This window comes from Aplidium turbinatum, chromosome 9 (genome assembly GCF_918807975.1).
Source record: "Aplidium turbinatum chromosome 9, kaAplTurb1.1, whole genome shotgun sequence".
Classification (NCBI taxonomy): domain Eukaryota; kingdom Metazoa; phylum Chordata; class Ascidiacea; order Aplousobranchia; family Polyclinidae; genus Aplidium; species Aplidium turbinatum.
The window spans coordinates 13,118,736-13,176,999 of NC_137480.1; the positions used below are offsets into that span (position 1 = coordinate 13,118,736).

General features: G+C 38.4%; 2 protein-coding genes across 2 annotated transcripts; both read right to left on the minus strand.

Annotated features, from left to right (window-relative positions):
* Nucleotides 1-4,029: 4,029 nt before the first annotated feature.
* On the minus strand, nt 4,030-48,547 carry LOC145777018 (multidrug resistance-associated protein 1-like). Its single transcript, XM_082588285.1, has 38 exons — nt 48,408-48,547; nt 47,557-47,733; nt 47,031-47,156; nt 46,743-46,883; nt 40,494-40,610; nt 40,087-40,220; nt 39,219-39,350; nt 37,693-37,784; nt 37,428-37,551; nt 36,599-36,776; nt 35,817-35,937; nt 35,117-35,250; nt 34,479-34,580; nt 34,034-34,135; nt 29,461-29,607; nt 26,053-26,204; nt 25,778-25,904; nt 20,582-20,758; nt 20,274-20,342; nt 18,955-19,053; nt 18,539-18,622; nt 18,098-18,209; nt 17,731-17,830; nt 16,775-16,955; nt 16,439-16,559; nt 14,902-14,988; nt 14,668-14,818; nt 14,276-14,435; nt 12,684-12,774; nt 12,466-12,574; nt 12,079-12,214; nt 10,823-10,924; nt 7,043-7,189; nt 6,762-6,920; nt 6,354-6,520; nt 6,041-6,155; nt 5,866-5,945; nt 4,030-5,786 (listed from the first exon to the last, which is right to left on the minus strand). Exons 1-38 carry the CDS (start codon nt 48,444-48,446, stop codon nt 5,675-5,677), a joined length of 4,704 nt encoding a protein of 1,567 aa, XP_082444411.1. The 5' UTR covers nt 48,447-48,547; the 3' UTR covers nt 4,030-5,674.
* A 3,585-nt stretch (nt 48,548-52,132) lies between these two features.
* On the minus strand, nt 52,133-52,726 carry LOC145776708 (uncharacterized). The gene has a single exon (XM_082587937.1). The coding sequence runs from the start codon at nt 52,724-52,726 to the stop codon at nt 52,133-52,135; it is 594 nt and encodes a 197-aa protein (XP_082444063.1).
* Between the last annotated feature and the right edge of the window lie 5,538 nt (nt 52,727-58,264).

Sequence of the window (58,264 nt, forward strand, 5' to 3'; positions counted from 1 at the left end):
ATCAAGATCAATTAGCTCTTCATTTTCATTATGATATTTCCAGTTTTTCTGATCAAACATCATGCGATCAGTTTCAATCACTGCAGCTGTTGCTTGCATTTTGGAGCAATGGTTACTTACTAATCAACACATCAACTGTTTTGTAAAAAGTTGGCCTTACAATGTTCGAGCTCTCTCTAATATGTCTGTATTCTTTGGGAATGCAATCACTTGAAGATTCATCAGTAATAATGCGACTATAGGGCCTTTTCTTACTTTTAGATTGTTCCATTTCTGGAGAATAATCATCATGGTCATCAGTTTCCATTGCAACTTCAACATCTTGTGCATCAATAGCTTCAACAGCACTTGCTGTTCAAAGCCAATTCTTCTTTCCTTTCTCCTTTTGCTTCATCTTCTCAAATGTACGTCCTTGATCAATTTTCCTTTCCATGCATTTTTGCCATCTTCTATCCATTGCTTCTTCACAATATTGCTTGCGAACTGTTCTCATATCATTCAGAAACTTCCACTCCATTTCTCCCATTTTTACTCTATACATTTGTTCCAACGCCACTCTTTGTTCCTTATCTTCACAAAATATATCAAATAACTTGGTCATGGATGCATTGAAGTCAGTCAGTGAAGATGGACTTCTTTGCTGGTTGCATATAAAATTTTTGCTTTGACTCTTTCATGGTATCTTTGAACAAACTATAAAGACTAATAGCACGCTTCTTGACTGTCTTCAAACTCCCGTTGCAATACATCCAGTGATCCATTAGATTACATGCCATGATATGACATGATTCATCTACAGTTCTTAGAGCTTTGCCAGCACAGTGATCACGCAGCAAATATATCATCCATTGAACAATATCTTTTTTGGATGGCAAAATTCCTTTTCTCAACTCTTCTGCTTCAGTGTACGTTTCCTCTTCAACTACCCTTTGGCTTTTTGATTTTGTGGTGTATACCCCACTAACAGATGCCATATAATTTGGTTGATTACAACACATATATGTTTTAAAAGTTTTGCTTACAATATAGCATATTAAAAGGTAGCCTACTGTATATAGTGTATACTCATATTCATTGAAAAAGCATTATTTACATTTTTCGGTCTAATATTAGTTTTCTCTTCCTAATATAGCCAACTATATAGCCCATGGAGTATAGTTAACCTATTGTTTTTATTAAAGTACTTCAATACTTAATCAGTAACAAGTAAATGTAATATTGAAATGTATTTTCTCATGAAAATATTTAAAATCCTTGTTTTCTGGAGGAAATTAGTAAAAAATTTCATATATTTTATGATTTTAGAATAATGTTTTTTGGTTGGAGCTCCAAAAGTGGTCCTTAACCACTCACCTAATTTTTCTGCATCTTTTGCGACCAATTTGAACAGTTTCTGACAAGTGGTTGTTGAATAATGTCTGAAAACCACATTTTTGCCAGCGCTACTCCCCCGGATTTTTTAAAATCCCATTATCCGGGGGGTTTTTCAAACCAATTTCAATTTTTTTTTTCTTAGTGCCCTAAGTATGTCTCATAGCATAACATTAAGGTGTACTCATACCAAAGTAAATTTTAAGCCCCCCCCTATTTTTGTCGAGTAGGTAGGCTAATGAAGAAAAACAAACGTTTTCTCTTTTACCATTTAGAACGTATTATTTATATTTGTTTGTTGATCGTCCTCTGCAAAATATTACCTCGGCCGAGGGGACCCACGGCTGATTAGAGGCCCACTCATTCTAGTCTGTTTAATGTTTTTTGACTCTTTAAAAAATAGAAAAGTTGTTGCAGAAGCTATTAGATATTCAATAGCTAAAATCGTGCAAGGCCGTATGTACTGCACGTGCAAGGCCGTATGTCTGTATCACAAAAACTACCAAAATGATGTAATATTCCGAAATAAACACTGCGTACTCAAGTAGCCTAGTTAATTAACAATTAAATTGACAAATTTCATTGTTAATCGAAATAGGTTATGAAGTTAAATGTGCCGTGGAAATGCTATCGGTGAAACGAAAGTCAGGACATCTCAGATAGATTTTCGAAGTTCTAGATTGCTGAAAGGCTACACTACACTGGGCTATAGCCTATAAACTTTCAAAAAATAAATTATTGAAATCCTTCTGTGATCGTGAATGATTTTTTTTGAAATGGTGAGCAAACGTGTTAGTTGTCCGCCCCGTTAGCTCAGTGGTTACGCCACGGCTCAAGATCACGCGGCGCAAGTTCGACTCTCGGAGTGTGCGCTTGAGCAATGCATTTTCAGGACTGCTCTCCAATCAGCGGCAGCTAGTGAATGGAATAATTCCCCGACAACAACACTTCAACAATCGAAAAACTTCACTCTGCCAATCTCGGTAACCGGCCCTGCGTCAAAACCTCTACAAGTAGGTGCGAAACTACCAAGAATAACCAATCAAGGCTTTGTCAGTCCGAGGATAAAGATTCAAAACCAACCAACCAACTTAAATTTTAAACCAAAACTTTTACCCCAATCCAATTTTTATTTGATAAATTCGGTCACATACCAACGACGCGTCTTGATAAACAAAGCATTACTGTTCCTAAAAATGCCTAAAAAGCAATGGTTTATACGAAAAAACAAGATTATATTTGTCGAAATTATCTGGAGGGCAAGCCCCCACCACACCTTTTGATTTTTTTTTCAATTTCCTTGACTTTTTTCTACATCCATCACCAGGGATGGAGGAACCATTTTACAATTAAGTGGGCCCAGAGGCGCAGTAGCCAAAGTCAACCAACTTCTGGGGGGCGAAGCCCTCCAGACCCCCCATAACTTTGTTGCATTCCTAATAGCAATGCAAAAAAGAGGACATTTGAGCATTTTTAAGTGTCCTCGGAGGACAATTCATTTTTTATGAAAAAAGAGGACAAATCCTCCTAAAAGAGGACATATGGTAGCCCATGGCCACCTGGAGATGCGGCCTGATTTGTCACATTTTGCAGATTTTGATTTTAGCTACTGCTTGACTGACATTTTTTGAGATGTTTTTACTTTTTGCGGTTTCCTAATGACATAAAACTTTTTTGTTGCCTTGGGGATGCAGTAGAAAATGAAAAAAAGTAAGTTGAAAAACGCAAAATCAGACTGTTATTGAAAATTAACAGTCCGACTGAAATCTTCGAAATCAAATTTTCTTTGTTTTTCAACATGTGAGGATGTTAAAACCTATTGTGTCATCTGGGGAAAAGAATAAAGAAAGCGTAAAAATCTAAGTTTTAGGAAAATTTATTTAAACGTTTGCCCAAAGTTAGAAAAACCTGGAAATTTCTGCAAAATGTGACAAATCAGGCCGTATCTATGGGTCGCCCTATTATTAGAGCAGGTACCCTTCGCATTCAATTGTGGGCTTGTAAGGGCTGTTAGGAGAATGACAGTGCAGTTGATACTCCCTTACGTTTTGTCTTCCATCTAACACAACTCACGAGCTTCAACCAGCCCCTGCATGTGTCAGTATTAGAGCCTTTGAGCACTACTGGGATGAAGAAGTTCTCAATTTTTGGAGACTGCAACCAAATAGGTCACTCACTAAGGAATTATTTGGTAAAATGTTTTCACCTGCTTGGTGCAAAACCATGACAATATCTTATATTCAGAGTGCCTTTTGAAAATGTGGAATCTTTCCATTTGATGACAAGGCTATTCCTGACCATGCTTTTGCTCCAAAATGATGTCACCAACATTGACCACACAGTCGGTGATCAATCTCAACTGCTGTCACCAAGTCATGACATGTTTTCACACCCACCAACAAGTCATGAGATGTCTCCAAAACTGTCAACAAGTCATAAGATCTCTCCACAACCATCAACAAGTCATGGGATTTCAACACAGCCCTCCATATCAACACCATTTCATAGCATAATGGTTACACCGTCAGCAAATATCTTAAGCAAAAAGCGGGAGCAGTGTTTCCATTGACTTGAGTCACCAAAATATCAGATTTTTTCCGAAAAGTTCCAAACTAACATCAGACTCAAAATTTTATTGATATCAATAATAATCTGAAAGTTTTTCACACCAAACCTAACAGCACGCCTGCATGAATAAAATGCACAAACACAAGCGGTGAATTTTGCGCAAACTGTGCATGCAAAATATGTCACCATGAAGACTGTGCTGGTTTAACAAAAGATGATGATGAATTTGTATGCCCTGATTGTGATATGTAGGCCTAAACGCTTTATTGTTGAAAAAGAATTTCTTTGAAAAAATTTATCTAAACTTGTGATTGAAAAAAAAACTTGTTTGCACGAACTTATTGATTGGAAAAGAACTTACATAAACTCACCACGTGGTCTAACATTTCTTTTTGTAATAAACTATGTAAATAAATTGTTTTCGAGATTTTTTACTGTTTTGATGTTGTGTAGCCTATTGTTTTTTTTCCAGAATTTATGGCTCAAAAATTTGAGTTTAGAAGGATGGCCTTAGGCAGTGGTGCCTTTTTAAGGCCCACTCAGCAAAAATTAGCAAACCAACTATTATAATTTTAAAACTGTGATCAATATGTCATTAAAATTGTTCTAAAGAAGCGCTTTAAAGATGGTGAAACACAATAAAACACACATTGGTAGCCGCTTTTTTCATTTCATAATCAATTTGCGACAAAAGAAAAATGGCGGGCCTTATTGGGGAACGGTAGGTTACCTATCTAAATTATCTCTACCAATAATTCGACTTTTTTGGGGGGGATAAGACGTCCTGTAGTGAGTGCTCTTTTTTTACTGCTCTTGGGTGAATTAATTCGCTTTGTAATGTTTTGATTTCGTTACTTACTGTTTTTGCTATAATGCATTATTCCTACACCCTGTATTTTTCATTACTTTTTCAGGAGAAATCATCAGAGCATATTTACTAGCAGTGACGCATAAAGCCTGGTTTGGTTCTGAAAAGCTCGAAACGCAACGGAAGACTTAAATGACGTAAGAAACGAGAGGCCTAATCATATACAGTAGACGCTTCACAACGAACTCTGAAGTATATAAAGACATTATCCGATTCAAACCAGCAGAGACTTAAAGACGAACACACGTCACGCTCGCATGATTTCTCTTTAAAACAAAAACAAATAAAACACATCCGATGTAACTTATGATTATTTTTCATGCGTTTCTGTATTTTGTGTTTTTGCTTGTTTGTCAGTTAACACAATTTTTTCACATTAACTTGTGAGTGACTTGTGTTTATTAATGCGTGGCTATATTTATGTGTCTTTGCTTGTTTGTCAGTTAACACAATTTTTTCACATTAACTTGTGAGTGACTTGTGTTTATTAATGCGTGGCTATATTTATGTGTCTTTGCTTGTTTGCCAGTTAACGCCATTTCTTCATGCTGTTTGTCATTATCAAGGCGTCTTAAAAATGATCTTCGTGAACCACTGAGGAGTTGTTAAAATCAGAGTTGTTGGTTTGGACGAGATTAGCATGTCAGGCTCACGCTAAGCTACGTTTTCTATATTGTATAGGCTACTGCAATTTGTAATGTATTCCATAACATAACCTGCTTGCGAATTTGATATTTTATATTCCGGATGTCTACTCGAAATTGCAAAAAATGTGCACGGAGACACAAAATTATTACAGGGCAGTAGCTACACTAAAATACTGCTAATCAAATTGACAAGACAAACAACGACGCACAAATCAACGCATCACGAAACCAGCCCAGCGTCTTTTGCCATAGAATAAAATATCCCTTTAGCTTCCAACAAGTTGACAGGAGAATCGTATTCTGCTGCTTGACCGGAATCCATAACAAGAATTCTGAAACGAAATAAGTCAAGTAAAACTTATTTTGAATATTGGTTATCTCATACAAAAGTTTCAATTGAATGTAGTTTACCTTGTACTGTCCATTATTGTGTTGAGACGATGAGCAATAGTGAAGGTTGTGCAATTGGAAAATTGTGAGCGTATTGTTGCCTGGAAGAAAAGTAAGATGTCACGTGAATGAAATTGACTGAGGCCACAATACAGTATGAATCTACTTCATGGTTAGGCTACTAACGAAATGATACCTGAATGACATCATCAGTCTCTAAGTCAACAGCAGCTGTTGCCTCATCGAGCACAAGAATCTTTGACTTTCGAAGCAACGCTCTGGCTAGGCAGACCAATTGTCTTTGTCCAACACTGAGATAAATGTTACATTTAACTATTTGTGAAATAACGTGACTGTATATATGAAGAACAATTTTCGGCTGTTAATTTTCTACAGATTAAAAAGCTTTTCTTAAATACGAACACCATAAACAGTGTGCACATAGTGAACTATGTTTCAAAAGCCGCTAGGTAAATAATAAGCATGAAATACAAGCTAACCACAGGTACCTCAAATTATCGCCACCTTCAGTGACATCATGTTCAAGCTGTTTAGCAAGTCCAGAAACAAAGTTTTTCAAATGCGAATGTTCGAGAACATTCCACAATTCATCGTCAGTGTACGTTCCAAACGGATCGAGATTCATCCTCAGAGTCCCAGAGAAAAGCACCGGATCCTGTAGTTTGAGATTTAGACACATTTCACATTACAGTATTAATAGGCAATTTATGATCGGAGAGGTGATTGTAAGGGTGCCATTACTCCTACTTTCTGAGTAAACTAATCTCAAATAGTGACAATCATTGGCGATATCGATTCATTGCAATAATGCTTCTCTTTCGCATCTAAGTTATAAACTATTTGCAAGTAACCAATGAAAACTTTTCACCAAAACATATCTGTTCCAACAAGCCTACTTGAGGGATGATTGAAATCTTGGATCTCAAAGAGTGCAATCCCATCTTGCTGATGTCGAGTCCATCGATTCGGATCCTTCCTGATGCTGACTCTATGATGCGGAACAAGGCTAAGGTAAGAGAAGACTTCCCAGCACCTGTCCGACCGACTACTCCGATCTGAATGCGTTTGCAAGAGAAACGTTACGTATGTCTTTATAATTGAAGAAAAAAAGATAAAAAAATGAACGCAATGACATCACAAAACATAAAGATTTAGATATATCGCCACTTTCTCTCACCTTTTCTCCACCTTTGATATGCACGTTCACATTCCTGACGACCAGATCCAATCCATCTCGGTATCTTGTGCTGTAATCTTCAAACGATATTGTGCCAACATCAGGCCAAGTTCTCGGAGGCTGGTATTGTTCGTTGTACAGCGGCGCCTTGAGAAACATTTCTTTAGTTACACTAGACGACAATGGTTTCGCATGAATTTGAGAGCTGATTTACGGAGAGTTTGAGCGCAGAATCTAAATCTCAGTTCGTATTTTCTCACACCGACATGGTCTGATTGACTCCATAATAATAAATTGCTTAAAGGGGCAGACAACTCCATTTTCAAATGCAAATTGAGAGTTGAAATACATAAAGGGGATATTCAAAAACACGTTGCACTTGTTTTTATGACAAAATACTCATTTGTTCTCACGCAATCTTAAAACAAAGTTTTGGTTTTGTAATTCGAACACACACCGCACGAACTGTTGTCGAAATAAAAAAAATTCTCGGGTGACGTCATGAGAGTACTGCTGGACAAATATTTTGCTTGTTTGAGGTGTGGCATGCGTTTGCAGCAGTGGATAAGATTATTCCAAGTTACAATTGAAGTTCAGATTTAGTTTATTGTAGCCTTGGTGCTAGCTTACGTCATTTTACAGACTACACTAAACTTTTTATTGGACGTTTAACCTAAACATTTTGGGCTAGACCTTGCAGTGTTTGCATAGTTTTGATGGTATTTAACAGCAAGAGGTTCAGACAGTCAAGAGTTGCAGAGATTTGCATTTATTTTTTACTTCATGATTAGTCAGTGCTGCATCCTGTGCTGTATGCACGATGGGCCTACCTACCAGTCTCAGTATTTACTCATGTATTTCAATTTGTGATTGTGTATTGGCTAGACAAGTAGGCCTATACCGGTATCTCAATATGCATTCTTCCCCAGTGCTGTGTGAGTAAACCAAGCTAAACCTGTTACAATTTGGTACTCATCATGCCAAATCGGTGTGTTGTACCGTATATAACTGTTCATCTGGCAGTTTTTCTAGGCTACTGATAAAATTTCTTTGTTCCATTTTCCATAAAATCGTACCATAAAAAGAAATGGAACAAGTCTGTAAACACCACAAGAGTGTGGCCAGGATCGACAGAGTCCAGCACAATATGGCGACTCCATTTCAAGGAAACAGATTTTTAAAATCTTTTTCAATTTGACATGGGTCATGCCACACGTCTCAATTTAAACTTTAATGCATGCCCTTCAATTTTTCCAAACAAAAACATTTCAACAACTTTGCAACCGTTGGATTCAAAGTCCAGTAGAGAGACAACTCCACAACAAAATTCCACTTTATCCATGCGACCGGCTGCTAGGGAGCAGCAAGTTCTTGAGGTAATTTTAAGCTAACAATTATATTACTACATGTTTGTTATAAAGTACCGTACATAAGTAGCGAAGTAGCATCCTTGAGAAATTGTTTTCCCTAAGTTTACAATATGTATGCAGCCTGCTGGTATAGTGATCCCAGCTACATGCACTTTTAGAACGTCCCATGTATAATTCACCAAGTGCATTAACAAAAAATGTTCCTTCATATATACATTGTTGTTTTCTTTTTCAGTTACTGGCTAGGGATGCACCCAAATTCGTACCCTGAACAATTCCTACCCCCAATTCGTACACTGAAAAGATCAAGAGAAAAAATTAAAAAAAGCCGAAGTCATGCCAAACAGAAATGGTTACTTGTGATGCTGTAACACAATATGACGTGTTAGATTTTCGTGCTTGTTCATCAAAAGGATGCCAAGCTACCTTGAAGCCAATCAGTGCGGCGAAAGGTAAGAAACTTTGACTATAATATGACATATTATGAAATAACAGTAGTGTACATTTTAATAGCTTTGGAAAGAGAAGTGATGCCAAATAATACTGTAAAAGTTGCTTTGCTTGATTTGGAATATGTTTATTGCAGCAACTCAGGCTAATGCCCTGGTATTAACACAATCTGTAGGTGTGACCTGCAACTTGCAAGAAAGAAAATGAATTCCACCAGATTACCTTACTTCCACTCCCAAAAAAGCAAAAATGGCTTTGCAAGACATATCTTTTGAAGATAATGAAATGCACTATCCAAATTTCTCAATAAATACATTTTCGGAGGTGTCTACCAATGAACGTAGTGAAAAGCCGGGGTAAGTTTGTAAAATTCCAAAACAAAACTTCGTTCCTAAACTTTTCATCAAATTTTTCTATAATTCAACTGATGATCCACTAGGATGCACGGTGTGACAAAACATTTTAAATAAAGTAAACAATATCACACCAAATCAGAAGAATCGGTTTATTTAAATACAGAGCTTTCGCCACACAAGTGTGGCTTCATCAGTATAAACTTATTCAAATAGAAGTTTGTAAACAATGATATATCTGTTATAGATATTTTATGAATGCTTCCTGATGTATGGAAACACACACATAGGTAAACGAAAGTGCTCAATCTTTTCTTTAAAATAGTGTCATTGATAAGAATTTTTAATATGTCATTGAGCAGAATACTGTACTTCAACAATAGGAAGGTGATGGTATTGACCTCATGTTAGCGGGAGATGGAAGGGTAGATTCTCCTGGACATTGTGGGAGTGGGAAGCACGGCACATACACGATCATGGACACAAGATTGAATAAAATAGTAGATTTGCAACTTCTTCAGGTATGGACTTATTTGCTATATGTGTACTTTTCTCAAAACTGCTCGTAAACAGGCCAACTTCGCACAGAAAGCAACAAGGTAATGATGATTTATTGATGCTAAGCTATTTCACTGAAAACAGTTTCACTGAAACAAATTCACTGAAACAATACAAGTTGTATTTGGCTGTACAGTGTACATGTGTCACAATGAATGTGACTGCTACTTTATGCAATTCTGGTAGCTGACTGATGCTTTTTATTTTATTAGGATTTTGGAGATACAAGAGTAAATATAACCAAAAGTTGTTTTTGCAGATGCTATAAGCACATTTCCCACATACAGTTTGTTCGGTGGATCTGGGGTTGTCTTGGTAGATCAATCCGTGTGCCTCTAATGTCATGCGTCGTTTCGGCCATTAGATCGAAGTTTCCACGTGACAAAAATGAATAGTTGGGTTTAAGTATCCTGATTTGAAATAACGTCACAATACAAAGTCTGCTTTGAGAAAAGCTTTTCCGTGTGCACAGAGAGAGTGAATTTTGTACATGTCCAGTAAGCTATGCTAGAGGTCCTGAGAGAATCTTCCTAGTTCTTTACAAGCTAATATGGTACTTGCCGAAAGGTAGTTGCTTTCAGTGTTCATTTTATCAACTACTAAGCCGCTTACAATCGACATAAATACATGTAGTTCATTGTATTTGTTGGAAACGACACTACGAACACTTGCTTGCAATGCATCTTGCGCGAACATAAGATCGGCTAGTACTCTCATGAGTCACACGTGATTATCGCACGGTTCAGTGCGCACGCGCCTTCAACAAATATAGGCTAGAGCAAACAAAAACGGCCCTACAAAGGAAACGCAATCAAATTTTGAGAAAATTTCAATGACCACCCTTTATTATAAACACCTAGAGCACATTAAACAAAAAAATCGCAAAGTACAATTTGGACTTGCATGGCCCTTTAAAAGGTGCTGATGAACATGAGTGTGACTTGCAATAACTCTTACAACAATAAGCTTATCACATGTTTTCGTAGCATTGAAAGTCATTCGAAACTTTACACGTCAAACACGGGATGCTTGAATATTAAAACACAAACCTCCTGTGTGACGTTGGCATATTCTTCAACTCTCTCCACAGCTACGATGTTGGTTTCAGCTTCACTGGCACTTCTGACCAACCAGTTCAGTATCATCGTTATCTTTTAACAAAGTTAAAGTGAATAAACGACACTAAAAGGAAGTCACAATTTTCTCAATTGGCTTTTAGAAACTGATTAGGAATAGAACAATTAACTTTTTTAAAGTTCGGTAGCCTATTGATTTTCGTTTCAAAGCCAGTCAAGTGAGAAAAAAGTTAATGACTGTTCAAATAATGAATTGCTTGCGGGATTACCAATAGGTGGAACACATTTTTACCCTTGTCTAGAGCAGAGGTGACGAACCTGCGGCCCGTCAAAGAATTTTGTGCGGCCCGCAAAACAATTCGACAATCGTTCATGCATTAAAGACGAAAGACATCTCAAAGCTGTTTTATGCCTTGGTACACCTTTCCTTTGCTACAGGTCGAGGCTGACAGATGAAAATCTTAGTGTGCAGTTGAGAGTTGCCACATCCTTAGTCAAGCAAAAAACTTTCCAAAAATCCCACTCAGTAAAAAAAAGGAATGCTTCAATGTTATTTTTTAATATTTTATGCTTCAATACTGCATTAGATAGCTTCAGCTGTATGATTCGCATGGGCTTTTGTTTGTTGTTTGAAAAAGAAATTTCATTAACTTATTTGTTGTTTCGGAGCATAATGGTCGAAACATTTCGTCAACTTGAACAAAAAGGATAGAGCCAAAAAAGAAGAATCATACTCATATTATGATATGAAAGCAAACGCTTATACTGGAAAATTAAACTGCCTTCAGTGCAAGTAGTGTTGCTCTATCCTTTTTGCTCAAGTAGATTTGTTTTTATTTTTACTGTTGTATGTTTCGATTCTGCGTAAGATAATTTCAACTGTGTGGGTTTTATTACTTTCATTTGCCGTTTGTTACTTTTCATGAACAATATCTTGAGTCGCTTCTAAAACATTTCATAGTAGGTTACGATTAAACAGTTGTGTGGCCCGATAACTCATGTGTAATTGAGAAAGTGGCCCGCGACCGCAAAAAGGTTCGTCACCCCTGGTCTAGAGTGTCTAGAACTCTAGATGATCTTGAAAACAAAGGAACCGCTGAGAGAAAACACTTTTTCAAAGTGACATATTAATGTAAAAGGCACAACAAAACAACACAGAAACATGCCAAGAAAAAAGCTAAGGAGTGATTAACGAAAGGCGGAAAGTCAACTAAAACACTGAACGATACCTGCATGGCATAAGAAATCGAGAGGCCAACCAGGCCAGGATCGATTCCGTTTGGTTTTCCTTTCTCCACAACGACGAAGATGGCGGAAAACAGAACTATTAAATTTCCGACAATTTGCATTCGCAAACCAATCCATCTAAGAAAGTAATCAACAAATCAATTAAACTTACAAAACCTTGCATAAGACACTACAAAATAAACAAAATTTGGGAAAGCAAGTCGATTTTCTTTACTCCAGTAGGCTACCCCTTGTCTACACAAAACTTTTAAAGGACAAATGTTTCACAAGTTTGTTAAACAATGTTTAACTTGTGAATGGTTTTTCAAGCACCAACTTCTTACAACTCATAGTATAGTAATCTAAAGCTTTCAATCAGCATCACATACCTGTTTGACGTCACATTAGGAAAGTAAGCTCTCTGGTTCGTATCAACTTTATCTTCATTTTGTTTGATGAAACTTTTCTCCAACTTGTAAGCTCGAATTGTGCTCACGCCTGGTAGAGTAATGTTGTTGATTTATGCTCATGAAACAGCATTGACCGAACGTTAATCTAAACAAGATTAAGAGCCACACTACGAAAGTATGTTATGAATTCTTCTTACCTGCAAGAGTTTCACTGAAGTGCGAATATATCGGAGATCTGCTGATTGATTCTAATCTTTTAAGTTGCCGAGATGTTCGAATGTAGAATCTCTGCATGGAAAAACCGAGAAGAAACTTATGAACTAGAATTGTGTCACAGTGGTCTGTGAATTGTGTGAACAAAGCTTTAGTCGTAGAAAAAAGTACAGCATATTAACCATTTATCGGTAAACCTATAAAAATATATGGGTCTAGCCAGGCATCTAAGCTCCCGACGGTCATCGCGGCCATGGCCGCCGAGAAGTTTTTGAATGGCCTCCGAAACTACCGCACGGGTATAGGCCATGTTTTATCGCTGGCTTCCACAAGCTAATATTTCTCTACTGTTGTTTCACCCTGTTTTTGTTTCTCCATTTTGTTGTTAATGGTATTCGCAAACTTTTTTCACAAACAAGGCAAAACCTCTCACACGCCGACGAGAAATATTGCTGATGAAAATTTCGCAAAAAGGGTCTAAGGCGTCGACTTATAAAAACTCGAAGACTAGTTGTACACAACATCTACTTGGGAAGCAGTGCGTTTAACTACAACTGCAAATATGCTTGCTTCAGGGCCGTGTTTGCGTTGTTTTTACCTGAGTGAACGAAAAAACACGGTATCAATTAATGGATTTTGGGAAACACGAATTTTTAACGGAATTTTTATGTTGACTGCCGGACGCGAGAATATGGCCGACGGAAAGAAGCTCTGGTAGGCCATGCTTGGTCGCCGGAAAATAAAACAGCGTAGAGGCCTGAGCCCAGGGCAGTGGTTCTCAACCCTTGGAGGCTTGCAGCATCTCGCTGAAGTGAAAGCTATTTTGTGGTACCCTGTGACAGACCAACGACCTTTCACCTCAAACGTAGCAGTTTGTTGGAACAAACCTTAATTAATCGTTTCATACCAAAAGATTTCAAAATGGCATTCATAGTTTCTCTGCATAACTTTCAGTTGAGCTCTGATGCAGTGTGGAGGAAAGTAGGCAAGTTCGCTTGTTGTGCGTGCCCTTGGAAATGGCAATTAATAATAACACTTTCTAAAATCAAACTTATAATAGTCCTACGCCACTTTTACTTGAAAATTAAATGCCACTTTGATAGCATTTTGATAAAAAAGTTAAAAATAAAACGTAGGCTATACGTAGGCTAAGGTCAGTGTGAAACTTAGTATTGCCTACTGCTCTTTCATCAGAAGACAAAATGGGCAAAAAAGTTCCATGAACAGCATTCACCAATAAAACTACAATCAACAATTAGCACAAGTTGTACCGATATTGATCGTGACACCACAAAGTCACAACAATAAAAGGGTGCCACATTAAGAAATGTTGACCACGAAACATTTCATACGGAATCACAAAAATGCTCTCAAATAATGCAGAAAAAACAATCGAGCATGAAAAATTTATAAGCAACAATTATCCTAGCTAACCATTTTAAGACAGTAAAAAAGTGAATATGAGAAACAGCTCGTAGCATACCAGAGTATTGTAAACGGTACCCCAGGGTGCCGTGGCACTCCGGTTGGGATGACAACAGGCTATCGTTACATTTTAGGTCGGATAATCGGTTACCTGAATGAAGAAGTACATAATCGTGATGGGTACGATCACTACGGCGAATATTGGAGTGCTGTAGATGATGACGACGATTGATGAAATGCCCAAAAACAACATTTCCAGAAAATCCATCACGCTTTCCGGCACAGACTCGTCAATCAGATAAATGTCCTTGCTGTTGAATATGCAAGTTACATTAGGTAGTACCGGTACAACATTTGAAGTCTGTTTTATGCTAGGATATTACTCAAGAATGTAAGCTGCCCTGCTCTATCATTTCAATCATCAAACTTAGTTGTTGGGTGGTAGTTTGAACTTAGGAAAAACTATCAATGATAAGCATGTGGCAATGTTTTGATTGTTTCTGGTTTTTTTCGGCCGAAAAAGCTTCGCACAAAATAAATTACCTAAACCGGTTCACGATTCTTCCCAGCGGTGTTGTATCGAAGAAAGACATTGGAGCTTTCAAGATGTTATCCAACATTTTACTATGCAAGTGTCGAGAAGCAAATATAGCTCCGATGGAAAAGGCGAAGGCAGTAACAAGAACAAAAAAAGCTGAAATTCAAAAACAACTTTGAAAAATAATACTTGGCAATAGCTGGAATTATAAAGACACATCAAATGCAGTGAGATCTTACCATTTGCAAATCCTAAAAGTCCATAAACAGTGAGTCTGAACTTCGTTTTGGGTTGTGTTCCATTGACGATAGGGTCATCCGTCCATTCTGCAACCAAAAACATAATTCTTGTTGATAATAGAGCTGCTGATGTACAGTACGTTTTTAAGTAGTTTCTTCACATTCGGTAATCTGGATTAAAAAGCTGTTGTCATCATCATCATCATAATCCATCGTCGGTTTGTTCCCCACTAGTGGGGGTGGCCGATTGTTTCCGCGCAGCAATTGTTTTAATCCCTTTTCTCCATTTCACCCAGTCCCTTGCATCTTCCTCCTTCAGTCCGACTTTTTTAAATTCATCCTTCACTTGTTGTTTCCATGTTCTTCTTGGACGACCGCGTTTCCTCTTCCCATCCACCTTTAGATGTAGTGCCTTTCTAAGAAAACTTCCTTCCTCCCTCCTTATCACATGTCCATACCATCTTACTCCATTTGCCCTTGCCAGTTGGTCCATGGTCTCTCTCATCTCTAGCATATCCAACAATTCTTCAGTCCTTTTTTCCCTTCTCGTTTTCACCCCACACATTGCTCTCACCATTGACCTTTCTGTTCTTCTCAGGATTGCCAGTTCACTCTCTCTCAATACCCATGTCTCGCTACCATATAGCATTGCAGGCCGCACACAGCTCCGATATACTTTTCCTTTCATCCTTAGTGAAAATTTTCTGCCATACAACATTTCCCCACATTCCATGAACTTTGCCCAGCCCAATCTTGCCCTTGTTGTCACCGCTGCATCACATCCACCACTTCCATTTATCCGATCACCCAGATCCATTTATCCACTTCTATTTATCCGATCACCCAGATCACCAGATGTATAAGTAATTACTCAACATTTAATCAATTTTTTCTGTTTGTTTCACCCTTCCTTTTTTTTTTAATTTTGTAAGTGCTTTTGTCTGTATACCACTCGCTGAAGAATTTATTAGTACCAAAGGGATACTGATTAGCAATAAATAACGTAAAGAAACCACGTTGTTATTGGTGAATGCAATTAGCAGTTCTGCACTATCATCGGTAAGCGTAATTGCAATCTGTAGAAGGCTGCTGCAGATGGGGTGTTCTGATAGACACTTTACCAAAGGACAATTTTTCCAATGAACCAGCTGACTGCAGTCATTGACCCTTCTAGCACTCAGCTAGAGAGTTGATTCTTCCTTTGAACTTTGTTTGGTAATCACAGAAGAAAAAAGAGTAATGGCAGGGGAGAATTGAACCCACGTCACCGAAATCATTATTCCCCTAACCCTCAAACCGCTTGGCCACGCTGGCTTGGCAACGTTCACTGAATTTACTTTCTATCAGAACGCTCACAATATCACGAGCATGAGTCACGCGACTGCCATCAGCTGATTTAAATCTTGCCTTCTGATTGGTTAATAAACCTCATCTGCTGTATCTTCCAACCTGCAGATTACAAATACATCATCGGTAATCAGCGGGTTATTAATACTGTTCAAAAATCTCAAAATTAAACGTACTTTCAAATACTCACGGGAGAGCCAAATATTGGAATAAACAGTGGCTGCATTCTGTAGAATATACCCAAGGAAAGATACTGTAGACAACACAACTCCAATGGACTTTATGTAGGAAGCCACCACGGATACCTTTATCTAAAAAAACAAGAAAAAAAGCTTTACTTGACAAAAAAGGGTTCGGGAAAAAGGAGGTTGAAATGGAGGTAATAAAATATTTTAGAAAAATACTAAAGAAAACTCTGATAAACCTCAAGCTACCTCGCTCAACAAAATCAACAACAATTTCTTTGTTAGAATAAAGTTGGAGAGCTTTTATGTTACAAATCGTTTTCAGCTGTAAAAAAACTAACATTTCCTATTTCTGCCGTTTCTTCGGTCATTAACTTGTCTTCAAGCTTTTCCTTTTTCTTTTTTTCATCGGGCAGGTGACAAAATTGTTCTGTTCTTTTTCTTTCATTCCTCTTGGGCATTCTGAACCGTTTGTTTGGACTCGACGAAATAGACCCAGATTCTGAACTTTGGCTGATCGCTCTGAAATATAAATGCCTTATTGCACAATTGTTCGGCTGTAAAATATCCAACATCTGAAGAAAGAACAACTAAAATAAACTAAATTAAAGGGATGCTAAAGGAAAAACCTGACTTGGCGATTGTACACGTTCTTTGTGTTTAACATGCTACCATAAAACGATTTTCAATAACATTTTGCCCCATTGCGGTCTGATCAGCATTCCGCGCGTGCTTTTGTCAGAGCTTTCAAAACGGGAATGGGCGTGAGCAGCGAAGCGTGCGACTGTACAGTCTACGTCACAATCAACTAGCAATCAGCTGATCGGGCAATAGTTTATACTGCTGGCGATTCAACTGTAGGCTATGTATGTATGCACAATTGCACATCAAAACATCACATTTCAACATCAAAATATCAGACAGTTTGCTCAAAACATCAGATGTGGTAACGTGGCTTTTGTTATTGCTGTCGATAGTGACGTATTCTCGAGCAGTGTTTCCACTTTTGGTCATTTTGAAAAAAAATGAAACATTGGACTTTGGACCTTGCCAGCGCCATTGAAAACAAATTTTTTTCGGTAATTTTTTTTGAAATGCATTGTTGAATGTTCAGTTTACGCATTTTAATGCTTAATTTCCGTTTGAAAATTTCATTTAGTATGGCTAAAAGAATATAATCTTCTAAGACAAATTGGAAGAGCAGCTAACAAATAATTTAGTGCCTTATATACACATTACACATTCCCTGTTTTAACTCTGAAAGTTGATTTATTGGAGGAAAAAAATGTTTTAATACCTTTGATAAATTCTTACAGTCGCAGATCCTTCACTCTCAAACACAGGTGAACTTGCTAAGTCGGTTTCCACCATATGAGCAGAAGGATCGTCTGTCAAATCTAAACATCGGTTAATACAAAAGTCATATATTATAAAATATGCTATCATCAAACTCTGTTACTACTCACTAAAAACCTTAACAACCTGTTTCACCTTATAGTTCCTTATTCAAATAAAGTCTACCCCACTAGGAAGATATGCCATGTAAGTAATTTAATTATTATCTATATTTATTCATAACTTAATTACATAAATGCCGGTCTCTGTGCTTAATCTTATAGGTTTAATCTTATAAAAACAAACATTTCAACGGGTGGTAAGTTCACCTTCGATATCATCATCACCATCTTCATCACTACTTTTATCTTCATTTGCGTAATTCTTCAAAAATTCAGAAAACGCTCCATTCTTTTGCAACAGTTCATTATAATGTCCTTTCTGCGAGTAGAGAAAGTTGGTGCAGATAAACATCGCATGAATATGAAATGAACAATATAAATACTCGACACTAAAGTGATCGTGATTAGAACCTGTAAAAAAACTGAAACATGGATTCGGATCTGTTGATCAATTATTTTATCTCACATCATAAAATTTCAACGCTGATTGTAGACGTTGAAGTGCTTTCTGGTCATTTTAAATTTCAATGCACAAAACCACTCAAAACCTTTTGATAACTAAATCAAACTATAACTTCTACGTGTAGTAGCAATACACAGATGGCGTACAACGCATTGCAGCTGATATGAAAATATAAGCAACTTTACCTCTGAGATGCGTCCATTGACAAGCACGTAGATATAGTCGACTTGTGGAAGGAAACCCACACTATGGGTCACTAATACCCGTGTCTAAAACAAAAACAGACACTGCTATTATTTTAATACAAATGGAGTTAGGCTTTTCAAGGTTTTTATTATCTTTATAAACTAAAACTTGTCGTCTACCTACGCAATGCTTTACAATCAGATTACGTCAATGTGAAAATGGCATCAATGTGAAAATGGCAGTATGGCACCGTTCCACTAACTAAAAGAATAGCATTTTATCAACGCAGTATATTATTGAGTCAACTTATGAGGCCACATCACACGCCGTACAATTTAAGAATTAAATTATTATTTTAACCTCTTTGAGGATAGCTCGCATTAGGCCTACTTTCAAGAAGAGTTGCAACACACACCTTAGATTTAAGGCAACCATTCGGGCCAAGCACATTGTCGAAGATATGTTTCCCAACGTGGGCATCTACGGCGCTGAGTGGATCATCCAGAAGATAAACCTGATAAAAATAGTAAACTTATTGAAATTTGCACTAAAATGCAGAATACACGAAACGCTTCGATAAAGGTATTGCAGTGGTCAACAACATGTAGGCCTACCCATGGACAGTACCCGGTCAGTTGGTCGACAGGACAATTGGTCGACAGACATTTGGTCGACAGGACGTTTGGTCGACAGGACGTTAGGTCGACAGGACGATTCATTTTAGGGTTAGGGTTAGTTAACTAACCTTAACCCTAACCTAACCCTAAAATGAATCGTTCTGTCGACCTAAAGTCCTGTCGATCAAATGTCTTGTCGACCAAACGTCCTGTCGACCAAATGTGTGTCGACCAATCGACCGTACACACCCATGGACGTAGCTATAGATAGTATCTGGAATGGAAGCCAAACGCTAGGCCACATCCTGCGCGGCAAATAGGATTGCCATATTGGCGGTTGTAACGATAAATTTTAGAAACTTGACGTTTTCTAATGCATTTTCAGATTAAAATATGGCACGGTCGCAACACCTTAGGTCTTAGGATGTGGTAGTAATCATGCTGTTGACAAAATCAGCCCAAAAATGCAATATTATGAAAAGCATCATCAAGATTAGGGAAAAGTTGTCATTTCAAACCTGATGTTTTGTAAATAGGCCACTGCGCATTGATAAAATAAAGTTTTTTAAACTATTGACCATGCTGAAAAATAAAAAATAAAAAAACGCCAAAAATATATCAAAATGCCAAAGTCAAAGTAGCCTGCCAAACGCATAAAAAAACGCTCAAATTTCTAAAATTTGGGGTTTAAACTGCCAATCTGGCAATCCTGTTTTCCGTGCAAGATGAAGTCGAGCATTTGGCTTCCAGTCCAGATGCCAGTATAGCGACGTCCACGGTCTACCCTGTGTCGATTTTATTGTTTTGCGGCATTTTTATTGACTTGTTCTTTGAGAATACTCAAGCGCTCACTACGAAAAAGGTAAAACTAAAGAATAATCAGTTGTTTGCCTTCAGAAGCGGGTGTACTGCTGGAGAAAACAAAGCAAAGCATTTGCATGAGAATCAAGCAACTTGTATAACGTATATATATACTGTCACACTACCATTTTAGTGTAATATTGTCCGCAAACGTCAGAAGAATACAAAAAAAAGGAAAACAATTTCACCATTTTAAATTGAAAAATGATAGGCCTATAAAAGTTTGAAAAATCTATTAATACAAAAAAAGAATTACCTCGCTGTCATGATACACTGCCCTTGCAATCGATACTCGCTGCTTCTGTCCGCCGGAAAGATTAATTCCCTGCGGAATAAAAACCTTCACAAAGTTGTTCTGTTTAAACATCACAGCAAGATCATGTTTCATAATACATTTGTAAACATAACTTTAACTAGACTTTATTTTAATTTTATGAAAAACTAATTTTATAATTTTAGTAAAGTATATTTAGTAGAGATGTAGACAGAATGAAGTTAATCCATCATTCTACCATGTAACATACATCTGATATGATATTTGAAATGAAAGTTTCACAAGCTCACTCGCTCTCCAATCTCAGTGAGTCCACCAGCGGGCAACATTTCAAAATCTTCCTTCAAGTCACAAGCCTCAACAGTCTCTTGAAATTTCGAATCCTCCATTTGCTTTCCAAACAAAATGTTGTCACGAACTGTCAAGTTTTGTATCCAAGCTTGCTGGGCCACGTAGGCGACAGAGCCCTGCCGTAAGAAAAAAAAATCAATTTTATGTCGAGTAAGGCAAACCGGGGCGTGTTGTCACAAGGGGCGTGTTGTCACAGCAATTTTTTTTGTACTTGCACTGACTGCTTCGAGTCTATATTTGTAGCATGTGCTTCGTTAAGAGCAGGGGTGTGCAACCATTATTACTGGAGGGCCAGATATAAATATCTGGGTGAAACCGCGGGCCGCACGTTTATTTAACATCTGCTTTCTAGTAGTTGCAGGCAGGGGCGCCGGAAGCGGGGGGGCAGGGGGGCGGATGCCCCCCCTGCCCTCAATTTTTTTTGCAGATGGAGGGGCAGGGGGGGCAATGGTGCCCTTTTAAAATCATGTAAGCTACTGCACATTTTGCAATATAACAATTTCTGCTATTCGCTTTTAGCTTAATTATAATCTTTCATTTTTGCCTCAAAATAATATTTACAGCACAAAATTTTGCAACACAGTAGGCCTACAGGCCTTAAAATAGGCCTACCATATTTTCGTCGCCCTAAAAGAGGACACAAAAAAAAACAAGAAACAGATTGACTAAACGTTTAACTTATTTTTTTCTCATTTTTAGTGCTTCCTTGAGACAACAATATGATCTATTTTTAAGAGTCTGCAAAAAGTGAAAAAAATACATAATTTTTAGACAGTTTCAGTCAGACAGCAATGATCGCAAAGTGTGAAACATCAGGCACGACCTCCAGGTCAAGCCTCAACTTTTTTCAACAAGGAATGTTCAGCTTTAACGAAATGTTAAATTATTTGCAAGAAATATGACTAAAACAGTAGGCTGCACATTACCGTTAAGGTGCTAAAAACGGCATGAACTAAAAAGCTGTTCCTTTCCTTGCAAAGCTGTAGGCCTATCCATGCCACGATTTCGTTTGCTGTAGGTTAGGTGTTATAGGCTACACATCGCACTTTCAGACATTCGTTTCGATTTGTTAAAGTACCAAACGAACCAAACTGAGTTGGTAATCAACAACCTCTACAAGAGTTGTATCAATATAAAACGTATGTAGGTGAAAGAATAATTTTTTGTGAAAGTGTGAGCATGGCCTTTAAAATGTCGTTTAATATCTTACAGTGAACCAGGCAATGAACGTTCAACAACGGTTCCATAAAATGCCCCAATTTCTTGTAGAGTTTATCAATGAGCATGTTAGCCTACATTGGTATACAAAATGTTTAGAAAACAAATAGTCTACTGCCCTACGAGCCGTCGCTGAAACGTCATCAAGCAATATAATCCCGTTGAAAATATAAGCATGAAAACCCAAACTGTCAAAAAAGAGGACATTTGAGCATTTTTTAGTGTCCTCGGAGGACAATTTATTTTTCTTGAAAAAAGAGGACAAATCCTCTTTAAAGAGGACATATGGTAGCCCTACTCGGCGCCAAATCTGCGTGCTTAGAGGCCAAAATACAAAATAAAAATAACGATAGCACAAGTAAATAGAATTAAACTTGCAACAATGCTAAAATGATCACTTGGCGTTGTTGAATTCTGGGCCTGGACGACGTCATTCAATAGAATCGTTGCACCACGCAATAACTGCTTTATCGGGATTGTAATCCAGTACTGCGGGACCATCTACGACACTCGCACGAGTGTCTCCAATGTGGCTGATTTTAAAGAAGTTTGCCACTCCTCTAGAATTCTGTTTAGCAACGAAAAACAACGTACGACATGTGTTGACGATGACGGCAAGGTAATAAAATAAGTATTTCAATCATGTGAAGGACATTACTAAAAGAAGCATAATTTTTGCAAAATATGATCAAATAGGCTAATGTTTTCCCCTCGGGTGTCAACTAACCTAGTTCTCCTTTTTAACAACGATTCAATGTCCGACAACATCGAATCGACATAAAAACGACAATATTACCAGCCGATTTAAATTAGCACTTCGGATTAACATTCTGTTAAAATAAACGCCGGAATTACAAACAAGACTTACAGCGCTGGTGATCGCAGATGGATATATTCCATCAATAACAAATATTCCCGCAAAATGCAACAGTGGCGATTATGACGCGCTGACCTAATTTTGCGTCACTCTTTGATACTACATATTTTCGACAGTTAATCCACGATCATTCTATTGCGAAATTAAATAATTGGCTAGAAGAGACCGGCGGCCAAACTTGGCCGATTGAAGAGGTAGCACCGGCGGTCATTCAAGCACTACTTAGCAGCCATGGCCGCAGGCTGCTTTAAGGCTTGACAGTAGGTTACATCATTATAACATAACATGATGCCCTTTTTGTATACCGGACACTTGTAGACTATCATTACTCAATACATAGTGAGCTGATAGATTGGCATTGTCGCTATATCTTATCTAAAAACTTGAAAAAAAAATTGGCCTTTTAGTAAACAAAAGTGCCCTTTTTTCGTAATCTTGCCCCCCCAGTCAAAAATCGTTCCGGCGCCCCTGGTTGCAGGCACAGAAAAGCAGTTTTTTTGTTATTCACATTATTCTTGTGGCATTATTAGGAGTTATCTCCTTGCAGAAATAACAAGTTGAGGCATAAATTTCTGAAGAAAACTGCTATTCAAATTTATTGTTACACCGATTTTAAACGAGTTCAGCGAGAAATTTTCAGCTGGCTTCTTTTCCCGACGATTTTTCCAAATTTATTTTAATGGAAGTGGTCGCAATTCGAAGTTCATTTTCCAGGTGTTCGTCTGTCAGAACCGATCAATAGGGAAATTTCATGACGCCTATTTTAGAAAAAAAATGTTCGCCCATATAGGCTACATTGAGCCAAAAAGAGCAATTTTTACAGCCATGAATTTTTTCAAATGTGGAAACTCATCTTGGTTGAGATGTTTTTGGTAAAAATCGCCAAGATTCATTTCTAAATAGCCTACTTTGCTTTCAAATCCGTTTTCTTTTGAAGATCAATCAGTTCAAGCTGGATATCAGCTGGTGCTTTGTCAATGTCTGTGTTGAATGGCGAAGTGAAAATATCAAACAAATGTTCATGAGATTTGAAGTCCTTGAAACGAGCCAAAATTCATACAATATCAACCAAGAAAGATAGATCGCATATCTAATTTTTGTCTTCCATTTCAGCTATTGGGTGCCCTTTAAGTTTTAAAAAATTCATGACTTTTTTCCGCAATTCGTAAAATCGTCGCAACATGCAGCCCTTGCTGAACCAACGCACCTCGGAAAAGTACAGTAGATCTTTATGTGTCGTGTTGAGATCATCGAGAAGCTTTTGAAACTGACGATGGTTGAACCCTCGTGCTCAAATGAAATCACTGCCTTAATAGCCGGGCTCAAGACGTGTTTGAACTTCAAGGGTTTTGCTGGTGAATGATACAATGAAAAATTGCTATGTCATCATCGATTTTTCTTTCTCTCAAGGTAGACTTAATTCAAGAGATCTATGAATCCAATGCCAGTTCCGGACATGGGTCGAGCACCATCCGCATAAGCTGGACATTGGACAAGTCCAGTTCGAACTTTTCAAAAGCATCAATTACTTCAGTAAAGATGTCAGCACCAGTTGTCGTGCCCTTCATTGACTGTAGTGACAGAAGCTCTTCCGTTTCTTTCAAGTTTTTGTCCACTCCTTTAACAAATATGGCCATCTGTGTTGTGTCCTTCTGGTCCGTACTTTCATCAATCGCAAAATTCCATGAAACAAAGTTCTTCACCTTATCCCTGAGAGTGTCACTAATATCACAAGCAAGATCATCGATAGCCTACGCCTCGTTATCGTCCACCGTGACAGACTTATTTTCTCGAACTTACTCTGCATTTTAGAGCACATTTCTTCTGCGACATCGATAAGTCACTTCTTTACAAAATTACCGTCAGAATACGGTTTTATAGTTCAGCTATTCTCTGTGCAATTCTGTGCCTCTGATCTACTGATGTTCCAAATAATTAAATACAATCGGATTGGTCTGACAACAGAAGGTGCGAAATGTACAATAATCCACTCTACAATGAATTGTTCGCACGTACCAGACTAAACTAAATTATAAACACGTTTCACGGGCCGCACACAATTCAAAATTGGCACATCTTCGCGGGCCGCACAATTTTTCTTCGCGGGCCGCATTTGGCCCGCGGGCCGCACGTTGCACGCCCCTGGTTAAGAGTCATCTTCATTTTGAGGTTAGCAAAGTCAAGAAAAGACAGCACGTTTAGCTTAAATTAAATTATTATCAAAAATTTGGTCATCGATGTAAATTTCACTAACTTTTCAAAATTGTGTGACGCTTTCGTAAGAGCAGTCTGACCGCAAGTATGAAATCAGTTTTATAGCTTATTATGTTAGGAGTTTAGCTAACACTTTAGAAGTTAATAGCGTGCCTTTTCTAGCCACCATTAAAATTTTTGTCTGACTGCATACGTCGGGGCGAGTTGTCACAGCTGTGGCAACACGCCCCGACGTACAAGTTTAATACAAGAATATTAATAAATTTCATTGAAACATTCCAAACAATTTTAAAAACTGGGGACTTCACCCCCATCAACACAAGCCTTGTTTAGTTTACGGATTTTTCTATTAACTTTAGTGAAAACGTAACGCCAAAGTGCTAAAAAGTACATTTAGAATTTCAAACCATAAATATTATTAACACAATTTTAAGAGGGCCCTTTTACTAGAATTTGGGCGGGGGCCCCACATGGACTTGATGCGGCACTGGTTAGCAGGTTTTAAGTTAATGCAAACGGGCAAAAGAACAGTCACAATTTTTTATTTTTTTTTTACAAAAATTTGATTTTCTTGAAATCCTTTTGCGGTTAAAAAGTTTAACTAGTGGCAAAAGGAAGTGTAAGTGGACAGTGTACGAATGATATAACCAAATCACTTGCATTGCATATAGCAAAAGCACAAATCGAAAAGCCCCAAACCTGTGACAACACGCCCCGGTTTGCCTTACAACACAACATCCAGCATTTGCAATACAAAGTGAGCATTTTCATACAAACGTAGCAAAAAAAAACGTTTTTTCAATTACACACGATACGAGAACAGCACCTTGACATTAACACTTCCTTTCAATTTTTCCATATTTCCCAGCAAGCTTGACAAAAGTGACGACTTTCCGCTACCAACTTGGCCGACAACAGCAACTAAACTTCCTTGCGGCACCTCAATGTTTATGCTGCAACAACATCACGAAATGATGAAAATGTACTGTGAAATTAAGTCGCTTTAAGTGATTGTGGTCTTCACAATCATTACTAACAACTTAACAAATATTTATCATGTGAAGTATTTCAATTAGAATTGACGAAAAATCGTTAACTGACTCTCGCAAAGTTGGCTCTTCGTCTTTCTCCCAAGCAAAGATTCCGTTTTCAACGCAAATAACTGGTCCTGGACCCGATGAATGGTCGACACTTCTTGTATCTAATTCTTCGGCATTCACAAAATTCTGCAATCGCTTTAAGCTGACAGTTGCCTGAAATGACAATTTTCTGATTACATTCAAGAGCACCAAGGACTAGGCGCGTGATTCTTGATTTTTGTTTACAACACATACAAATACTTATAAAAGGTATATAAGTCGAAAAGGTCATCCCACAATACGACAAAAGCGTTTTAGAGAATACAATTGCATGGAAGTTTCCATACGAAATCTGGAATGGTCAGTAGGGTGGAGTGAAAAAAGAAAATTTTGATTTTTGCTCTGTAATAGCGATTAAAAGTTGTAGTGTGGCTTGACTATTAAGCTTTGAAAATTTCAGCGTTTTAAAATAAAGTTTTCGTCTGCCGCAAGCAAGTTCAAGATTACAAGGGATGTGCTGATTAAATATCACAATTTGCTTCAGATTTTTTTCCGCAACAAAACCATCGCATGTGACGTCATAGAGGATATTTCTTACGATTCAATTAGTCCATTTAAGCAACATAATCGGAAATATGCAATTCTTAAAAAGGGCCTGAAAAAGCCATTGCAGCGGTTTGTATGTCTGTTGCATTTTAATGAATTACCACTGAGACACTTGATGCATTATCTTGATGGAGTTACATCTGGTCCACTAAGTTTTTCTGGCTCCATTGGTAAAAAACTTGAAGACTGTGACAGTTTACCAGTCACAGAGTTTGAGGCTGTTGATATTCAACTGCCTTCAATTGACGTGAGCTTAAGCACAGACCAGCAGTAGCCTACTGTACTTGTATGGCATCTGTAAAGCAATTAGCTCAGGGCGTTGTGATGCCAAGCTTGCCTATTGTAATCCAAGAAAGATGAATCACTCCAGATGGCTGACAACAACCAATCGCATTTTGAAGCTTTATGTTTCACGAAACAATCCCTGTAAAATCTGAGAGCGTTGGTCTTCTTCATCGTGTATCACACGGCCGTAGCCCAGAGCATCACGCAGGCTCTTGCTCTATCGTTGAACTCGGCCAAATCCTGTGCAGAGCACCTTGCTTTTAGGTCAGGGCATTCGAGTAGATGTTGCATCGTTTGCTCCTGTCCGCATTTGCAACTTGTGCTCCCCATGGAATACCCCCAGTGTCTCATTAAGGTTTTACACCTGCCAATACCAGTTCTTAAGCGGTTGAGGCATCGCCAATACTTCCACGGTTCACGTTTTCTGGGAGGAAGGCTCTCCATGGGTGTGAGCTCCATATTGGCCAATGTCGGTCCGGCTGCCAGTCTCTCCTGCCATAGTTGAACCCGCACATTGGCGGCGACATCGTCATGACCTAATGGGACAACTGAAGCAAGGAAACTTTTGGTGGAGTAGCCTACATTGCCAAGTTATACGCTCCAACGTGGTTTGCAGTGAAAACGCAACCTTCCTGTACTACTTACTGTAAAGGAGCTAAACACTTTGTTTCACGTAGTTAAAAAGTCGCGCTGTCTCAGCGCTGAACTAAAAGCAATAGTTGTCCCTGGTATCAACCGAAATGCCTTTTTTGCTCACCAAGAGAACCTATTGCTGTGGATGTTGGTAGATGAACGTCTGTACAACAGAAAATTAGCACTGAGAAGGATACTTTCTAGAAAACAAGGTCATGGAGATTCCATTCGTCTCTTTAAAGTTCCACTCTTGATCTTTGAAGCAAACGAATACTTTGAACTGATTGATTGGCAGCATACAGAGAGATATGAACCACCACTAACTCGAGACATACCGGACAGTCAGTTAATGTCCTTCATTCAAGATGCTGCAGCTCCAGAGCTTGAATTTCCTAGCTATCCGTGTCACACGCAAGCCATGGAAGGTGGCCTTGCCCCTCGTTATTGAAGCAGCATCTGCGGAGTGTGGGCAGAAACAACGGGAGGGATTTATTCGAAGTAGACTGCAATCAAGATTAGAAATGCCTGTATTCAATACAAAACGAGAGTTTTTGGCAAATGGAGTGCTTAATGAGATTTAAACTCATGGGAGTCGGCAGAGAGGGGCACTTGTCCCCCTGGATTTGGGTTTTATAAACGTTTCTTTCCTTATGAAAACGATACTTTCAAAAATGTTTCTTACCTTTGGGCGATAATATCTTTTTCATCCAATTTTCTTCGAAGTAAACCAACATTTTTCCAGGACTATTTTTTCGCGCTTTCGGAAACTATCGCTAAGTATGCCTTGGAAATATCTTTAATTGTAACGTTTTCGCTCGTGCCGTCCAAATTTACGTTACATTTCATCAATACACTTAGCTACGTTGCACTCGTTGTAGCTCACAAGATGAAATTTGGCTTAAAAGATGTTTGCCCCCTCCCCCTGCAATATTTCTGCCAACGCCCATGTACTGTATAAGCTGATGATTTAAAAAGCGTTTACAATATTTATATGGGATCAAAAGTAAACAGGCAACCGAAATCTCAATATTGTCATATTAAGAAAAACACTTTTCTACTGTAGTTTGCTTTACCTTCATTGCACATACTTGCTTAAACTGTGGTGATGAACTTGTGAAAGGAACAGAAATTTGAAGAAAATAGCTTAAAATCCGTGTTTTTTCTTATCAGTTGATCATATACATGCAACAAGCGTTCTAAAAGACGTATTTTCCACTGCATTGCAACGATTTATGTGTAATTTACAACTCTGATATTGTTAGATAGAAGTACCGAAGGTAGAAGTTAGATAAAAGTGACGATCTGCTAATTGTGATGACGTCATAGCTCCAAAATACCAGTGAAAACTTCAATGGACTTGCGGCAGACGTAAACGTTGATCAAAATCAAAAATATTTCAGCATGTGAATACATTTACCACATCACAACTTTTAGTAACTATTACAGATTGATTCTATCAACTTTCATTTTTAACCTATGTTTCACTCCACCCTAATGGTCAGAGTGTGGAAAGTAAGATTTCAAACACAAAATGTTCTATACTTCCCCCACACATCTTCTGCACTCACTCATTTGTAACATTGTCGTCAGATTACAGTGTTGTTCACACGGTTGTGACTAGTTCTGATGCTGAGAACGTGAAATGATTAGTTCAAGATTACGCGACGAAGACATATAGAGATGCTAATTTGACTGAATGACATTTTTATTCTATCGTTTCACTTAGTAATTTGTTAGCAGCAGGCATTTTGAGGTTCACAGATGACAATACGAAGAGATGGAATATGAAATTGGAGGTTCTTGGAAATTATTACAAATGTGGAGTAATATTGTATAAACACTATTTAATTTTTTTTCCAATAACTGGAAAAAAAATTAAATAGTTTGATTTTCGACAAGAAGTTACCTGAATTAAAGAGGAAATAACATTCGGAAGAATAACCAGAGGGTATCTCAGGATGCTGAAAAGCGAAATCGAGACAAACACTTTCTGCGCGTCAAGCACATGAGAGCTGTCAGACAGAACATAAACAGCGAAGGTCACCAACGACACCTGCAAAGAAATCAGTTACAAAATGCATTGCATTAAAACAAAAAGGTCAACAATTCGATCTAAAGCCTCATTTCAATCCAGGCAAGAAATAAATTATGTAAACAAAGCTATAAATTTCACAAACAGCATTTACGAATTCCATAAGAAAAAAAAGCGTTTTTTGTTTGTTTCAGAATTGTGAAACGGTTGACCTTAGTAGTAAGCAATTAAAAGAATAAACAGACATAATTCAGCAACAACACTAGTAGACGAGTCAATATACGGAAAAAAGGCACCTAACCCCAAAAAAATTGATACAAAAGGTTTTTCAACGGATTCTGTTACCAATGGGCATACTAAATAACATACTAAAAGTCTACCAAAATCGGACGCCCAGAAAGGGGTCATTTTCAAAGAAATAAACGGCATATTTCTAAATAATTTTGCGTATTGGGTAGATGGTGGTATTCAAGTTGTTATTGTTCTTGTGTTAGTCACATCATAATCACATGAATGCGTGCATAGTTGCATCACAATGCAAACGAAGTTATCGTTGTAGAAACGATTTATGCGATCCCTTTTTTATTTTGAATGTTCTTGTTTTGCGCTCATGCTTCAGTGAAATCCAGCCGCATGAGTTTTGAATCTTCGTGTTTCATTTATCGAAAAGTTTCTTTTGCGTTTCGACTAGAGCGGTGGACGGGCATATTTTTTCAATAATTTCTTTCTGATGATGGTTGGCTTGTGTGCGTGGATTACAAGTAAGTGTCTTTGCGTACTTGAATAAGCATTGGTCAGCTTGAGTCGGATGTGATGAATTGAGGCCTAAATGGTAGCCGTTCCTGTCGAGCAAAATAAGGCACAGCTGTTGGATGCAGGGTCCGTTATTGACCTTACAAAAATCGGTTGTTACAATCGTTGTTAAAGTCAAAAAGATTTATTCAGGCAAAGTCACTCAGGGCTGCCAGAGCTTGTTTTTTTAATGCACTTCTGTGGTTTTATTTTTGAGTCTGGGGTTTTTGGACCATAATTTATAGGCTTTCATTTTGCTATTTTTAGGATATTTTAAGGTCACATCACAAATGCAGAAGTTTTGAACCAAGTACATCAAGATAAAGAACTATTGAACAACATAACTCAAAGGCAACTCAAATTTCTCGGTCACATTATCAGAAAAGAAGATTTCGAAAATCTCTGTCTAAGCGGCCGCCTTCTCGGGAAACGTGCTCGTGGCAGACAAAGAACAACATTTATATCCAATTTCAATACATCAATCAGCCAACCAAAAACACTTTGGGACACTGCGCGACAAAGGGAACACTGGAAGAATTTACGAACTGAGCATCTAGTTCATCAAAGGCCGCATCGGCTATGATACTGTTGATGATGATAAAGTGCTAAAACGCTAATAGTGTTAAGAAAGTTAGTTATGAAAAAAGCAACATTTTTTCGCGCCATCGACGCGATATTTGCTGCATAGTTTTATTTTGACCCTCCTGGAGCAACATGCTACTGTAGTTGCAAGAGTTTTGCCAGGCGTGCTATTTTCCCGCCAACTTTGGCTAGTTTGGCGTTTTTTGTACACAATCAAGCGGTATTTTCGGTTGTCGTTCCGTAGTGGGCGTTGTCACTGGTGTTGTAGCCGATGATAGTGTGAACGTGCACGAATATGAGACTGTTGGACAAAAAATCTTACAAAAAATGACAGGACAACCTGCATTCGTATACTCATTCAGTAGAAAGGATAAAGCCAGGACCCTTGGGCAAAAATCTGCTATCAAGGTCGCTCCTGATCGAACCATTGATACTGCACTTCTTTTTCAACGCTACATGGTGGTCTCCCAAGCTGGACATCTATCACTGGAGGAAGTTATGTGTTACGAGCTTAGTCCTTTCCCTCCTGCTCTCTTTGAATCGAGACATGTATTCCGAAAAGCTGATAAGCCGCAGTTAGCACACGCGATCTGTGATCACGCAAGTAATGCAATCCTACATTCTGTGCCAAAAACGGAGTGCCACGTACTTGATGGCGGTTCACTCCTTCACCGCATACCATGGCAGCGTGAACAAAGCTATGGTGAAATAGCACGGTCATATGTTGATGTAGAAATTGTGAAGGCCGCAGTGGAGACATCTCTTCTCCAGACAACAACGCTGATTGGAGAAGATACCGATCTCCTTGTGTTAATTGTTTACTATGCACAAGAAGATAGTAAGGGCCTTTATTTCAGGTCAGACAAGTCCAAAGCTGATGGCAGTACCAAAGTATACAACATCAACCGTTTGAAAAAATCTTCGGACACGACGTGTGTTTTGAGTTGATATTTATCCATGCCATGACTGGTTGTGACACTCAGGGGCAGATTTAGCTGATGGGGGGCCCGGGGTACTTTTAGATCGGGGAGCCCCCTGCAAAAAAAATTTTTGCGCCGTAGGCGCGAAAGACCACCTCTGCGTCTACAGTAGCATTATTCCAGCACTTGACAGCATTTTGCACAAACTTCAAAGGCTGAAAGGAAGAAAAAATAACACAAAATCACATTTTTTCCGCGTAGGGGGGGCCCTTCAAAAGTCGGGGGGCCGGGGCACCTGCCCCCCCCCCTTAAATCCGGGCCTGGTGACACTACGTCTAGGATATTCGGTGTTGGCAAGAAGACTGCTTTTCGAAAACTTGTGCATAGAGATCCTGTTCTCCGGTCTTGTGCTAAAGCATTCACTGCCCCAAACCAGACCACAGAGATAATCGATAACCTTGGGTGCCAAGTAATGGCTGTCTTCTTTGATGGCCAGAGCACAGATTCCCTTGCGACAATGCGATATAACCCCTTCAGCAAGAAAGTTGTCTCTGCTTCATCATTTGTGACGCCCGAGAGTCTGCTACCAACTGAATCTGCTACCCAATTTCACTGTCGTCGAGTTTACTACCAGATAATGGTCTGGATGGGAAAAGCAGAGAGTATGGATATCATGAATTGGGGGTAGAACCTGCAAAAGAATCGGCTCATCCTGTTTATGTCAAAAATGAAGGCTGCTCCAGACAGTGTCTTGAAGGTCATTCATTGCAACTGCTCCACTACCTGTAAGACACTCCGCTGCTCCTGTAGAGGATACGGACTACCATGTACCGCTGCATGTGGACCATGCCAACTGCAAGAATGTGACAATCCACATAACAAGTTTCTTGTAGACGAGTCCGAAGGTGATGAACAGAGACAGTCGTAGGCAATAAGACAACAAACGGGCTGATCACCCTGGTTTACGATTTACCTTTGTAGCCTAATGTTGTAATTCCAATGATTTTCTGAATGTGTCTGTGTCCAGACTTTAATGGTAGCCTACGCCATTTTTTAGAACAGATTAATCCCCTGTATTCATCTACTGTAGGAGGCCAAGTAGGCTATGAGCCTCCTGTTGGTTGCAGTTTTTTTTAAATGCCTGTATTGATAGTACCTGTTATGCCGCATGTAACATGCTGTTATGATAATTCCATCTTATTAGGGGAGATTGGGGATACTACGGACGGATTTTCGAGTGTTTCGTTTTCGAAAAAATGTTTTGTTTTAAAGTGTACTGGAAACCGTTTTGCACCAATACATATGGAATTTATTCAGATGAAAAGTGAGGAGTTGTCTCTGAAAATTTTACCACTATTCGGCTTATCAAGCTGCCAAAAGTATAGAAACTGAAATGTTGGAAAACCACTTTTCTCAAGCTCGTGTTACATAAAGGAAGTCAAGATGATTTTGTTTGCGGTTTATCTCAAGCCTCAAGTGAATTTGCTAATATCGTGCTCTGCTCTGTCTGATGTTGGCCTATCGCTGCGTCCGAAACGTCCCCGGGCTCCCCCAGGTCGTATATTATATACAAATCATACGTATCTCAGTAGATAATCAGCCTATCGTAATTTAACCTATTTAGTTCGATTCATTGACCCCGAAAACCTAGGGATAGACACCTAAACCGCCATTCTAGCTTGAGTAGCAACTGAGATATAGGCAATGTAACATCCCGGCGGCCATCTTGGACGCCATCTTGAAAATGACCCCTTTCTGGAGGTCCGATTTTGGTAGACTTTTAGTATGTTATTTAGTAGGCCCATAGGTAACAGAATCCGTTGAAAAACCTTTTGTATCAATTTTTTTGGGGTTCAACCTTATATTGACTCGTCTATAGCAAGTTTCTCAAATGTTTAGATTTGACCATATTTTTGCTGTGATAGTGTATGATACTTTAGTATTTCTTTTAAAAAACATTTTTCTAATAGGCTTGAAAAGAGCTGTATAACTAGCCGAAAACGTTAGCTAATTGTTTTATGTTTTTATAATGTTAAATGTAGTGTTGTTGCTGACTTATACCTGTTTTACTGTTTAAAAAAGAAGTTACCTCTCTACCCAATTGTAATTAAAAGAATATTTATGAAAAAACGAAATACAAGCCTTTTTCTTACCAAATATGGAGCACAAGTCCAAGTGAAAATGATTGTTGCGTTCAAAAACGCAAAGTTTCGAAGAATTCTTAATTCCTTATCTCGAATTTCGCTTATTTTTTCCTGTAAAGTTATAGCAAAGCAACATAATCAATGTTTAGTGTGGAATGCGATAAAATGGAGAGTGACGACAAGTTGTAGTGGGCAGCGCACTCGTCAATGTCAGAGACTCAAGAGTTTGATTGTCGGTCTTAAACAGGTAGTCTTTTATTAAAAACCACTTCGCTAAAGTGGTCTTCTAAGAAACTGGCAACCCTGCTACGATATGCATTTGGAGTAACCAAAACTCCGCTATCTAAGATATTACGTCCATCCGAATTAATTACAGGATATTTATCGTTCTTTTACCTTAACAAACACTACCTTCCAAAGTGTACTTGGTGCAAAGTACAAAGCATCAGCAAACCTGAAAAGACATTTCCCATGCGTACATCTTCAACACTTTTATCCCGTTCAATATTTCGTTCATCAACTTTATTCTTTCATCCTTGAGTTTCATCTGAGACGTCTACAAAGTAATACTTTGTAAAGTTTCAATGTTACTTTTGAGTTACAGTATATAGTTTAATCACTTACACATCCAGCATAGTCTACACCTGCCTATAACGCAATATGCGACAACAATAAAAGAACAAATACAAAAAAAAAACAAAGCTAACTTGCTTAATTGTACTGATGGTGGTAGTAAATTATAATTAAACCAGATCAGGGAAATTTATTCAAAAGCCGATTTCTTGACATCAGTTTCTGAGTTGAACGTTGTTACTCTGATGTTGCTTGGAAGATAGCAACCTGTGTGGCTGCTAGTTGGTGAATAATTACTGAAGTTGATAGAGTGGAAGTTCAAGTTCGAATCTGATGAAAAAATCAAACTCAAGCCGAATCCAACCCATCTCAGACAAAATAGTTGCCATTTTACATCGTTATAACGTCGCTACACGTTAAAATGATGTAAAATTATAACTTTTGCTGACTGGGACTATTCTGGTTGATATGCATGAGTGCACACAACACCAGAAATTGTAAAAAGTTTATCGACCTTACCTGCAACTTATGAGCAAATCTGGCTATCAAAGCATTCAGAGGCATCAAGATAACCAACACTCCTGCTCCTGCCAATGTTGACGGCCCCAATATTTGCCACAGGAAATACATTGACAATATCAACGTAAATGGGGCTGCGGAAAGCAAAAAAATAAGTTAAGACAAAAACAAGGCGAGAAAAGTCAAATTAAACTTGTAACCGTGGAAAATAAAGAAAATCTTATCGAAAACTGTTGTTTGATTCGCAGCATTACTTAGATCTTTCAGACCATATGATCAATGCTTTTGAAATGGTGCTATAGAGGCAAGTCCTAGAGTCAGTCAGGCTGAGAGACGTATGAATGAATGAGTGAGAAAAAAGATCGGAATCTGGAAAAGTGAAGGTATGCTAAGGAACACCGAAGAGAGAAAGCTTTACGAATATGATGATTGCAAAAAAGTGGTTACAGTAGTTGGTTTTGACTTCGAAGGAGAGGTTTGTAGAAAAGGAAGGTCAGGAAGAACACCAGAGTGGATTGACAATCTTCTCGATGGAGATTGGAGAGGTGGACACAATCGGGCGAGAAAAGCTGGAGAATATACCTACGGCCCTCTCTAGGGCTATGGCCTGCTGAATTGAGCTTTAGATCTTTAAGGAAATGGACTGGCGTGAAGCAAAATGTTTTAAAATTGACAGAAAGTGGAAAAATCCTTCAATTACCTGCCACTAGTACGTAGAGGTATGGAACAAGGTCCATCACACGTTGGACATCCACAGACATCAGGTTAGCAATTTCTCCTACAGTCCTTTCCTTTCTTGCAGCGTTGCATAAAAGTAGAGACTGAATAACAAACAGGAGGAGAATTATACACAGGCAAAACAATAAAGTCGTAAGCAAATTTATAAATGCAATCAACAAAATTTAATTTGACACATACGTTTAATCTCCAAGCGCATACATTATTTTTCTTTATCAAACTGAATGCTTGGATACCCACAAGTTCTCATACAGCGGCCCATTGTTTATCGACAAGTAATTTTAGGTGATCAACAGGATTGTTGTATAGTGTATACGTTGTTGAACGTTCAGCACTAGGTATAATTTCGAATTGTTGAAGATTGCAGACTTTCAATCAATGGTGCGCACGGCATTCATGACATCTTTTTTTTAGTTTACTTGCTGTTTGCTACACTGCATGGTGATAAATCACTCGCCAGGGCCATGGCAAGTGCCTCCGTTGCCATCTCTGATTGACATCAACAAACGACTAAAAAAAGTTTCTAAGTCAGCCACAGAGATTATAATACCCCAAAAAGGTATTTAACATTATGGAAAAAGTGACCTTTCTTGTAACATTGAAGTTATTGCTTAAAATAATATAAAATATGGACATTTCTCAGAAACAAGAACAGTAATATGTTCAAAGAAATAGTTCTTCAAATTAAGGACAAATCTTAGAAATAAGATCAGTAGGCCATGGTAAATGTTTTTGTTTTCTCACCTTTCTGTACACGAGAGCAACAATGGCTGACCTCACTCTCAAAGCAATTCGGTAATTGATGTGAAAAGTATTTTGAAAAAAAATACTTTTTAAAATTGCGCTGAAAAACATAAGAGCAGCAAGAAAATATCCTTGCCAGACAGGGGAGTTCTTTGATGAACTGAAGACTATCATCGCACTGAAAAACAATATTGAAAATACCAATTTAAACGACGGGTGAACAAATATTAAAAAAGGTGTTTTGGAAGAAAGCGTAAAAAAACCTTGTTACAAATTCGCCTCATAAAATGATCAATCACTAGGAAGGCCTATTGCTTCTGAATGTTACTAAAATACGCAATCGGTCTCTTCTGCATGGCCTACTTAACTGGATCATGACAACAGGTTTTGATTCCATTCATTACGAACTGTAATATCACTCAAATTCAAATCATAAAGAAAACTTTCTCCTTAGCTGGAACATGAACTTCTAGGCTCAGTCTACTGCTCTATGCTGCAATAAGCATCTCGACAAGCCTGCCCACAAACTGTGACGGTTAATTAACAGAAAATGCATAGGCCTAAACAAAAGTAGTTGTACACTGGCTACAACAATGACGACGTTACCTGGGTTTCTGAGCTTGTGTTTTAAGCTTTGTAAACCAAAACATACTGAACTCTGTAAACTTACTAAGCCTTGGGCTTTCTTTGCTTGATCGATGGTAGGTGGGCCACCCGAACAAGAAAAAGTGCACAAGACTTTCTTCGTGGTAAAATAAACTTGACGACCAAAAATATCAACGCTTATTCAAAACGTATGCAGCAAAAATAAAAATAAAATCTTATTCACCTTAGCAGCTGTGGACCAACAAACTTCATGCTCTCATGCATTAGTTTAAGCATCGTACTTGCGATCAAAAAAGGTCCAAATGTCTTACACATAACCTTTACTAAGGAAGGACCGCTTTTATTTTCTAAAAAATAAATAAAAAAATATTAAAGCACTGTTGAAGTCACAGGATGTTGAATGGTTGAATAGCAAATCAAGCTGGAAAAGAGTAGGCTGCATATATACAGTAGATAATAAGACATGAATAGACAGAAAGAAACTTTACTTTTTGCAGCAGGTTGGTCAATGAGAACTTCTACATCAGAACTGTCAAATCGAGTGGGGTTGGAAAACGTTTCTTCATTTTGCGTCATAGGTCTGCAAAGCAAAACAAAACATTTTTGTTGCGTTTTGTCACACTTAAATTTTTGCCAATCTTTCGCTTTTACATCAACTCTATTATCTTAAACTTTTCATCAACAATCTTTTTCACGTTGTTGGTGCAAGCATCCAGATTGTTTGCAGTATGGCGGTGAAGTTATTTGCAATTCACTTTAAACTTCTTGTTCTACGTGTGGGTAAAGATCAGTGACGATCGGTGAGGGAAAGCAAGGAAAGCAGTGCTTACCTGAGCGAAAACTATGCAAAATATAATGACTGAATTCTAGGTTTAACTTCTTATTATTTTTATCAAGTCTATTTTAACTTGAAAATTACTGTGTTCGTGACTAGAATTACTCGTAACGCTTGTGAGTAGTCTAAGTCCTCACCACACCGCATGTCTTGCCTATAAATGCCAATTAACGCAAACGCTTTTGTCAGAAACCATCACTGAAGCTCCAGGGAAATCAACTTTTAAAGTTGCTTTCCCAAGTTCAAAAATGTCAAAAAACGCCTTCGTTTTATCCAATCCTCAATCGTTTTGCAAAACGTCACCAGCTGCTTAGCCAATCAGATGTGTTATGGTTATGGTATGGTTAGTTGTGCTTTCCCAGTGACGTCATGCGTATGTTTTCAGACGAAAGGAATACAACCTCTACGCATGAGTGATTTGCGCGCTTGTAACTATAGGCTACTGAGTACGCTGAAAATAAAGCTGGTTCTCTTACCAAAAAAAACATAGATTCTACAATAAAACATGCAATTCCAAAGGGTACATTAACCAACCAGTAGGCTACTGAAACAGCACAAGTGTTTTTTAAATTCTTTTGGGTCAATAGACTGACATCACAAGTTCAGAGCAAATTTACTTGTGTTCTTTAAGAATGGACTAGCTTAATTTATAGGCTAACTATTTGCTCTTTACTAGTGCACCAGTCCAATGCATGTCTTAAATGCTTACAGATGACATTGACAATAAGTTTTTGTGCTCAGTTTAAAAACGCAGCCAACATTCTAGACTAGTCCCAGTTTGATTGATTGATTAAATCTTTATCCTCGGACTGGGAAAGTCCGAAGATTTTATTTTGGAAATGCTCTTAGAGCGCACCAAATTGGAAGAGTTTTTTAAAATTTTCTGGGGGAGACCCCCCGCTGAAAGTGTTGCCTTCGGCAACACGCCTTCGGGCTTCGCCCGACGGTTACGCCCTTCGTGCCTACTACCTTGCTGCAGCATATTTCCAAGTTGCTTTCCCAATGGTTTAAGCCACCGAACGTCACTGGTAAAGATTGTTACAACACATCATGACCAAAAAGTATGAAAAAGTCTTCACCGCATCGGTCTTTTCATCAAGCAAGATAGCACGCGTCATAAACAAAACTGTACGGGATAGAAATATCTGTTTATAGGTCAAATTTTCAACTACACAGTACCTCGCATATCGCTTCTTTTCCGTTTCCCATACATGAAGGAAATGTCTCGACACTCTTCCCGCTTTGTCAGCTCTATCCAGGTCCCACAGATCCTCGGTTACGATTGGACGCTTGTATCCAATCATCACCATGCTAGGTGAAAAATAAATCTTTTGTTTGCAATTTAGTCAAGAGAAATGTCGAAACAAGTCATTTTAAAGTAACATCCTTATAATAAACAAGGTTGGCCAAAATATATTACATTCGCAAACCTAGAAAAAAAAAATTGAACATGAAGTCTCGCCAAAAATGGCACAAAAAATAAACAAAATTAATTGTGCAATTGATTGAGTTTCGCTTTTAGCAGCATGATCGTTGCTTACTTCACAATGTAGATTTTAACAGATTTTACAACGCAAGCTAAAACAGGTCGTTAAAATCTACATTGCGAAAATTAATTGTGTTTTATCTTTGGACTGAAAATGCTCCCTTAAAAAATTAATTATAACAGTTTTCGATAACGCAGAAGGTCTGAATAACCATTAATGCAGGCCCGGCTATCGAACCAGATTATATTGATGTATCTAGCATATTCGTTAGGTGCCCATAAAAAAGAGCTGAAGTTGAAGTGCCTTGCCACACTGAAATGCACACATCTAAAGTTAAACCATCACGAGTTGATCTTGCTGTTTCTTCACATGCAAAAACATGTATGGATTATGATAGGTAAGAGATAATACCAAAGACAGTAGGAAGAGAGAAAACAATTACAAACTATTACTCAAGACACAGTAGTTATGTATCACTTAGAGAAAGCCAGGTAGAAATTCAGTTAAAATATAAAAAAAATAATATGAAAATTGATATAACTTGAAAATTGTTGAAATACCTTGTGAACCATTCGAATACGATTCTTGAGAAAAATGTAGCCGAATACTCAGGAAGAGGTTTCAAATCTTCTTTACTCTTTTTTTCCAGTTCATTTTGAACATTATCGTCTGGGTTTTCTGATTCAAAAGCATCCTGAAATGCATCAGGTAATTTTTGTTTCTTTGGTACCAAGATTACATCAACCGACAAATAAATAATCAGTTGAATAGATTCTCTAAAGCCCTAAATTGAGCAAGATAACTTTTTTAAATCCGTCAAACATTTGATCACAGAAAAATCAATTTATGGTCAATAGTACACATGCTGTACTTTGAATCCAACACCAACTATAACAAAATTTCCAGAAAAATGTATGTGACAAATCTAACAATACTTAAACATGTCATCACTGTGAAGTCAACCTACCGCAGGTGGAAAGGCTGGAGGAGAATCAACAAAAAAGCACATCACAAACTGGGCAAGGACGAAAGCATAAGAAATTAAAAACGTTGCACATCTCCATTTCTGCCGGTCTGACAATGGCTGAAAATTATTTTATTATGAATGTAATGAATGTACAATTGTATGAACTAAAAGATTAAGTATTTTAAAAGATTAAAAATGAAATTAAAAGATGAAGACTATCAACATTCTAAACAACATGCTGGTATAAGAAAATATTTTTCAATCATGGCTGTCATAATCAATATGCGTAGCGCCACGGCAAGCTGCATTATTGTCCTAGAATAGGTGAATTATTTAATAGGTAATTCTGTTGTGATGTTTCGTCGATCACTGACCTATAGCAACCTTTAATGATGTAATATTTTATTGTGAAGCCTACTACTAGAAGATTCGGCATTGCGTGCTATTCTCGAAACATTTTTTGACTTGTTGACCAGAAGAATGAGTTCTTGTGATGTAATATTACCCTAGTCTCTGAAAGCTTCTGGTCAAAGCAAACCTGTCATAATTAAAGTTGTGATTAGAAGTTGTAACGAAAGGTATGTTGAAGACGATTGCAGAGTTCTAGCAGATATTAAATAGATTGTAAAAGTGTACGTTATTGCTAATTGTAAAGTAGCTGTTGCAAGTAGTGTATATTTGTTTTGAAATCGACGAAGACGTTTGCTGTTCAGAATTTGATTTGTTTACGTGCTGGCAGTGATGAACCATTTGTTTAGTCCTTCAAGTATTTCATCTATTATCCTTCAAGTAAAACTGTTCAATGAATTAATTGACTATTTAACGTTTGATATCCCAATAAACTACGTCATCAATGTTTCAAAATCTCTTTACTAGTAAGAGATAGAAACAATTGTGACAATGACCCACCTGCATGCTAACAATAAACTAATCGAGAAGAGAAATGAATATCATACAATATTTCACTCTGCCTTGGAGGAGTAGATTATAAAAAAGCGTTCGGCTTTATTGACTATGTTTTTACGCGTTGAGCTTGTTCCTCCCCTACCAAGGTTTACAACCGACTCCGAACATAAGAAGAACAATAATATAGCAGTGGAGCAGACTATACCAGTCATGCTATCCTTGGTTGCCCCACCTATTCTCCTCCCAACGGAATAACTGGCTTCTGCGCACTTGATCATTTAAAAAAAAAATGGTTTCAAGTCCTACAACTCTACTTATGATAAATTGTCCGCTTCATACGAACGGCGAGGAAGAGCATGTCAAAGCACGAGAAAAGGTAGCAATATCCTTATAGCCTAATATATAAATTGTGCATGAAAATACTGTACAGAGCGAGGTTGTTCACCAAGCATTTACTTATAAAATATTTTCTGGCGTTCTTCTGGTAAATGAATGAAAAGAAAAAAGGTGCATGAATGGTTGCTTCGGCACCTAGGTAGACCAAGACCTACTATACTTTACTCAACATACCAACAAACTTTTTATAAAGACAATAATATTGTATGAAGGCAAAATAACACAAATTTATAAAATATAAAAACAAATATGCAGACAAAACATGTCGATGATGTTTAGAGTGGTCAAAACTACAACAACTTTTTTCATCTTCACATGGTGAATATTAAGGACCTTCTGATGATCCTCCTTTAGGTGAAACAGGCTGTCAAGGGTTTAGATGGTTTAGATCAGTGTTATAATGTATTGTTTTACGTTATTTCTACGTACTTTGTTTCTGTACTGCTCCTTGTTCTAATGATTACTTCGTTGGCGTGTTTTGTCCTTCTGGCTGTTCTCTATTTTGTGTTGCATGTTGTTGTGAGCTACCTGCCTTCGTTTTTAGTATGCTTTGAGTTGGGGTGGCCGCATTTTAAGTTGGTTAAAACCTTATGAATAAAATCATCTTTAGTTTCATGACAATTTAACCAACTTAAAAATTTTCAACTAAAAATCGCAAAGGATGGAGAGGTTGTTAAAACCTCAGCGATTAGACATTGAACCTGGCAATGTACAAGCGGCCAGAGAATTTAGACACTGGCGACAAGTCTTTGAGAACTATATTCAGAAGCACTTACAACAGGGACCTGCCGAAAACGAAGCAGGCGAAGCCAACCGTTTAAGACTTAAATTAAAAGCATTGATCAGCATGATTTCGCCCCAAGTTTTTGAATACATTGATGAGTGCGAGACTTATGAAGGAGCCATGCAGCTTTTGGAACAAATTTATATCAAGAAACCAAACGAAATATATGCGCGACATGTGCTGTCATCTGCAAAGCAGCACTCAGATCAAACCTTACATAAGTTTCGGCGCCATTTAGAAAATTTAGCAAAGAACTGCAATTTTAAAGCTGTGTCTGCAGCAGAACATAAGAAAATTATGCTGAGAGACGCATTTATCAATGGAATATTTTCGCGGAATATCAGGCAGCGTCTTTTGGAGAATAAAACTTTGGATTTTGAGTCGGCTTTCAACCAATTTGAATTTAATCGCATGCCATTTGGTGTTAAAAATGGTGGCCCAGTATTCCAACGCATAATGGACAACGTTGTTGCTTCGGACAAACTCGAAAACACGTACGTGTACTTTGACAACGTCATCATTGGCGGTCGTAATTCTGAAGAACTAGAGAAGACCGCTGCAAAATTTCTACAATCCATGAAACGACGTAATATGACGCTCAATAATAACAAAACCGTCTATGGTGTGGAGAACATTAACATCCTGGGTTACTGCGTAGGAAATAGACAAATTAAGCCCGATCCTGAGCGTTTAAAAGCTCTTTGGGATTTACCACCACCCACTTCTAAAAAATCGCTACAGAGAACAATTGGGTTGTTTGCCTATTACGCTAAGTGGGTTCCGGGCTTCTCTGACAAAATACAAAGGCTAAAGGGAGTTGATGCCTTTCCTTTAAGCACGTTACAAATAAACGACCTTCAATTCCTCAAAGAAGCTATTGCTAATGCATCCCTTCAAGCGATTGATGAGAACTCACCGTTTACCGTAGAATGTGACGCATCAGATGTAGCAATATCGGCTACTCTAAATCAAAGTGGGCGACCGGTAGCATTTATGTCTCGGTCATTACAAGGGAGCGAGCTACACTACCCTGCCATGGAAAAGGAGGCTACGAGTATTATTGAAGCCGTAAGAAAATGGTCCCATTTTCTGATTCGAAGGCATTTTACATTAATTACAGACCAAAAATCAGTAGCTTTCATGTTTGACAGCAAGAAGCGGACAAAAGTCAAAAACAATAAAGTGCTATGTTGGCGCCTCGAACTGGCATCCTTTTCTTATACCATTCGTTATCGTCCCGGCAAAGACAATACAGCACCCGACGCTTTATCGAGAGCATTTTGCGCAACGGTACCTGCGCGAAACATTAAATGTTTGATGGATATTCATAAAGAATTGTGTTGCCCGGGTCTAACTCGTTTGTTGCATTATGTGTGTTCGAAAAATTTGCCTTACTCGACAACTGATGTTAAAAGAATATGTGAATCATGCAATGTATGCGCTGAAGTTAAGCCGCCACGTTTCTTTAAACCCGTCCAGAATAATTTAATCAAAGCGACTCAGCCCATGGAGAGGCTAAACTTAGATTTTAAGGGCCCCTTACCATCATGTTCTCGTAATATATATATATTGTGTGTCATTGATGAGTATTCACGATTTCCGTTTTGTTTTCCCTGTGTTGATACGTCGTCTGGCACAGTAATCAAGTGCCTTTCTCAACTGTTTGCAAAGTTCGGTACCTGTAGTTTTATTCATACTGATCGAGCCCAAAGTTTCATGTCTAGGGATGTTAAACAATTCTTGTTGGAAAGGGGTGTAGCTGTGAGCCACTCAACACCCTATCATCCGCAAGGCAATTCGCAAGTTGAACGTTACAACGGAGTAATATGGAAGGCGATACAATGTAACCTCAAGTCATTCGGCCTGCCTGTAAGCAAATGGGAAAATGTCCTTCCGAACGCCTTACACGCATTGAGATCGCTACTGTGTACATCAACAAACTCTACCCCGCATGAGCGATTCTTCAACTTCTCTAGACGGTCGTCACACGGGAAGTCCCTTCCTGATTGGTTAAGCACTCCTGGCCCAATCTTACTGAGAAAGTTTAACAGGTCTAGCAAACACGACGATCAAGTCACGAAAGTGTTCTTAACCGAAGCCAACCCATTATAAGCTCGGATCAAATACAGCGACGGCCGAGAGTCTAACGTGTCTCTAAGAGACTTAGCCCCACATCCTGCTAATAATATCTCTTACGGGGATATTGTGGATTCTCCTCAATCATCGGAATATATTGTGGATTCTCCTCAATCATCGGACACAGAGGAAAAGTCATTCACACCGAGTGATAGGTTGCCTTGCAGTGGCGCTTCACCGGGAAATAATTTCGATCAAGTCGAAGAAGTTGTTCGCCACCAAGTGATCGACTGCGATCCAGCAATCAATCCGCAATCAACAACGACTGGTGACCTAACCCGATGAAGCCTTTCCAATGAAAATCCAAGAAGATCGTCTAGGTCCACCAAAGGGGTTCCTTCCGTTAGATATGGGGATCCCATTACCTTTTAGAGTGGGTAAATGTTATAATGTATTGTTTTACGTTATTTCTACGTACTTTGTTTCTGTACTGCTCCTTGTTCTAATGATTACTTCGTTGGCGTGTTTTGTCCTTCTGGCTGTTCTCTATTTTGTGTTGCATGTTGTTGTGAGCTACCTGCCTTCATTTTTAGTATGCTTTGAGTTGGGGTGGCCGCATTTTAAGTTGGTTAAAACCTTATGAATAAAATCATCTTTAGTTTCATGACAATCAGGGTGGTCCAAACCCTGGCACGCGGGCCGCATGCGGCCCGCGAACACTCTGTGCTTGCCAGAATTATCAGTGCTAAATCCAAGGTTTAAAAATACACCTACGTTTTATAAATAGCCTACATTACATTCGCCACAACCCTAAATAAGTCGCGCATAATCGGTTCAATAGGTAGCTATGAGGGAACAATGTCGGTTTGTGACGACACAGACATGCGTTGATATTTTGCTTTTGTTGCTAGCACTTTCTCCGTTATGAAGGCACTTTCTCCGTTATGAAGCGATTAAAAAGCGACACACGGAACAGAATGGCTGATGAAACCCTGGATGCCTGCTTACGTCTGTCGACCACTGAATTTAAACCAGAGATTGACACTACTGTATGTGCAAAAGCAAAAAACAATAAATTGTTTTGGTTTGCTAATTTGTTGACGTGTAATGTATCCTATCTTCTTTACTAGCTGAAAATCACTTTTTGAGTCGCAAGCAGAGATTAAAAAGTGAGTTAGGCGTGCAGCAAAACATTAGGTCGATCAGAACAGCAAACTCAGTCCTTTCATTGCAACTGTATTTTGTCAGCGACAAGATTTGTTAATGGTCATAGCCTGCGAACAGTAAGAATGTAGCTAAAACAGATCGAAATCTATAGAAATGAAGTTCAAAATCGCAACCTAGTTAAGTTTTTATTTTACAACGTTTCTACTTTCAGCAACGCGTTATTATTTCTCACTATGCGGCCCGTGAAGTTTTTCTTAGACCCCAATATGGCCCTTCATGTTCGCAGTCTTGGACCACCCTGGTTTAGATAGTGATAACTATATTTGATTCCTACTGTAGATGTGCAATGGTCACTGCAAGACAAAAATGGGACAAAAGACGTTCCTCGGGCCAATAGTGGATCGAAAAAAAAAAGATTTTAAGAGAAATCACTATAGACCGAATGTTTAAGTTTTACTGATACACAACGGCCTGGTTAGCTTTTCTCATTAATAAAAACACCAAAATCAGTCACGTTGCCATCAACATAGTGTAATGATGCTCGCGGCATTTGTTATGAAGTTGTAATATCTTGTTTTTGTTCGTTCATTTTTTTCCTGCAACATGTTTCTTCATGTTACAGTTCAATTATTGAGCAAGCACCGTTATACCTGTGCCGTACTTTTCACATGTTTAATTGTCTATGTGAACATGGATGTGACTGTAAACGTTTAAAGAAACAATTTAGATGGCTTGTAATAAAATCTTGCTGAAGTAAAACTTGTATTAACTAGTTGAGCAAATAATGCTTAAAATGTGAAGTATGAACAAACAAAGCGATAAAATATCAAGTACTTTGGGGAAAAGGTGAGTAAGAATAAAACTGTTACGTTTGGGCTGAAGTTTATAAACATAAACCTACTTGATAATAAATGACAAACCCTGTCATCCATCAGTAAGTCAACTTGATCTTTAAAAACAAAAGCCCAGAGAACAACGTATAAGATCCAAAAACATGACAAAAGGCCTGATGAACGAGCTCCCTTTAACCGATCATAATTGATATAAAACGCAGCTTTGGCCTGCAATGTAAATACAGTGGATGAACAATAAAGATGTAAACTTAGAAACAAATAAAATGCGTGAAATGTACAGAACAACATAATGTTACGCTCAGATATCATATCAAAATCATACCAATACCTTTTTACATAAATTTACAGACGTACCATTCCAAGACCAACCACCAAAGGCGACACTAAATCCACAAACGGCATATCTACTTTGTGAGTCCAATCCCACAGTCCACGTCCAAAGTCAACCCATGCCAAGAGCCATAAAACGACTGTGAATGTCTGCATATGCAGTTAGTTTAAGGAATTTGCAGTTCGTTTGTAAGAAATGTGCTTCATTTATAATCTTATCCACCTCGTTAGTCGTTAGCTCAGTGGTTACGCGCCCGAATTAAGATCAAGATACCGCCAATCTGCCAATCTCAGTAACAGGCCCTGCGTCAAAGGCCTCAAGTATGCGAAACTACCTGGAATAACATATCAAGGCTTTGTCAGTCCTAAGATAAAGGTTTCAAAACAAACAAACAAACCAGGTTTGTGCTCAATGAAACTTGGATTATGTAAATGGGAATAAAAAAAAGCTAGCCAACCTTCTTGTCCATCTTCAAGCATCCGAGTAATTTCGATACGCGTCGAACAATGTAATAGTGAACACTGCACAGAGCTGGAAAAAAATACTTACAAGTTTTGCTTGAAAAAGTTTTGATACGGGTATGAAAGAATTGTACGACTTTCGGATGACGAGAAAATAAGGAACTCCGAAAACAACCAAAAATGCACAGGGCGTTAAGTCTAACACAGTTCGCTCAAAGCAGTGACTGAATGACGGGTTTGATGTGTTCCAAACAGTGTCAAAGTTCTAAAAATAATTGCAATTACGTATACTTGACTAGTTAATGGAATACAAAAATAATTATATACTTATAGAACACATAGCCTAATAGGAATACAGTTAACCCCGCTTAATCGGTCCACACCCGGACCGAGCCAAACTCGTCCGATTAAACGTGGGTCGATAAAGGGTGGTTCGATTAAGCGGGGTCGACTGCACTTGGATTAATTATTATTCAATATTCATCCGAGGTAATCGATGCCTGCTTCAGGAAAGGAAATTAAAGTAGTAAAAGAAATTAAATGCATAACACAGCACCATGCGACATATGCTCGTCAGAACTAAAACTAAATGTTCACCAACACACCTGTAAAATAAATAAATACGCCGTAGCCTTAATACGTCATATCATTTATGAAAAAGCATAACAATCATAAAGCCTTTTGTACATTAAATAAATTCAAACTAAGCTGTATACTTATAAACTGATACGGTATACAAAACATAAATCTTATTGAAATGATACAAAATTTATATGTGGTGAAACATGAAACCCTCCTTAACGGCATAACTGAGACGTAGCAGATAAAACTCCTTTGCCAAAAAGAATATAAAAACTACCCGTCCCTGTAATAAAGAGCTAAATCATCAGATTTTTGAAAAATTACAGCCGGTGGGACATTTAACAATTGGTAACTTACGAAAAATTCCTCAGGTCCACAGAAAGATTGAAGATCCATATCAATATGCTGTACAAGGAACAGGCTACTAAACTACACAAGCACCAGAATCGCTACAACTTCATCTAATTGTAGCCTACGCAACACAGATTCTGCAATGCTGTAAATATTTGGATGTCACATTGGAACGCCCAAAAAGTGCTTAAAAAACAGTCACAAAGTAGAGCTTAAAGATATAACATACAAAAGAAAGAGTTATTTAGTCTCTAGTCTAGACTGAGTACTTTAGATAGACGTCTTGTCAATGTCATCACTACTAAATAGTTCCACGTCGTACATTCACAAGCTCTACAGTGAACAATACTACTAAACAAATCTCTTCAAGTTTAACTCATTTTTTTTTTCTGATTGGGGTGCTTGAAAACAGTTCCCCTTCTTGTAGGCATAGAGTTTTCAAATTTTAAATAAAGCGATCCCTGCAGAAAGCTTAAAACAAAATTCGATTTAAATTTCTGTTATACTGTAAGTCTGTTCGAGACAAGAAGTAGGCTATTCAATTTCCGCTCGACGGAAATTTCTTTTTTTTTTTGAATTAAATTTGCCAGCGAAAAACTTTGCTTTGTTTCAAAACAAAAGAAGTTTCTGTTGTAATCTTCTAACCCGAAGTAACGCAATTTCAATGTGATTTGCACGAGACATCTCGAATTTCTGAGACAAACCCTTGAATAGAAATTATACTCGGGCTCACGCTTCCAATCTACCGGCTTTACTCTTACACCTTTGTTTCCCCAATATGCTGTACAGTGCCTACCAAAAGTTTAAAACCAGCCATAACTTTATGGTCATTACGTTGCTAAAGAGTACATTTTAGGCTCGTTAAAAGAAACGTAATTCGTGGATAAGGTTAACTGTAAGTTCGTAGTGTTAAATCTCTTTGACCTTATTCTTTCTGCGTTTTATATGTGTATTGTTTGTGTATGGAGACAACAGTTTCCTTTTCACCTCAAAGCAACAACGAACCATGTGCAGTTGTGCACGGAAGCATGATGCACTGCAAAAAATTATGGTGATTTACATTTCTGAAATTATAAACGCTTTACAATCATATGCACACAGCTTGCGTTGAACAAGAAACTACCTTTGAAGAACGGAGTAATTCAACCAAAATTGCCAGAAATGAAACGCGGTAGAAACAAAAGGCGCTATGTGACATTGCAATTCACCCAGCTAATCTCTTATACAACGCCTCAATGCTGGTTTTAATGAATTTCCTTTTCTTCATGTGATATTTTTACTATCAAAACCGAATGCTCGCAGCGAGTAATTTCGAGCTTAAAATTGACTAAAGTCTCTGAAAATGGGCACACATTTAATTAAACAAACTCTTAACACACGTTGCCAAAATCAAATGGACACGCAGAAATCAAAGTAGCCTGACCAGGTTGGGGGGCAAGCATGGCCCCTCAGCGAATGCCCTCATTTGTCCCTTTCCAAGTGCACCACTCATAACAAGTTCAATAAAAAAGAGCGGACCATTATGCCATGCCATCACTTTGCAAACGCAAACGGTTTTATATTGCGGTTACCGCGAAACAAACCGTAAACTTTCTTCGCGTCAAATGCTACGATAGAAGTTGCATAACCTCAAGCAACCAACGCATGCTTCCCAGCTATTAAGAATTTCCCTGTTTATGTCGCCTAATGACGTTGAAGCGATGTGAAATGAAAAACCTTGTGAGAAAGGACGTTCTTGTTGACAAGCTTATGACGTCAGTGCCGGTGCTGCCGCTTTTTATCACATCAATCAGATTGTTGAGCAATAGTTGGTCTAAACTTTGTAATTCATTTTACACGTGCGGAAGGCTGGATTTGAATGTAATTTTTTCAGTAGACGACAAAAAATGATTTTGTTTTTACAAATAGAGATGTTTTATGTATAACGGAAGACAACAGTTTTGCCACATTAGTGATATGTCGCCTCTTTGTGTTTTCAGTGCTTGATTTATTGAGGTAGTTTTTATCCTCGGACGGAAAATACTTCTTTGAGAGCTTAATCCTGGCAGTTTCGAATCTCAACAAAACCAGCAAAATTCGACAAGCATCCCTAACAAGCTACATGTTTTAACTATGCGAGTACGGTACGCACTACGCATACACACCTATTTCATGCAGTTGCATGTGAAGTTAAGTTTTGTAGGCTGTATCAAAACGTACAAAATTATGCACAAAGAGGTTTCCACTAACTAAACTCATCAAGAAAAACTTAGACTATTTCCAAAAAGAGACACATATCTGATTTGGTCATGTGGCACGATAATTGATGTTCATTGATGTTTCTCGCAAAGTTTGCGCAAATTTGTTGATACCAACGATTTTAAGGTTAGTAGGCTACCGGTACATTGTCTACACACTAACTAACCTATTGCCATAACTAACTAACATAACTAACCAATTAGGGGTTACAACCCCCCCCCTTTGGCACGCGTGTGACGTCACGATATTGAGAATGATGCTTTAAGTCTAATAAAAAAATGCCTAGTTTTAAACGAAATTGCATTAAAAGAGGGAGTTTTGCCAATACCAAACATTCAAACATCTCAGCCAGGAATTAGCAACAAGAAAACACAGAGACTTAGCTTTATTTCCGAAAAATGCCGAAGAAAACATGATCTTATCCTTTTGCTATGCTACCAGACAGCACCATTTTACAGGAATATTCGCACCCACATTTTTGTTGAAAATGCTCTCAGAATGCACCAAATTCAAAGTAATTTTTCAAAATTTTCTGGGGGAGGCCCCCCAGACCCCCCGCCGCTGGGTGGTCAAAACCCCCCTCTTTCAAAATTCCTGGCTACGCTACTGCCGGGTACCGTCTCAACAAAACAAGGCACAAACTTTTATAAAACATTGTCAGGGCTAACAGTGGCCTGTAGCCTATCTTTACTGTGTAATGTCGTGCTATCTTGTCAGTTGTCAACAACACAAATGTAAGAATTTCCGGTTCATTTTATAACTACTGATACTGATAACTACTGATATATAGCCTACAACATAATTTTTCATTCAGGCACGTTTTAAACCTTTCAAGGTTTTGCCACCTTTTCCCGTTCGTTAACGTGCTGGTAGGTTTATATCGATTTTTGTAGTTAGTATCTTTTTCGTCCCGGACGCGTTAATGACGAAAAATAAAACAGACTGGATTGCGGTTTCGCTAAGATTGTTTGGAAGGTAGTCTATTGCAGAATATTTTGTCCACCCTGTTGCAAAATGCAACGTTTTCACCAATAATGGCAGAACCTCTCCTCAGATTATTTTAGGGCTGCCAAAAATTACTTAATTTTAAGGAAACTCGATGAAAAAATGAGTTCAGGTACCGTATATTATTGTCAGTTACGATCAGGGCCGGATTAAGACGAAACTGGGCCTGATGCTGCAGCGCAAAAACAGGCCTATTTTTTCTAGGCATTGGTACATATGCATTCGACACTCTGACTCCACCGTACACGCGTAATCAGACCGACCAAAGAGCCTTTATTGCTTTCGACGCAGTCAGCCAAATTTTAATGAACATGAACAATAATAACGACGTGTTATCGTAAAAACTCGAGAGTAACATCAGGCTATGTAACACCAACACAATTCAATACCAATATTGCCTGAAAAGCAGAGTTAATGAAGAAAAGGCTAATCCAGATCAACTTAACGTTGGCATATTGTCAATGCTGCGCTAGTGCTGCTTACTTATACTACTGTTTTTCGAGCCTTAGCAGCGCGAAATCTTCGATCATGTCAGTGCAGTCAAGGCTGCTCAGCACCTCATGTTCAATGCTCATAAGCGCCAGCATGTTTAGCCTTTCCTCCCTCATCGAGGACCGCAGCTCTCCTTTGACTATTCCCAGTTTTGAGAAGCTCCGCTCGCCGGAGGCATTGGACACCATCAAGCACAGATAGATGCGCAAAGCAATCTCGACGTTTGGAAATGTTTGAGAAAGGTTCAACGACGACAAAAGCTTGTACATAGTAAGCTCTGCTGACTCGTTCACACTCACCGATTTCTGGGTGCGCATAAATGCAGCAAACTGTATGAGCTCAGCCACCAGCGTGTCTTCCAAGTCATCTGGATACGAGGAAACGAGATTTTGAGCTTTATTCTCGATCTGCTTTATGCTCAATGACGTTAGCTCCGAAAGAAATCCGAATGTTGTAGATATATCCTCATACGCCTTCATTCGCTTTTCCAGTTCAGCTAACAGTCTGTCGATCATGACCAGATATATATGGGTTTTGAATGTTTCCCTAGGGGTGAGGTTTTCTTCGTTTGCAGCTCCTTCATCAGGCATTCGCTTTCGCTTACGGCCTCGACGTTCTTCAGCCTTCTATTCGCCGTGAGGAACCTTTTCGATCGACATCTGCTCATACACGTCAAATCTGTCCCGTGCAAATTGAATCGTGTCGACCAGTGATGCCAATGAACTAGTTGCCGTATTCAGACTGACTGTAGGGTCTTGGAGGCTAATGCTCGTACTGTTGAGACGACATAGGATATCGTTCCAGGCAGTCGCCATAACTGCTGTCTCAAGTTCGTCCATCCTGCGCGAAAATCCGTCGGCCTGGTTTCTCGTATCGGCCTTCTGCTCCTTATCTGCCGCAAGCTCATCCAGGACTTCTTGAATGCTCTTCCACCCTTCTACTAGCGCTTTGACAGCATCTGCACGTTGGTGTAAATGTAAACTACGAAAAGGGCATATGCAGAGAAGTTGAGTGTCACAGAGGGAAGTAAGAAACGAAAAGGGGAATTTGTCAGGCAATACAATAAAAATACTTGGAGCTTGGTTTTACAATAGTTCCGGGTAGTGAACAATCGTCACGGCCCTAATGTTTGGTGTGCTCCCAAATTCTGCCAAATGACGTTATGAAACCTTCTAAAGTTGTTCGTCACTTTCATTCAAAGCACAACAATCTTGAAGGCTAGCCACTTGAATATTTTGGACGAATATTCTCTGATATGAACGATTAAAAAAAGCAAATGAAAAGATGACGACAACCGAAAAATCCTTTCTTCATGAATCCTATCTAGTTTCTCTACGAATAGTTAAAACCAAAAAAAGCATACACGATTGGGGAAGAGTTAATAAAGCCGTGCATCTTATCTGCGGCTGAAGTAATGAAGCGCCCTGAAACAGCTCGAAAAGTGTTATAATTTTTCATCTTAAATAAGTAGTCTATGCCAAAATCTTGCTTTATCTTACGTGCCTAGGCGTAACACTGTGCCTAGGCGTGCGAAAGTCGGACTACAAATTTCATAATAAGAATTATTTGTGGGTTAATTAAGCAAAGGAAAACTGTTCAGCGTCCGGAAAATTCACGTCTGTTTTCGTCTGGGCCTATTTCAGGAATGGGCCTAATGCTGCAGCATCAATAGCATCCACCTTAATCCTGCACTGGTTACGATAACCATTAGTCGACCACACTCTTTTTATGCCTTGTTTACTTTTATCTTTGCTGCAGGCCTATTCAGCCTTTTGCTGACGCTCGGTAAATCGCTCCTTTAACACAGGGTACTGTACAGAAAAATATATTTCAGTAAGTCTACCTCAAGTAGGACCCAGCTTTCGATCAAAGGCAACTCAGATGAGCTATCAAGGATGGACAACAAATGCTGTAAGTCATTCATATATTAAAAATCCTATAATTATCCAAAACTTGTAGATTCTCTCGTATTTGCAATGCACGTATACATGTATACTTTGACGTTTTCTGATTTTTACGGTGCGGGTGTGTGCAACGTGACACTTTCAGATTTTGTGCAATGCTGGCAGCCCGACAGATTTTTTCTTCCCGCTACATCACTAGTGCACAACCTCGGCGACAGGTGGTTTGGTTGCTGTCTTTCCACAATGGTAAGAATTCAATTGAGTATTATGATACTGATGAGCCCAGCTCATATTGCACTGATGAGGCTGAAGACCGAACCGGTTAAAAACTGTTATGGCCTTATTGTCCGCCCCGATAGCTTAGTTGGATAGCGTTGTGACTCCGTGAACGAAGAAGCTTCAAGATCAAGCGGCGCTGGTTTGATTCTCGGGGTGTGCGCTTGAGCAACGCATTCTAAGGACTGCTCTCCATTCAGCGTCACCTAATGGATGGAATAACTCCCCGCCAACAACACTTCAACAATCGGAAGTTTCACTTTGTCAATCTCGGTAATCAGCCCCGCGTCAAAAGCCTCTACAAGTATGCAAAACTACCAATATTAACCTATCAAGACTTTGTCAGTCAAAGGATAAAGATTCAAAACCAACCAACTGTCTGTATGGTTATATAGTAGGGTGTCCCACTTTTAGGCGACTTTTCAGGAAAATTAGGTTCGGGTCAAATTCTGAATGGATTTTTGTCACTGATTTCAACAATGACGTTATTTTTTCATTATGACGTCATCTTGATGTGCCAGCTAGCGGATTTTTGCTATTTTGGCCTGATCACGAATATGGCAAGAGCTAGAGACTTGGAACTTGTACCAAAATGACCGGAAGGGACGATTTCCTATTTGTTGTCAATACAATATGAAACGCTAACTGCAACAGAAAAGAAGTTATTTTGAAATAACATGTTTTTGCTCATTTTGGACAAAAATATGAGAAGCACGGCAATTTTGCTACTGTGACGCTTTTATTTCGGTTGTTAAGTTGCTGTGCTGCGCCACATTGTTTAACAATTAAGTACAGTGGTAGTTAGTCTAGCATATTGTAAGCTTATTTACAATTGATTATATACCTCAGCATTGATTTTTACATGTATAATGCAATTACTAATACTAGCTAACTTTAAATCCTTGATCATTTAGTTCAAAGATCTATCAAACAAAACCACCATTCAACAACACAACACAGTTCAATGGGATTATTTATCACATCATACTGTGCAAAGCAGCACAAATGCGCAAGTCTGTTTTGGCCAAATCGTCTTGGTCATCTCGAATCAAGCCGTTCACAACGCGTTTCAGTCTGCCAATAAAGCGCTCTGTTCCTCGATTGTTGTTGTTGATCATACGCAAAACACTGATGGAGACAGGGTTGCCAGACTGAAAGTTGAAAAAAAGGCCAAACTCACCAAAAAAAAAGGCCAAATAGGTAGAAAAAAGGCCAAAAATAAGCCAAACTCAAACAAGATAAAATAAGCATTGTAAGTCGTGACTCAATGTGCCAGAATTCGAGCTTGCTGGATTTGTTCTTGTTGAATATCAACATTTAGAAGCAGAGATGCCAAACTATGAAAAGATCTTAAAGCCAAAATAATACAAAAGGTTTGGTTTTGAATCTTTATCCTCGGACTGACAAAGCTTTGACAGGTTATTCCTGGTAGTTTCGCATACTTGTAGAAGCATTTGACGCAGGGTCGGTTACCGAGATTGACAGAGTTAAATTTCCGATTGTTGAAGTGTTGTTGCTGGGGAATTATTCCATCCATTAGGTACCGCTGAATGGAGAGCAGTCCTTAAAATGCGTTGCTCAAGCGCACACCCCAAGAGTCGAATCGGCGCCGCTTAATCTTGAAGATTCTTCGTTCACGAAGCCACGCGCTAACCAACTGAGCTATCGGGGCGAACTTTAAAAAAAAGCCAAACAAGGAAAATATTAGATAAAAAAAAGCCCAAATGGATATTTGCCTGTTTCTATCAAAGTAATGTCTATAATATTCATATTTCTTGATATTTTATGACTTGTAGCGGATTTTGATAAATTGTAGCAAAAATATTTATGAAAGTAGCCCGAAAAATAACAAGTACAAAAGATCTGTAGCGGATGAGTTTAAATCCGCTACAATGGTGAATATGGTTTTCATCTGGTAAGGTTACGATATATGAGAAATATTGATTATTATGCATTTTTATTATTATTGTTTTTCATCTCCATCTGGAGATGAAAAACATGCAATGCGTGGAGCCATCTTACTTTCTTCGGAGAAAAAAGCACTTTAAAGTTGTCACGCTTCAAAAGCGTCTGCTCGATATCAACGTTTCTTGGAAAACTTTTCTGTCTTGTTGCATCAGCAGCAAAAGGCGGAGCTTCAGCGTGGAGAACTTAAAGCAACGTTTTTAGGGCTCAACCATTGAGATGCATGCTTAACGAAATGTTTCAGAACAGCGTTGAATACTGGTTCATCCACAGGTTTATATGCAAGTAATAAATCTCTTGTAAGCAGTACCAATTGAGGGACCTTCAGCAGCGGAAGGTTTAAGATGGATGACTAAAAATGCTGGCAAATAAACACAAACAATAAAAGAAACCATACGTTGAAGTTTAGGGATATCCTGAGGCCCAACACAATACCCAAAAATCAGCAATCTTAAGCAACCACTCGCTGTTGTTATTCAACGCGCATGGGACACCCTTTCTTGATAAAAAAGTAGGGGTTTCAAATTTCCTGGAACATTCATCACTAAATGAACTGCCATAGCAAGAAGACACGTATGGTCGCTCCGAAAAGATGAATCTTAGCTTCTTTCTTGTGCTCAGAAAACCATAAGATCTTGGCTTTTAAATGATTTGCGGCTATAGCTGTGATGAAACTTTACAATATTGTCGGATTTTCAGATGTTGGGGCTTAAGTTTTGATATTTTCTTAATTATTTTCATCAAACCACCATCTTCGTATGCATTTTTTTTTTTTTTCACTTTGCCTTCCAAAAAGCTTTTTGCGTGTGTAAAATAAATCTCATTTACATGGAAGAGACATTCAAGAGTGTGTATCACTACTACTACTACCACTGTACTTAATTGCTAAACAAAGTGGAGCAACTTAACAACCGAAATAAAAGCATTACTGTAGCAAAATTGCCGTGTTTCTCATTTTTTTGTAAAAAATTAGCAAAAACATGTTTTTTCAAAATAACTCCTTTTCTGTTGCAGTTAGCGTTTTATATTGTATCAACAAATAGGAAATTGTCCCTTCCGGTCATTTTGGCACAAGTTCCAAGTCTCTAGCTCTTACCATATTCGTGAAAAGGCCAAAATAGCAAAAATCCGCTAGCTGGCACATCAAGATGACGTCATAATGAAAAAATAACGTCATTTTTGAAATCAGTGACGAAAATCCATTAAGAATTTGACCCGAACCTAATTTTCCTGAAAAGTCGCCTAAAAGTGGGACACCCTATTATATAGCCTAAGTGTTGTGAAAGTAAAAGCATTTCGAAAAAAATGGACCCATATACTAGTGGTGAAAAAAAAAGGGAAACAGCAGTCTAAGACTGTCAGTTGTTTCTACACCAGACTGCCAAGAAAAGGCAGGGATGTTGAACGGAATAGCTCAGTTTAGTGTTATTGGCTACTGCAACAACTTTGAGCATATCTTGTCTTAGAATAGATCTTGTTTTAGCAAAACCTAAGAGATGACCTTTCTAGTTCAAATAATTGAAACAAATAAAGTTCTTGATAACAAATCTAAGGTTATCAAACCTGGTTCGATGTTAAGATAAGGGATAGTCAGTAGCGTTGTCAGCAAGGTCCAGGGGTTAATTTCCGACCCGGAATAATTTTAGGGGCCCGCAACCTTGAAGAAACCACCTCGTATTCGTTGGATATCGTGCGTTTTTCGTAGACGTCTTAATTTAGGGGGAGACCTAGATTATCGTTTTAACGGGCTTGAGGAGGTGACTGTTGGTCACTGAGAGATTGTGTCCTTGTCAAAAGGTTGAGGTATTTCTTCTAGCTCCAAGCAAAGCAAAATTAAAAGGAGCATAAGCAGTTAAGCATGGTGTTGATTGAAACAGAATAGACAGTATTTGCACAATGACTACATCATCCCAAAATTAGCTCAGCAAGTTGTTTCAACAATCTCGCGATTATTGAATCTAAGCCTACATGCAGGCAATTCTG

Bases quoted from the DNA above. Each gene is read 5' to 3' on its own strand.
- LOC145776708 (XM_082587937.1), bottom strand. From the start codon at position 52,726: ATGCCTGATGAAGGAGCTGCAAACGAAGAAAACCTCACCCCTAGGGAA.
- LOC145777018 (XM_082588285.1), bottom strand. From the start codon at position 48,446: ATGGATCTTCAATCTTTCTGTGGACCTGAGGAATTTTTC. The intron at 34,136-34,478 runs GTTTGCTGATGC...ATAACTTTACAG, and splicing joins CATGGGAAATGTCTTTTCAG to GAAAAAATAAGCGAAATTCG. The intron at 14,819-14,901 runs GTAAGATCTCAC...TTTGAATTTCAG, and splicing joins ACTTTTAGGATTTGCAAATG to CTTTTTTTGTTCTTGTTACT.